Source organism: Oncorhynchus gorbuscha, linkage group LG01 (genome assembly GCF_021184085.1).
Source record: "Oncorhynchus gorbuscha isolate QuinsamMale2020 ecotype Even-year linkage group LG01, OgorEven_v1.0, whole genome shotgun sequence".
NCBI lineage: Eukaryota > Metazoa > Chordata > Actinopteri > Salmoniformes > Salmonidae > Oncorhynchus > Oncorhynchus gorbuscha.
Window position 1 is genome coordinate 37,774,766 of NC_060173.1, and position 72,089 is coordinate 37,846,854.

At 42.0% G+C, this 72,089-nt stretch overlaps 2 protein-coding genes across 7 annotated transcripts; both read right to left on the reverse strand.

Moving 5' to 3' along the window:
• Window positions 1-1,973: 1,973 nt before the first annotated feature.
• Window positions 1,974-25,386, reverse strand: LOC124006431 (neuritin-like). The gene is made up of 3 exons (XM_046316482.1): window positions 25,215-25,386; window positions 6,455-6,605; window positions 1,974-2,822 (listed from the first exon to the last, which is right to left on the reverse strand). The coding sequence occupies exons 1-3, from the start codon at window positions 25,267-25,269 to the stop codon at window positions 2,525-2,527; spliced, it is 504 nt and encodes a 167-aa protein (XP_046172438.1). The 5' UTR covers window positions 25,270-25,386; the 3' UTR covers window positions 1,974-2,524.
• A 3,227-nt stretch (window positions 25,387-28,613) lies between these two features.
• LOC124037029 (enhancer of mRNA-decapping protein 4-like) lies at window positions 28,614-59,224 on the reverse strand. 6 transcript variants are annotated; one of them, XM_046351668.1, is made up of 29 exons: window positions 58,673-59,224; window positions 53,649-53,805; window positions 53,334-53,445; window positions 50,425-50,524; window positions 45,249-45,435; window positions 44,934-45,081; window positions 43,183-43,287; window positions 42,954-43,063; window positions 42,746-42,829; window positions 42,374-42,469; window positions 42,175-42,274; window positions 41,886-42,066; window positions 41,690-41,756; window positions 41,481-41,572; window positions 41,177-41,358; window positions 40,980-41,059; window positions 40,781-40,883; window positions 39,976-40,562; window positions 39,789-39,890; window positions 34,589-34,732; window positions 34,461-34,509; window positions 33,470-33,653; window positions 32,581-32,736; window positions 32,357-32,472; window positions 31,751-31,916; window positions 31,283-31,469; window positions 30,671-30,890; window positions 30,371-30,534; window positions 28,614-29,059 (listed from the first exon to the last, which is right to left on the reverse strand). In XM_046351668.1, exons 1-29 carry the CDS (start codon window positions 58,758-58,760, stop codon window positions 28,876-28,878), a joined length of 4,251 nt encoding a protein of 1,416 aa, XP_046207624.1. In that variant the 5' UTR covers window positions 58,761-59,224; the 3' UTR covers window positions 28,614-28,875. The 6 variants fall into 6 exon arrangements, with proteins under 6 accessions (XP_046207624.1, XP_046207632.1, XP_046207615.1 ...); XM_046351676.1 differs by having other exon boundaries at window positions 40,781-40,865; window positions 58,673-59,223; XM_046351659.1 differs by having other exon boundaries at window positions 40,781-40,865; window positions 42,746-42,853; window positions 58,673-59,223.
• Between the last annotated feature and the right edge of the window lie 12,865 nt (window positions 59,225-72,089).

The window sequence follows — 72,089 nt, forward strand, 5'->3', positions numbered from 1 at the left end:
AATAATCTAAAACATAACCAAAACTAACTGCAAATGCATCCAACAAGAGTGTAGTAACAAGCCTGATGTTGTCATTGCATGCTAGGAATAGGAACAAATGCTAAATGGGAACAAATACTAAACTTTTGACTACTTTATTTATAAGAATCTTTAGGGATGTCAATCATTTTTACTCCCACCTTTTTGAGAAAAAAAGGATTACTTATTAAACTAAATCTCTTTCTTTGAGAAATTGTGTTAGTATAAAATATAATTTCCACATTTTTTGCAGCATACAATATAGTTCATTACTTGAATTATTTATTTTATACATTCATTATTTACTTTATCAAGGCTCTCAATAATTTCAGACCCCATTGTATCCGCCTCCCTCTCAGAGAAAAGAGTAGTACTGCAAGGTTTTACACAGTCAAATGTGACATATAATTCTATTTTTATTAAAGAACTGTAGAAATGATACATTTGGGACATTAATATTTAATATATATATATATATTAAAACATTTATCAATACCGTAATATGAGATCTAGGCTCTGGTTAAAATTAGTGCACTATATAAGGAATAGGGTGCCAAGTACTATAGCATGAGGTTATTTATTATGTGTTGAATTGATATGTTATACAGGATATGAACATTCCATTCCAGCTAAATAATGGATACAGTGGCTTGCGGAACTATTCACCCCCCTTGGCATTTTTCCAATTTTGTTGCCTTACAATCTGGAATTAAAATTGATTTTTTGGGGGTTTGTATCATTTGATTTACACAACATGCCTACCACTTTGAAGATGCAACATATTTTTTATTGTGAAACAAACAAGAAATAAGACACAAAAAAACAGAAAACATGAGTGTGGATAACTATTCACCCCACCAAAGTCAATACTTTGTAGAGACACCTTTTGCAGAAATTACAGCTACAAGTCTCTTGGTGTTATGCTTGGCACATCTAGCCACTGGGAGTTTTGACCATTCTTCAAGGCTAAACTGCTCCAGCAATCTTTAAGTCATACCACAGATTCTCAATTGGATTGAGGTCTGGGCTTTGACTAGGCCATTCCAAGACATTAATGTTTCCCCTTAAACCACTCGAGTGCTGCTTTAGCAGTATGCTTAGGGTCATTGTCCTGCTGGAAGGTGAACCTCCGTCCCAGTCTGAAATCGCTTGAAGACTGAAACAGGTTTCCCTCAAGAATATCCCAGTATTTAGCGCCATCTATCATTCCTTCAATTCAGACCAGTTTCCCAGTTCCTGCCAATGAAAAACACACCCACAGCATGATGCTGCCACCACCATGCTTCACTGTGGGGATAGTGTTCTCGGGGTGAAGAGAGTTTGCGCCAGACATAGCGTTTTCCTTGATGGCCAGAAAGCTCCATTTTAGTACCTTCTTCCATATGTTCGGGGAGTCTCCCACATACCTTTTGGTGAACAACAAACATGTTTGTTTATTTTATTTTTAAGCAATGGCTTTTTTTCTGGCCACTCTTCCGTCAAGCCCAGCTCTGTGGAGTGTACGGTTTAAAGTGGTCCTATGGACAGATACTCCAATCTCCTCTGTGGAGCTTTGCAACTCCTTCCGTATTATCTTTGGTCTCTTTGTTGCCTCTCTGATTAATGACCTCCTTGCCTGGTCCATGAGTTTTGGTGGGCGGCCCTCTCCTGGCAGGTTTGTTGTGGTGCCATATTCTTTCCATTTTCTTATAATGGATTTAATGGTGCTCCATGGGATGTTCAAAGTTTAAGATATTTTTTTATAACCCACCCATGATCTGTACTTCTCCACAACTTTGTCCCTGGCCTGTTTGGAGAACTTATTGGTCTTCATGGTGCCGCTTGCTTGGTGGTGCCCCTTGCTTAGTGGTGTTGCAGACTCTGGGGCCTTTCAGAACAGGTGTATATGTACACTGAGATCATGTGACAGATCATGTAACACTTAGATTGCACACAGGTGCACTTTATTTAACAAATGTATGTATGTAACTTCTGAAGGTAATTGGTTGCACTAGATCTTATTTAAGAGCTTCATAGCAAAGGGGGTGAATACACATGCAAGCACCACTTTTCCATTGTAATTTTTTTTGAATATTTTGAAACAAGTTATGTTTTCATTTCACTTCACCAACTTGGACTATTTTGTGTATGTCCATTACATGAAATCCAAATAAAAATATATTTAAATTACAGGTTGTAATGCAACAAAATGCCAAGGGGGTGAATACTTTTGCAAGGCACTGTAAGTAGCGTTTTGCAACAAAACTAATTGTAATACACATCTAAAATCTATGAATAAAAAATCTGAGGACAGCAGTATTGTACAAACATATAAAGTTATCCATAGAGATGATATGTGTGTATGAAATGAATACACTACACAGATGAGGAGCTGCCAATCTGAACGTGCAGCTAGAAATATATGCAACTCCTTTTTAGTACAGAAAAAAATATGAGTGACTTATTGATACTGTCTGTTTGTACATGTCCTCTATGAGTTCCTCCCTGCCCTTCACTCTGGTCATGTCTATAGGCTAGGCAACAGCAGCAGAAAAGACAGACATGAGGGAAGCAATAAGAAGGAGGCAGGACCTGGACAGTGGGCGTGTGCTTTAAGAGACTCCTGGCTAATCTCTTCCTGGTTGGACGGGCTCAGGGCATCAGCGTTGGCAGCTGGTTGGTCACGACTGGAGCACATGTAATACAGGTTTCCAGAAAACTGCATCTTCTTGGACTCCTGTCGCAAAGACTCCCAGACAGCAGAAGCCTCATCCGGACACCAGGCCATCGCCACGTTTGCACAGTCATGAAACTCATCCCAGGACCTGTAGGGGGTGGAACAGAGATGGTCACATACAGTGCCTTCGGAAATTATCCAGACCCATTGACTTTTTTTACAGCCTTATTCTAAAATGTATTAAATAAACAATTTTCCTCATCAAAAAAAAACAAAACAAACATCAATACCTTATTTACATAAGTATTCAGACCCTTTGCTATGAGACTCGAAATTGAGCTCAGGTGCATCCTGTTTCCATTGATCATCCTTGAGATGTTTCTACAACTTGATTAGGGAAAGAGAAAGGGGTATACCTAGTCAGTTGTACAACTGAATGCCTTCAACTTAAATGCGTCTTCTGCATTTAACCCAACCCCTCTGAATCAGAGAGGTGCAGGGGGCTGCCTTAATCGACATCCACGTCTTTGGCGCCCGGATTGAGTCCACCTGTGGTAAATTCAATTGATTGGACATGATTTGGAAGGTGCACACCTGTCTATATAAGGTCCCACAGTTTACAGTGAATGTCAGAGCAAAAACCAAGCCCTGAGATCGATGGAATTGTCCGTAGAGCTCTGAGAGTATTGTGTCGAGGCACAGTTCCTCTGTGGAGATGGGAGAACCTTCTAGAAGGACAACCATCTCTACAGCGCTCCACCAATCAGCCCTTTATGGTAGAGTGGCCAAATGGAAGCCACTCCTCAGTAAAAGGCACATGACAGCCCTCTTGGAGATTGCTAAAAGGAACCTAAAGACTTGCAGACTGTGAGGAACAAGATTCTCTGGTCTAGTGAAACCAAGATTGAACTCTTTGGCCTGAATGCCAAGTGTCACTTCTAGAGGAAACCTGGCACCATCCCTATGGTGAAACATGGTGGTGACAGCATCATGCTGTGGGGATGTTTTTCATGTTTTTCATGTTTTTCAGGGACTGAGAGACTGGTCAGGATCGAGGGAAAATGAACGAAGCAAAGTACAGAAAGATCCTTGATGAAAACCTGCTCCAAGGCGCTCAGACTGGGGTGAAGGTTCACCTTCCAAATGGACAATGACCCTAAGCACACAGCCAAGACAACACAGGAGTGGCTTCGGGACAAGTCTCTGAATGTCCTTGAGTGCCCAGCCAGAGCCTGGACTTGAACCTGATCGAACATCTGTGAAGAAACCTGAAAATAGCTGTGCAGCATTGCTCCCCATCCAACCTGACAGAACATGATAGGATATGCAGAGAAGAATGGGAGAAACTCCCCAAATACAGGTGTGCCAAGCTTGTACACCCAAGGGCCTTGAGGCTGTAATCGCTGCCAAAGGTGCTTCAACAAGGTACTGAATAAAGGGTCTGAATACTTATGTAAATGTGATATTTCTGTTTTTTTCTAATTTCTAAAAACCTGCTTTTTCTTTGTCATTATGGGGTATTGTGTGTGGACGGGAAGAGTTGGAACAAGAGTTGGAACACCACTCATAATCATCTTATATTCACATTCCCTGTGTACAAGTGCAGAAAGGCTAAACTAGCACTGTATTTGGATATGGGCCCATGGTCTTAACTCAACCCTTAAACAGCACATCTGTTGGGGGCTTAGGGCATCTGTTTATCGTACACACAGGAGACCTTGAGGGGAATGGGTGAAACAAAGAGGAAGCAAAATGCAGCCTTGCAAAGTCCCAGAGTCACATGTGCAGTAGAAAACAGCAGAGTAACAGCAGGTGAAGGGCAGCTTGTTAGCAATATCTGCCTGCAGTCTATATTCTGATTAAAATAATAAAGGATTGCTGAGGTGTTAGATTAAACACTTGATCTGAAACATACACTGCATGCTAATGCATAAACAAACCAAGCTCACGGCCTAGGAAACAAGGACATTACCTGTACCTAGTAACATCAGATTTTCCTTAATTTTTATTCTATACTCAAGGTAAACTCTCCTAGCATTCCATAGAGAATACTGACAGTGGTGCAGCCTTGGCCTAGATGCAAATCTGAGACTTTTATCCAGTAGGGAAAATATTGCCTCTCTCTAACAGATTTGACCACATTCCTAGGAAGAGTGTGTGTGTGTGTGTGTGTGTGTGTGTGTGTGTGTGTGTGTGTGTGTGTGTGTGTGTGTGTGTGTGTGTGTGTGTGTGTGTGTGTGTGCGTGCGTGCGTGCGTGCGTGCGTGCGTGCGTGCGTGCGTGCGTGCGTGTGTATGTGTATGTGTATGTGTGGAATTGTGCGTGTGTGCAGATGTATGTAAGTTTACTGAATGGCAGGATTACCTGAAGACAACATGTGTTTCTCCAGCTCCTCAATAGTGAACAACAACTCCCGACAGGACCTTCCTACATTGATGCAATGTTTTCTGGGAATGGGTTAATATTGATGGGGTGATGCATCTTTCAGGGGGGTCATACCCTAGCTCAACAACAACAATTTAAAATGGCTACTACAATTATTCAAATCCAGATTAAAAGTCAAATGCAGTTTAGAACCCTTAGGACTTTAGGACCATGCAAACGTCTGGGAGCTGGAGGGAAGGCTGTTTATGGCTGGCTAGCTTTATGGAGCGCTTGTCGACGCAACTGTAGGGAACAGCGCGACATTTTCTCGAAACAGTGCTGAGGTAAAGATGGCTGTACTTTGGCTAGGTAACTGCTGTTTGACTTGATATGAAACTGAACTAGAGTGTAACCTCGGTGCTGAACTAGTGCGTAGCAGCTAATGTGTTTGTAGAATGTTAAGTCCCTAATTGACTGAGGAGATTGAAGCTACAGCAACAAGTTGATCATGTCTGGAGTCAAATTTAGCTTGTTTTTGATGTTCCCCAAATGGCATTTTAGAGTGTTTTCATATGTAGAAATTAAGTAAATGAGTTTCGATTTTATAAAAAATTCCTTGACATAATGTTAAAATGGATTACAGACGCAAGTATAAATAGAATTGAAGACAGAGATGGATAAAGAGAGACCCTCAATATTTAATTAGGCACTCCAATATGCCTCAAGCAAATGGGAAGTGCTGTCAGGATGTTAGAGAGAGCTGGGGTATAACCATGGAGAAGAAAGAGAGAGCTGGGGTATAACCATGGAGAAGAAAGAGAGAGCTGGGGTATAACCATGGAGAAGAAAGAGAGGGCTGGGGTATAACCATGGAGAAGAAAGAGAGAGCTGGGGTATAACCATGGAGAAGAGAGAGTTGGGGTATAACCATGGAGAAGAGAGAGTTGGGGTATAACCATGGAGAAGAGAGAGCTGGGGTATAACCATGGAGAAGAAAGAGAGAGCTGGGGTATAACCATGGAGAAGAAAGAGAGAGCTGGGGTATAACCATGGAGAAGAAAGAGAGAGCTGGGGTATAACCATGGAGAAGAGAGAGTTGGGGTATACCCATGGAGAAGAAAGAGAGAGCTGGGGTATAACCATGGAGAAGAAAGAGAGAGCTGGGGTATAACCATGGAGAAGAAAGAGAAAGCGATGGAGATATTGAAATAGAGGTAAAGATCTGGTGAAGCCCATCGTTCAATGGTAATTCTATTATAGGTCACAGTGTTATGTCAATTTCTCTTTTCAGAGTGTGTGTGTCTATAAATAACATATAGATGAGGGGATTTGTATCTACTGTAAGTTCATAATCATTGGTCTTGGTTCATCTGTCAGTGACTGTAGGGCTATAATGTGTGTGGGGGGGGGTGCTTACTTGCAGATGGTGTGTATCTCCTGTGTGTCCTCATCTTTCTGGGCACTGTCGGTCAGGCTGTCTCCCAGAGCCATCAGACACTGAGCGAAGCCCTTATAGATGGAGTGACACCTCCTGGTGGAGGCAGCAGAGCTGGGACAGGGGCCGACGACTGGATGGAGACACAGAGACATACAGTATTCCATCAGCACTCTCTGTATCCCTGGCTCACATTGGGGAGAAATGAGCATCCGGAGAGTTCAATATTGCCAAGCACAGGACTTCTGAGTGTTTTTTGTAAACGTGTTTGGTTACTTTAAACAAGTGGCAACAAAGCTCTGTCTTGTACAAGGCTTGACAAACCTTGGATCCTCTATAGCTGGATCCTCCATATGTATACTACATGACCAAAAGTATGTGGACACCTGCTCGTCGAACATTTCATTACAAAATCATGGGCATTAATTTGGAGTTGGTCCCCCCTTTGCTGCTATAAGTCTCCACTATTCTGGAAAGGCTTTCCACTAGATGTTGGAACATTGCCGGGACTTGCTTCCATTCAACCACAAGAGTATTAGTGAGGTCAGGAACTGATGTTGGGCGATGAGGCCTGACTCGCAGTTCATCCCAAAGGTGTTCGATGGGGTTAAGGTCAGGGCTCTGTGCAGGCCAGTCAAATTGTCCACACCGATCTCGCAAACCATTTCTGTATGGACCTCGCTTTGTTCACATGGGCATTGATATGCTGAAACAGGAAAGGGCCTTCCCAAAAACTATTGCTACAAAGTTGGAAGCAGAGAACTGTCTAAAATGTCATTTTATGTTGTAGCGTTAAGATTTCCCTTCAGTGGAACTAAGGGGCCTACCCCGAACCATGAAAAACAGCCCCAGACCATTATTCCTCCTTCACCAAACTTTACAGTTGGCACTATGCATTGGGGCAGGTAGCGTTCTCCTGACATCTGCCAAACCCAGATTCCTCCGTCGGATTGCCAGATGGTAAAGCGTGATTCATCACTCCAGAGAAGACGTTTCCACTGCTCCAGAGTCCAGTCTTGCTTTACCCCACTCTAGCTGACGCTTGGCATGGCGCATGGTGATCTTAGGCTTGTGTGTTGCTGCTAGGCCATGGAAACCACTTTCATTAAGCTCCCGACGAACAATTATTGTGCTGACGTTGCTTCCAGAGGCAGTTTGGAACTCGGTAGTGTGTTGCAAACGAAGACAGATGATTTTTACACGCTACGCACGTCAGCACTCGGTTGTCCCGTTCTGTGAGCTTGTGGCCTACCACTTCACGGCTGAGCCGTTGTTGCTCCAAGACGTTTCCACTTCACAATTTTAGCACTTACAGTTGACCGGGGCAGCTATAGCAGGGCAGAAATTTGACAAACTGACTCGTTGCCACAATGGAAGTCACTGAGCTCTTCAGTGAGGCCATTCTATCGCGAATGTTTGTCTATGGAATTGCATGGCTGTGTGCTCGATTTATACATCTGTCAGCAACAGGTTTGGCTGAAATAGACGAATCCAGTAATTTGAAGGGGTGTCCACATACTTTTGAATATATAGTGTATATATAGCTGCACATCTTCAGCTCTCCTGGCATTGAGAGACATGGTTATGTTCCTTTGTCAGCCTATTTCAGATAGAGTACTTAAGTCCTTGAAATCAGCATGGTTTTACACAATCCAAACTAATTGAATCTGAACAGCATGATGCACTGTGCCAACAACCAACCTTGAAGGTGCACACTCCAGAAAGTTAATGTGTGAAAAATAAGTTTGGAAGGAAAGTGGCCCTGAAGCATGTCAGAGGGGTACAGGCTGTAGTGTGAGTGACCCAGATACAACTTCATTTCAAGATTGCATTTAGGCTACATATGAATCATTTTAATATGAAGCAACTAGTGCCTGTAAGCCGTGTGAATATATATATATTTTCTCCTCCCATGCTACTCCATCCCACTGTAATCCAAACATTTAAAGGCAAAGCCTCAAAGAAGCTAACGGGACTAAGTGAGGTAAAACTGAGGATGGTAATTGGGTTAGACAGCAGATCACCGGGGCCTGTATCCACAAAGCGTCTCAGAGTAGGAGTGCTGATCTAGGATCAAGTCCCAACCTGTCTATATAATCTTATTCATTATGATCTAAAAGGTTAAACTGATCTTAGATCAGCACTCCTACTCTGAGAGGCTTTGTGGACACAGGCCCAGAAGGCCCATTCTCTTCTAGTCCCCTGGGAAGAACATGATTAATATTTAATAATTATGACTTTTCCGGCCTCCTTTTTTCCTGTTGATTTCGGGCAATGTTTGGCAGTGGGGGTCTAAAGATTATTGGTTTCACTCATCCTCATCAGAATTTTATGAAGACTGAGAGAGAGCAGAGATTGACAAATGATTGCATCCCACTGCTGGCTTGCTTCTGAAGCTAAGCAGAGTTGGTTCTGGTCAGTCCCTGAATGGGAGACCAGATGCTGTTGGAGGGCCAGTAGGAGGCACTCTTTCCTCTGGTCTAAAAAAATATCCCAATGCCCAGGACACTGCCCTGTGTAGGGTGCTGTCTTTCGGATGGGACGTTAAATGGGTCTCCTGTATCTCTGAGGTCTTTAAAGATCCCATGGCACTTATCGTAAGAGTAGGGGTGTTAACCCTGGTGTCCTGGCTAAATTCCCAAGCTGTCCCTCATACCGTCACCTAATCATCCCCAGCTTACAATTGGCTCATTCATCCCCCTCCTCTCCCCTGTAACTATTCCCCAGGTTGTTGCTGTAAATGGGAACATGTTCTCAGTCAACTAACCTGGTAAAATAATGGTTAAAATTAAATTGAGCCAAGAGAGATAGGGACAGTATAAAGAACTAGAGGGAAGAGGAAATTAACAAATGCACTGTCTATTGAGCAAGTTAAAACAAAGTCTATGTTGGTCGGAAAAACACCACAGTTGTCCAGCCCAGTGGTTCCTCATATAAGCACGTTGCTACTTTCCCCAATAGAAATGTGTCTTAATTGAACTCCAGCATCATGCTATATCCCAGCACCATCCCGTGTCCCAGCCAGGTCTGGTTCAATATGCATCCTATACAGGGCAGCAGATACTGTAGGCTGCTTTTGAGCCTAAATGTAAATATTTGATAGCATGACAGAGCCTGGGGGAATCCACAGATTATTCCTATAAAAAAAGCACGAAGTCTAGTCAGACAGACATGACTGATGAAGAAACCACAGACTTAACTGATGTAGTTGTTTCAGCCTAAAATAACATTACATTACTTTTCTATCCATTCTGGTGTATTTTCATCACACTGGTTTTGCATTGATCATTTACCAAACCCCCCTCTTCATCAATAAAGATTGATGAAGATGTGCACATCTAGCTACGTGTTCGTTGAAGGTTAGGAATCTAGTGATTTTTCTGTGCAGATCTTTTCTTGCAAGACTTTTGGCATCATGAGAAAAAAACAGAGTTAAAGTGCAGATATCGATATTAAAAGGATAGAGGGAAAAGTTCCTATAAGTTCTATATGTTAGGCATCACAGCCATACCATCTCTAGCACTACGTACAGCATAGACAACTGGATGCCAAAGGCACTGTATCATTTTGTTTTCCTGTCATTACAGCAATGTTCCAGGGGGCTTGTTACTGGAGTTTCTTTGACTCACAGTGCTACTGCACATCAGAACTACCACGGTGGAGCTTTTGCTTCATTGTATTGACCTCCCTCTTCCACTTGAAGCCTCAGTAATGAACTGGCCTGTAAACCAGGGTAAATCGCTTCTTCTTTTTTTACCGTTATTTAACCAGGCAGTCAGTTAAGAACAAATTGTTATTTACAATGATGGCCTTCCCCAGTCGTTGTAGCTGCATGCTATGAGAGTGGAGCACAGAGATCAAAGGGAGCAGTTGGAAGGATTCAGCAAAAGACTCACCAGTCAGAGCTGCTTAAAACACTGCTGCTTATTCGTATTACTGCTCCTGATAATCCTCACATAATTGCTGGTCACTACCCAAATGAGAGAGTTTATGGTCCCAGGGGAGTTTGTAAGACTTTCAGGAAACACAATATCTATAATCTGTCCTGCTATATAATACAGAGTAAAAATGAAACAGAACAGCATAATGAGTTGAACTATAATGTACCAACATAATGTTTTGCATATGTTGTCTAACATGTGCTCCCTTAAAACATCATAAAACAACATGTTTTGAAGTTTGGAGGAAATACACACATGAAAAACAGAATAAAGTTGTATTTATAAAGGTCCATTCTGCATCCCTCCATATATTATTAACCTCTGGAAGCATAAAAACAGAATAGGCAAGAGAAAAATAAACAGTGCCCTGTAATAAGTGGGTCTAGACTAGGTACCCCAGCCGTCGGGCATACGCCAAATAAAAATGTGCTCGATTTTTATTTCACATTTTCAAACAGTCCATTTATATTTTCCAACGCGGCTATACATTTGGGTGAGGTTTCTTTCTCTCCTGAGTAGCCTCGTTTCACTGCCAAAAATAAAGTTAAACCATCTAGTGTTCAGCGAAATAACAACGCAATGTCAAATACAGGTTGCCTAGTCAAATAATTAACATCCAATCACATTAGATGGTTTAATTAAGACAACTTAAGAGTTGTAACATGTATAAACGAAACAGATACCATTAATAAGAAGGGGCTAGAAGCGTCTTATATGGTGAGCTACCGGATGGCTTGGACAGGCAAGCCCCATACTATTGTGGAGGACTTAATTCTTCCTGCTGCTGCAGATATGGCTGTGACAATGTTGGGGGAAAAGGCAAAAAAAACTATACAGACAACGTCTCAATCAAACAACACCGTTTCACAAAGCATCAGTGACATGGCAGGAGATATTTTGAAACAATTACTGCCTTGCATAGAAGCCAGTAAATTCTATGAGTTACAGCTGGAGTCAACAGACATGGCAGGCCTGGCACAGCTCCTGGTATATGTCCGTTATGTTTATGGGGGTCAATTAAGGAAATTAAGACATCCTCTTCTGCAAGCCACTGGAAACCAGGACAACAGGAGAGGATATTTTTTAAAGTACTGGACAGCTTTGTGACATTAAATGGACTTTGGTGGTCAAGATGTGTTGTTATCTGTACTGATGGCGCAAAAGCCATGACAGGGAGACATAGTGGAGTGGTAACGTTCGTGCAAGCAGTTGCTCCCGACGCTACTTGGGTACACTGCAGCATCCACCGGGAGGCTCTTGCTGCCAAGGGAATGCCTGACAGCTTGAAAGACGTTTTAGCCACTACAGTGAAAATGTTAAAGCAAGGCCCCTGAACTCTCGTGTATTTTCTGCATTATGCAATGATATGGGCAGCGACCATGTAACGCTTTTACAACATACAGAAGTGCGCTGGTTACCAAGGGGCTAAGTATTGACATGTTTTTTTAAATTGAGAGACGAGCTTAAAGTTTTCTTTACTGACCATCATTTTCACTTGTCTGACCGCTTGTATGATGACGAGTTTCTCACACGACTGGCCAATCTGGGTGATGTTTTTTCTCGCCAAAATGATCTGAATCTAGGATTACAGGGACTCTCCACAACTATATTCAATGTGCGGGACAAAATTGAGGCTATGATTAAGAAGTTGGAGCTCTTCTCTGTCTGCATTAACAAGGACAACACACAGGTCTTTCCATCATTGGTTCACAAACTTTTTATAGTCCCGTACCCTTCAAACATTCAACCACCAACCACGGGACTATAAAAAGTTTGTGAACCACTGGTCTAGGCGACCCACCTGGCAGACTGACGGGCTGAGTCTTTCTCGGTACTTGTACATCTCTATTCGTGAATATGCAGCTGTTGCCAGGCGCAGTGCTGAACTAGCTGAATTGGTCCTGATGTCTGCTGCACAAGTGCTGCAGACCATTCTTTCTCGTGTCAATTTCTGAATGATGCCCTTCTGATGATCCCATACACAAAATGTTTTGACACCTTTAAAAATAAAACAGAACTGAGAGTTCAAAACCATTTAGGTGTACATTATGATCTCATTTAATTTTACTTCCTACCGCTGGTTGTTTACTGTGTTTATGTAGAAAGTGAGGAAATGCCTGAAGAAAACACTACGAATCTCAGTGGCCTCTTCGCCGATGCAGGTTATCTGTTGTTTATTTTAGCTTCCCCAAAAAAGGTGTTTAATCAAACTACAAACTTTTAATCAAACTACAAACTTGTGTATCCTCCTTGCTCGCACACGCTTTATCAGTTCTGCCCACAAATGTTCTATAGGATTGAGGTCAGGGCTTTGGGATGGCCACTCCAATACCTTGACTTTGTTGTCCTTAAGCTATTTTGCCACAACTTTGGAAGTATGCTTGGGGTCACTGTCCATTTGGAAGACGCATTTGCGACCAAGCTTTAACTTCCTGACTGATGTCTTGAGATGTTGTTCAATATATCCACATAATTTTCCATCCTCATGGTGCCATCTATTTTGTGAAGTGCACCAGTCCCTCCTGCAGCAGGCACCCCCACAACATGATGCTGCCACCCCTGTGCTTCACGGTTGGGATGGTGATCTTCGGCTTGCAAGCATCCCCCTTTTTCCTCCAAACATAACGATATTCATTATGGCCAAACAGTTCTATTTTTGTTTCATCAGACCAGAGGACATTTTTTCAAAAAGTACAATCTTTGTCCCCATGTGCAATTGCAAACCGTAGTCTGGCTTTTTGTTGGCGGTTTTGGAACAGTGGCTTCTTCCTTGCTGAGCGGCCATTCATGTTATGTCGATATAGGACTCATTTTACTGTGGATATAGATACTTTTGTACCCATTTACTCCAGCATCTTCACAAGATGAAAAGTGCTAATCAATGGTACTGATTTGCACTTTTCGCACCAAAGTACGTTCATCTCTAGGAGACAGAATGCGTCTCCTTCCTGAGCGGTATGACAGCTGCGTGGTCCCTTGGTGTTTATACTTGCGTACTATTTTTTGTACAGATGAAAGTGGTACCTTCAGGTGTTTGGAAATTGCTCCCAAGGATGAACCAGACTTGTGGATGTCTACAAAAAATATTCGGAGGTCTTGGCTGATTTCTATTTGATTTTCCCATGATGTCAAGCAAAGAGGTACTGAGTTTGAAGGTAGGCCTTGAAATACATCCACAGGTACACCTCCAATTAACTCAAATTATGTCAATTAGCCTATCAGAAGCTTCTAAAGCCATGACATAATTTTCTGGAATTTTACAAGCTGTTTAAAAGCAGTCAACTTAGTATATGTAAACTTCTGACCCACTGGAATTGATAGTGAAATAATCTGTCTGTAAAGAATTATTGGAAAAATTACTTGTGTCATGCACAAAGTAGATGTCCTAACCAACTTGCCAAAACTATAGTTTGTTATCAAGAAATGTATTTGTGGAGTGGTTGAGAAATGAGTTTTAATGACTCCAACCTAAGTGTATGCAAACTTCCGACTTCAACTGTAGTTTTAAAAAAAATTCTCCACAGACTTTTTTGTTAATCTGTTAGGGCTCTTGCTCTGCCAGTGACATTGTATACAGGAGAATCAGTGTAGTAACCCTTAACAATAAGTTGTTCTTATACCTGTGTAGTAACACTGACATTACGACTGGAACTCACATAATGCTTAAGTAATTGACATTATGAAACTAAAACTAATTAGATACCAATCAAAAGTATAATCTAGTATCAGTGTGTAGCCCGTGGCACCTAGCTGGTATGACACAAGGTGAGCATGTAAATAAATATTGAAGGTGGAACTCTCCAGTAGCAGTATCTGTTCCACCCAGAGTACAGGGAACAGTGCATATTCCCTCTCACGAAGGTTTGTCGAACTTTTGGTCAGCTTACTTTTGTTTATTTTTCTGTGAATACTTCACCACGCTGCTTACTCAAGTAAATGACAGCCCTCGAAAACAATGATTTGTGTTGAAGTAGCCTCTGCCAAGTCCCCAACAACTGGATGTTCCGGTATTCAGGGGAAATGGAAAGAGCCTGTGAAGCGACTTCCGCTTTTGGACGTTAACAAGGCGACGCTCCATATTGCTAACTCCTCCACATTTACTGGATTGGTTGAACAGAAGGGTTGTTTTATTATCGCCAAGACCAGTATGTAGAGGATCGAATTTCAGGCGTTTCTTTTACACCTGCTACGTTAGTGTTGCAGTGACGTGCTCTATGCTGTATTCGAGGGAAGCGTTCAAGGCTGTTGCGAGAAGCGGCTTTGACGCCATGTTTGTTGTAGTGTGGACAAGGGATAGGGTATGGCCTACCAAATTTAAAGGTATGTGCTTTTAACCTTTCTCTAAAATGTTTTATGAGATTGGAGAACATATTAGGAGGGATCTTAGACCATTCATATTGGGCTATTTTGCTTCCACTGGTCCTGTGGCCTTTGTTAAGGTCAACGGCATCCTGAACTTTATCAAGTACCAGGATATTTTAGACAAAAACCTGGTTGCCTCTGCCAGGAAACTGACACTTGGCCACAAGTGGATCTTCCAGCAAGACAATAAGCCCAAGCACACATCAAAATCCACAAATAAATGGTTAATTGACCACAAAATGAACCCCATTGAAAACCTGTGGTTTGAATTAAACAGGGCAGTCCATAAGAGCAGACGAAGGACATCAAGGATCTGGAAACATTCTGAATGGAGGAATAGTGTAAGAACCCTCGCAACGTGTTCTCCAATCTCAATTTTTGGAGCATATAAAATAGCTCACTATTTGTATTATTTATTATATACATTATTTTTTACTAATCTTTACTGAGGGTGCCAATAATTACGGACCTGACTATTTAATTCAGAGTGAGATGTACATTTCACTGGCCCTGGTGTTTTCTAATGTCGGCTCCACACACATCCACTGGGAAGACAACTCCATCCAATGCAAGGTGCTCTAGAGACAGGAACCATTAGCCAAGTTATTAGACTGATACATCCACCACATCATTAGTACCACCCTCACAGGGACGGGAATTTGAACAGAAGTCCTCATTCTTCATCTGTGGGTGGCGCTCAGAGGTCTGTGGTGCACTGTCTAAATAGACTCCATTGTATCTCTGATTAGTACTAGCTCAGTGTTTTGTTGTCTGAGCAAATATTCAGCATGTCACTGTCTGAGCAGCAAAGCCAAAGATTTTTGTCTGACCAGGTAACTGCTGCCGCACTCTCTGACACTGAGTAGGTGGAAGGCTGGGGAGGTTTACTATGGCAACTCCATCATTAAGGGCAACAGCCAGGCTAATGAACCTGCTAGTGACAGCATTGCGTGCGAGAGGTATAGAGGGACTGAATTCCCACTGCAACCTCCATGCTGGGCACAATAAGAAAGAGTGTGAGAAAGACGGAGAGAGCAAGAGAGGGAGAGTAGGCTATGCATAGGATCGGCATAAAAAACAACCCCTGATAATTAGCTCAACCGGACTAACTCCCATTTCCAAATGAATGATTAACCTCTCAAATGTTTCCATTTGGACCTCAGTTCCCATCACAGGGGAGAGGAGGGAAAATAATAAAATCCTACATCCACAGAAAATACATTTTCCCATAGAGGACAATAGTGATGCAGAAAGGAGCGAGACGGAAATGTGGAGAGATTACATAAATACCACTGTGCTCCAGAAAGACAAAGGTTTGGTAACATCATTTGTCTATTCTGAAGCATTTTGAGAAAGGAGAGGTGGAGCAACTTGGTGTAGTCTTGGTTCAACTGTAATCTGTTCTAATGAGGGTTGAAGCCAAGCAGGTCACACTGAAATGAGTGGATTAGTGCTGCTACTGCCGACAATCATGTTCATTAGGACCACCAGCGCTACTGCTGTACAAGTTGTCCTGTAGGTGTATGAAAATAATTGGACAAAATGCAGACGTAGGAAGACTGCATGAGGCAAATTATCTGCCTGTTGGTTAGTACAGATAGAGAGTGAAAGGGAGAGAGAGAGGGAGGGAGGAACAGAGAGTATAAGAAATAGTCTTTACTCAGAGAGCAACGTTTCACATCAATGTAAGGAAAAAGCCTTCTCAGACGTTAAATCCAGTCCAGCTCCTTAAGCCTTTCTGTCTCTTGAACGCTCTTCCTGCCTTTTCTCTCTCTCTAAAGATCTGATAAATCTGTAGGAAAAAAAGACTTGCCAAGTAACTATTTCTTTGGCTCAGAAGAGCTAAAAGGATACACAAATTGCTTGAAGGGCACTGACGAAGAGAGATCTTTAATGTGCAAGCTTTTCATATTCCTTCTTTAGCACGCTGTTTAATAAACACAGACACACACACACACACATTAATAAAATGAACACAACACATGGACACACAGAAACACCACACACACTCACTCTATATCTCATCCAAGTCCATGCCCCATGGGAGTGTTGTTGCCTGTGGGGTGGAGGGAGCTGAGGGTGGAGGGAGCTGTGGCTCGATGTATCCCCCTCTTCTCCCGTCCCTTCCCCTCAGCAGAGTCTGAGCGCTGAGCTGAGCGCTACCTTTGATAACAGGCAGATGAGACATAGCTGCTCTAATAAATCTCACTAAAACAGACAAGAAGAAGACATAGAAGCCAATGAGATGGGACTGCCTTTTGAATACGATCCAACGTGAAACGGTTAAGATAAGGGCTCAATAATTCAGTCTGACAAAAAAGAAAAACTACTCAGCTACACACAAAAAGGTCCGAAAATAGGCTGTGAGAGAGGCACGAGAATCCCATCTGTAATACAATGTGTCATAATTGATGTTGATAGACCACAGAGCTGTATCAAACTAACAGATTTCGTACAGTACATGGTTAGATTCATAACAGTAAAATAGAGAGTATGTCAAGCCCTATGTAAGAGCAAAACTAGACTCAAAATAAGTATTTAAGTTAAAAGATAATTTCTATCTGTGATAGAAAAGGTGTTAATAATGGAAACTTGTGTAGCAACCGCCTTCTGGCTTGACACAAATTGACTTTGGTGAGTATGCATCTCTTGCACTTCATTTCAACTTGATCCATTAGGTTACATAAGGGCATGTGCCCTCAAAGAAAACAGTTTGAAGGATAAAGTTAACTCATGATTCGCTCTCCTTTCCTCTAAGCCCTCCCTTTTCCTTTCCCTGTTACACCTTCTGCTCTACAAACACCAATATCTACTTTTTCTGAAAGTTAGTCAAATAATTGTAATATTAATATAGCATCACACAGCTGAGCCCTGACCCAGCAACCTGAGAACATTCCTATAACATCATTGGGACATTACTAAAAAAGCCCTTAGTGTAACGGTTTTCTGTATGTGAAGGAGAGTCAGACCAAAATGTGGCGTGGCTATTGCGATCCATGTTTAATGAAACAAAGTAAACACGAATCAAATACAAAACGTGCCACGAAAACCAAACCAGCCTAATACTGGCACAAAGTAACACAGAGACAGTAACAAGGACAATCACCCACAAAACCCAACACCAAACAGGCTACCTAAATATGGTTCCCAATCAGAGACAATGACGAACACCTGCCTCTGATTGAGAACCATATCAGGCCAAACATAGAACTAGACAAACTAGACATGTAACATAGAATGCCCACTCAGCTCACACCCTGACCAACCAAAACATAGAAACATACAAAGCAAACTATGGTCAGGGTGTGACACTTAGGCACTCAACCATCAGAGTTACATCAAGTTATATCTGTCTACTTTGACCATGATGTAGTGTTGTTGAGTGCAGAAACAGTGCAGAAACAGTCAGGCTACCTCAATTCAGCATTATTCCTTCCAAAACCCCATAATTTGCATCAGGCAAATTATGCATCAGGAAGAAATGTTGGTTGGTCCTCTGCATAACGATAAATATGTTGCAATAGAAGAGTTTCATCCCTACGGAGAAATCATGAGTAATTAAAAGCTATCTCTGTTTATTTCTGGATCTTGTGTGTGGTTGAAGGGGTGGGATGTAGGCTAAATGGGACACATTCTACACTCAGTATGGGACTTTAAAAGTGTGATATGTCTCCTACTATCCTCCTTCAAACTGAGCAATGGAATGAATCAAATCAAATCAAATTTATTTATATAGCCCTTCGTACGTCAGCTGATATCTCAAAGTGCTGTACAGAAACCCAGCCTAAAACCCCAAACAGCAAACAATGCAGGTGTAAAAGCACGGTGGCTAGGAAAAACTCCCTAGAAAGGCCAAAACCTAGGAAGAAACCTAGAGAGGAACCGGGCTATGTGGGGTGGCCAGTCCTCTTCTGGCTGTGCCGGGTAGAGATTATAACAGAACATGACCAAGATGTTCAAATGTTCATAAATGACCAGCATGGTCAAATATGAATGAATGAATGAAATTCAGGATGATTCATCAGGCCAACTGCTTCATGCTTTAACATCAGATCTAATGGGCCATTATTTATATTAAATACATTTAATCAATGTTAGATACATTTAAGGAATTTAAAGACATCATGATGAGATATAATCAGGAATTCTGCATGTGACTAACATTAAAAAAAAGCCAGATGGAAAAGTGGTGAAACTGCTTAAATCCTTCAGGACTGCCACACGTAGCTGCATTTTTCCTTGGGATGCAGCATTAAGAAACATGAAGAACCCAATATTTTTCCAAGTATCTCTGAAAAATCATGCTAATTTAGTATTTTTGGTCTGTTCTTTCAAATCTAGAAATAATTGGCTAGATTTTACATTTTTACAACTGCAGAATATGCAAATATCCTCCTCCAAAAATAATAATTGTAATTTATACGAAAACATTATGTAAGATAGTAATCATACAGAGTTAAGCAGATACTGTACGCAGATGCTTTAACATTGTGTGATTGTACACAAAATATATTACATAATAACTGACAAGGGATTTCCAAAGTGCTTTCGATGTCAATGCACTTATACTGAATGGTTTCCTAGTCTCTCATTACAATCACCTACCATCCTTACCATGGATCACTTAAACTGCAGAATACATGTGTGTGTAATGTATGTGTTCACCTAGGTCATATCTTATGGTTGGGGCACAACGGAATAATCAAGATTACTTATGGGACAGGTGCACTAATTAAAACTGTATGAAGAAGACATAAGTTGCTCTTATACCTACACTACCGTTCAAACGTTTGGGGTCACTTCAGAATGTCCTTGTTTTCCATGAAAACATACATGAAATGAGCTGCAAAATGAATAAGAAATATTGTCAAGATATTGACAAGGTTATAAATAATGATTTTTTTTTTTAATATTAATTTTGTCCATTAAACTTTGCTTTCGTCAAAGAATCCTCCATTTGCAGCAATTACAGCCTTGCAGACCTTTAGCATTCTAGTTGTCAATTCCTGAAGCACCTCCCACAAGTTGGATTGGCACTTCTAACGTACCATACGGCTGCTGCTCCCACAACAGCTCTTTTTTTTAACCTTTATTTAACTAGGCAAGTAAGTTAAGAACAAATTCTTATTTTCAATGACAGCCTAGGTACAGTGGGTCAACTGCCTATTCAGGGGCAGAACGACAGATTTGTACCTTGTCAGCTCGGGGATTTGAACTTGAACATTCCGGTTACTAGTCCAACGCTCTAACCACTAGGCTACCCTGCCGCCCATCAATAGGGTTGAGATCCGGTGACTGTGCTGGCCACTCCATTATACACAGAATACCAGCTGATTGCTTCTTCCCTAAATAGTTATTGCATAGTTTGGAGCTGTGCTTTCGGTCATTGTCCTGTCGTAGGAGTGAATTGGCTCCAATTAAGCGCCGTCCACAGAGTATTGGCATGGCGTTTCAAAATGAGGTGATAGCCTTCCTTCTTCAAGATCCCTTTTACCCTGTATAAATCTCCCACTTTACCACCACCAAAGCACCCCCAGACCATCACATTGCCTCCACCATGTTTAACAGATGGCGTCAAGCACTCCTCCAGCATCTTTTCTATTCATTTTACCTATTCTACTTCTGTAATTACAAATCTGCTCTCAAATATATTGTTTTGCAATTGCTAAAGTACTGTAACAACATTTGAATATTAGTGTTACATGCAGTGTTGCTACACAGATGGTGGACTCCCTATTCACCCAAGGGGGCCAAGAGGTAAGTACACAGGTAAGAGCATCTTACTGTAAAATATTACCTAAGAAAAAATATTGGAAACAAGAACATGAGTGGATGGATCCACAAAAAGAAAAAACCCATGAAGCTTCAACTAGCTCTCACAGTCTCACGTCAGAATTAGACATTCATCCATGTTTCTCACAGTGGTGGAAAAAGTACCCAATTGTTGTACTTGCGTAAAAGTACAAATACCCTGGGGCGGCAGGGTAGCCTAGTCGTTAGAGCGTTGGACTAGTAACCCGAAAGGTTGCAAGTTCAAATCCCCAAGCTGACAAGGTACAAATCTGTCGTTCTGCCCCTCAACCCACTGTTCCTAGGCCGTCATTGAAAATAAGAATTTGTTCTTAACTGACTTGCCTAGTTAAATAAAGATTTAAAAAATACCTTAATAGAAAATGACTCAAGCAAAAGTGAAAGTCACCAGGTCAAATACTACATGAGTAAAAGTCTAAAAGTATTTGGTTTAAAATTTACTTAAGTATCAAAAGTAAATGTAATCTCTAAAATATACTTCAGTATCAAAAGTATAAATCATTTAAAATTCCTTATATTAAGCGAACCAGACGGCATGATTTTCTTCAACACTCAGACATCATTTACAAACTAAGCATTTGTGTTTAATGAGTCTGCCAAATCAGAGTCATTGACCAGGAATTATCTCTTGATAAGTGTGTGAATTAGACAATTTTTCATGTCCTGCTATGCATTCAAAATGTAACTAGTACTTTTGGGTGTCAGGGAAAATTTAAGGAGAAAAAGGTACATTAATTTCTTTAGGAATGTGGTGAAGTAAAAGTTGCCAATAATATAAGTAGTAAAGTACAGATACCCAAAAAACGACTTAAGAGGTACTTTAAAGTATTTTTACTTAAGTACTTTCCACCACTGGTTTCTCAAACATTACATTTTGAAGTTGTTGCAAACGTCAAATTTGGAAGTGCTTACGGTTAAGTTGAGGCATTAAGAGTTAAGGTTTGGGATAGGCTTAAAACAAAAATCTAAAAAATATTGCTGGATTCAAACTTGCAACCAATGGAATCAGAGGCAAATTCCTACTCGAAGGTAACAGAGCTCACTGTTGCCCCAGTGGATGGTTACCACATCGTCTTCCAACATCCTCAGACATGGGTGGATGTTGAATAATGACTTGTATCAAGGGTGACCTGGCTGGAATCAAAGGCTGCAGGCACATTGCTTTGATCCACACGGCTAAAGAAATGGTTACAAACAGTTACATATCCTCTGTGAGTACACTGCCAGCATTCCTTGTTTCCTGTATCCCATACTGTTGAAACTGAGACAACTGAAGGGGCCAGAGAGATTATCTCTGAACAAGAGTGATGAGTTGATTCTACATGGAGTTAGCCAGCTGACCTCATCTTTACATTATTTAACTTTAAAGCTTGTTAAGAGAACTCACAACGGAGCTTGAATTAAAGATGAATATCGAAAAACTGTTTACTTAGCGACTGTTATTTAAAGCGATAAAGAAAGCGAGGGAGAACACTCAGATCTATGCATTTAATGAACTTCACCTGAGCAGCTAACATGTCTAGTGCCCATAAAACTGAAAGTTCTGGCTGGGTTTGCCAAGGCCTCCCGACCACCGTGTGCCAGGCTAGCCAGCCCAGCTCAGAGGCACTATGACAAGTGGAGGCTCCAAGGCACACAGAGGTGCCAACAACCTGGCTGATTATGCCAACCCAGTTCTATGGGGCAGGGAATCCCTGCAACAGTTTCCATCTCCTTTCTCCCTGTGCTCTGTTCATGAAGCACAGGGTTCTGTTATGTTCACACGTCTAACTCTCGCTGTTTAGAGTAGTCTTGAACTGCAGAAGATTGTATAGGGAAATCTAATACATTTCAATAAAAATGCTATTTGCAGATGGAGTCTTCATGCAGATATTTAGAGTAAAAATGAACTGACTTCCTGGAAGTTGTTAAGCACATGTTGACAGAATGGAAGTTTTGACACAAAGCAAAGCACTCAATCTGACACTCCGATAAGAGCCTTTCCCCATGCTGTTCATTCTATGACTACTATTTCTCTCTGTGTTCTTAGTACTGGTCCAGGACCATGGTAGGCCATTCTCCATCTGACTAATAAATGAGCTTGCTGTGCACATTGATCCCTCTCCCCCTCATATGGAGAGTAAGTGAGAGGCTCATTGTAATGGACACAAGCGCACTGACCCTCTCTGGGAGTTAATTTGTTTTTATTGACTAGAACACCTGAGTTTCCAGTTGTAACTTATCAGGGTTAGCACAGGCTTCAACAGAGCTGAAGCTCCATGCTCACTCCACTCAACAACAGATGGGAACAGGGGGACGATTACATCACTGTCCAGCCCTAGTGTCCACTGCACACACTCTATCTGACCTTTGCTCGGCCTTTACTCCTTGTTCTCTTCTCTATGACCTGACCTCTGAAGCTACCCTATAACTGTTCATCTCAGCCAAACGTATAGCATTGTTATGAAAACAGATGGGAAGTGATACCTGACAATCTATGCCTATACCTCAGAGTTACAGTATGCAACCACCCCCAAGATCCTGTAACTCCTTAAAACAGAAGTATAGAAGTCGGTCTACCTATGAATATTAATTCTCATCCTTGGCTGAGGGTGGAGTGTCATGGGGCATCATGCATAGCTGCGGTTTCATTTCACAGCGTTTGTTTAGGGACTCCACGCCACTCCTAAGTCTGTACTGAAGAGAGGAGACAGGGATAGGGTGAGGGGAGGAGGTCATTATTGGGACAGGGCTGATGTGAAGTTGAAAGCTTAGAGGGGATGTGTCTGATTAATCATATGCACAATTCAGGTGGAAAAATTAAATTCCTCTCCATTCCTCCCCGTATGCTCCTTAATTACTAAACTCTTCAGCAATCGAATCAGAAGCTTCATTTACAAACAAAGGATTCAGGAGAGGCACTTTATATTGCATTAATTGCGAGGTGTGTTGATGAGATGACTACAAAGTTGCAGATTATCCATTGAAGTACAGCGAGGACGGGGGATGGTAGATGTACCAGACTGGTGATCTGATAGATATTATATGCAAAGGCTGAATAAAAATGAAGAGGACATGGTTGGTGTGAGAATGTGTGAGCCATGAATTATCATGGGGAAATGAAGATCAGTAATGAATAGTCACGAAGAGAGAGGAAAGTGGATGCAATTCTACTAGAGAGCGTGAACCTGATTTAATGAGGAAGTAATGTCTGCTTCATATGCTTGTGTGCTGCAGTAAAATGCCTTTAGAACACTCTCAAACCACAGAGGCATAAATTGAGAGAGAATCCTGTTAAATCAAACATTTTTCTCTCAATGGCTGGTCTAACATAGCCTACAGCAGGGTTCCCCAAATCTGTTCGAAAGTATTCCCATGCATAATAGAGAGACATCATTACAATTAATTTGTAGACTGGAAAAGTGACCATAAAAAGCCCCAACAGATATATTATTTGACAAAAAAATGATTTCAAACCTTGCTTACGTTTGTATATGATCACATCTGTTTAGGCTTCTTGTGTTCTGGACCCCTGACCATCCACTCAACTAAAATGTGTCCTGCGCCTGAATCTAATCTAATCTATACCTGGCCTATAGTATGCGGGGCGATACACATTTGACGCTGTATGACTATAAAGGTCGACTACTCACGGGACAGATCATATTTTCTCTCTAATATTATGCAGAATGAAGGCTGCCAATACTGAGCGCCAGGGAAAAGTAACATAACATGATAACCTCTTGGGATAATCCTTCCAAAGGTTGTGTGGTGTGTGTGCTTTGTTGTTTTTACCAATAGGTTTCACACGAAAATAAGTTAAGGTTGAGGGATGGCTATGATCCGCACGGTCCTGAAAGGGGGACTATTCAGCTTGTGAGCCACACAGGTTCAGATGACATACCTGTGCTACTTTATGCAGTCTATCAGGGGAAGGCAAATGCGATTAATTAATTCTTTTCGCATTCAATTCCCCAATGGATAGTAGGCTATTACATCAGCTCCTCCTTTGTGAGGAATAAACTGAGGGAATCGAGGTGACGGATTCAGTTGTCCCGAGAGAGCATACAACTATTTCAGAATGCAGACAATATAATGCGTATAGGCTATTATAATAACTAGACAGTGGAAATGTGTTCTTCTAGATTTTGTATTCACTGATGCCACACACGCTGACGCTTCGACTGAGCTTGGGATTGTAGTGTAATAGGCTACCCAAGAACAAAGCGCATGTGAATTCAAATCAATAACAATGGTAGACGACTAATATAATACTATATAAAAGGGCCTTCTATACAAACTATACAATACGACCAAATATGGTAAAACGACTAAAAAAAAGATTGTCAATTGTTTACTTGCCTCATCTCTTTGCAATCATTTAACTCATTTTAATCTGTAACCTAGTTTTACGGCAGCAACTCTTAATTATCCATTCAAACATTTATATAATAAAACATTTTGAACTCACGAATTTTGTACCTAGGCACCGATAAAATATTTTCTGGTGTCCACTTTAACGCGACTCGTTCCCCTATAATTTAGAGGTGCATTTAATAAATCCCACCCAAGAACCCCCACATAGTACGAACAAATTTAACATTACTGCTATTTTTATAGAAACAAAAGATTTCTAAGTGAACACTTACTCAGATGGAGAGCAAGAGGCAAGAAAATACACGCGTAATTCACGAGGGATACCATTCTGCTCAGGCCACTCAATTCAGAAAAAAGACGCGTCTGAAACAAGTAAAAATCCGCGTCAGAGTGTTACAATCCGTTTGCTGAGCACAGCTACTTTGCTACATAGGTGAGAGCGTTGCTCGGTATCATGTTCATGAGAAGAGCGCCTACTCTTATGTATGCATCTCTATGGTGTATCTAGTGTGCGTGAGGGAGGGCGCATTTGCGCGGAGTAGGGCAGACTCAACATCTCGTCTCCACCTATCATGACCCATTAGATGGATACCGATATGTAAGGGAGAAAAGTGCTATTTTAACCGCAATGTGGCAATTAACCCATGTTCATCCTCATGGGAAAAACATGCTTGTGTCAAAAAGTTACCATCTTTAGTTTTATGCACCCGCGTCAAACAACTCCTATGTGGAAGGGGGATTCGGCTATTATCTTTACCACAAAATGTAAAAACCTAAATGTGGTGTCGAATAGGCTACATGTGAAATAAAGGGCACTATGCAATGCATTAATCATTTTCTTTTTTTATTCCAAAACGTTTAGGGTAAAAGAAACGAGTAAAATATACAACAATCCAAGCACAGGGAACAAAGCAGGATGGAAATGACAATCAAAATGAGTAATACACAAAACATGATTTCAATGTTTTTGAAAACGAGGAAAAAATATTTAGATTGTATAGCGTTTATGTACAAGCTTACTGTTATCAACATTCATGTCTGATTCTTGTTGCTTAACCCTGATCAATATGAAACATAAGTAAAACTAAGAGCATGGAAACCATCCTGCTTTTACACTTCAGGTCAAACAACTGCTATTCCAGTTACCAGACATGGAACTTAATACAATAAAAGATGGATCATCAACCTCCTCCACCAAGGACAGATTCCTCCTCACTCTCAACGTTGTGGAGAAAGACATTACTGTCTGCTTTACACAGCTTTGTGGCTTGATAATACAGATGGCTTATAACCTTCAATATAGCAGTTTGCCTTTTTATGCACGGTTCTCCTGAGCATACAGGCATACCTAGCGTTTTGTCAATCAATCAGCAGCTGAAGGTGACCTAGCAACTATATAGTGTTCACTGATGTAACTCAAATAATTGAAGCAAAGAAAAACTGGGAGTTGAGAATCAACTTTCAACAAGTCATGTTAAATCAATTGGAACACCAAAAGGTGCTTATCAAACAAACCACTACTATGGTCAAACATAATTCTGACCTGGTAAAATAAGCATGCCTCAGGACTAGTGTGCAGGACTGGCAAGAAACACCTCAAAGCTTAGTTCACACTGCCCTATGTCCCCCTCATTCTACTTTTGGTCTAAGAAAGGAATGTTACGTTCATAACAAATAACTGTCCTTGAAATTAGATGACAAGACATCAATAGCAGAGATTGACATTTTGGAATTGGTAAGACAAGATGATCATGGGTTTAAATATTTCCCATCACTCCTACAGTAAAGTGGAATTATATAATCAATAATTTATGAGAACTTTTCTAGCCAGCCTCTCTATTGTCAAATCATGTTTGTATTCCTAATGCAAAGATGCTCTTCCTGTGCTATTTGAACCCTTGTTTGCAAAATAAGTAATTGATAAGTGTGCGTAAAAACCCGGTAACACACTCTTTTACAGTCAGGCAAATACGGTTAATTTACACAATTGTTTCAAATGGCATAACAACATCTAAAGGTAGTGGAGGCCAAATCCCCATCAGTGAAGTACAATAAGGCACTTACTATAAATGTTTTGTTCCTGCACATTAAAGGTTTGAGAGGGAAAACAAACATCTTATTTGCATGACACTCAACTGACCAGTGGCATAGTAGGCATTGGGCAGTTGACATTCATAATGCAACCCAACATTGTGGAGTTTCACAGGTCTGTTCCTAGATAATTAGACCATTTTAACTTGTTTAGAAGACAAACACGTATTAATACATTAAGCCATGCTCCCAGTTTTGTTGAACTTTCCAACTAGACTTTGCAAGTTGCCTAAAAGAAAGCATGCTAAAAAATATTAATGTGACTGCATTCAAGGGCTGCCCTCTAAAGAACAGGAGATGTACATCAGGTTTACGAACATGACTTGGATATCCTGATGCAAAAACGAGGCCAGTATAAGTAACAACTTGTTAGAAGGATTTTCTATGGATTATAACAACTTCAATAAGTCTTCAAGCAAGTTCATGTTAAGGATTGTTGGTATAAAAAAACCCAGGGCAAAAAAAAAAAATTCAGGGACATGGGACAATTTTGTCGAGGTGCCATCAAAAAGTTGACCGTATAAAGCTATACATGTGGATGGCCCTATTAGTTTCTAAGACTCCACAAGCATACTCCTGTCCTATGTACATAGTAACACGGAAATATCAGAGAAAGGAAAAAACTAACCGTGTAGATTGAAAGCCTACTGTAGAAGTCCCTCAAAGCGAAATACACTGGGTTTAACAGAATGGTTGAATATACAGAAAACATAAAAGGCTCATCCATCTGTAACGACGGTCTACATTTAGGATAGGTATTTCTGAAACAGCCTCTTGTGGATATGACAAGGAAAAGACAAATAGATGGTAATGGCAAGGTTCGTAGTACTCATGAACAGCAGGTGTCCACTGAAAAAAAATCCTTCAATCTACACAAGTCCAAAAAGGGCAAACCCCGTCTGTTCTTGCCATTTCTACACGTAAAAATTAAAGATAAAACAAAATGTTCCATTTCGATGTACAATGCATCAAAAAGTGACGAGGGTACAGAAAGTGCAGAGCCATCGGAAAGTATTCAGACCCCTTGACTTTTTCCACATTGTATTACGTTACAGTCTTATTCTAAAGTGGATTAAATAAATGTCCTCAGCAATCCACACACAATAACCAATAATGACAAGGCAAAAACAGGTTTTTAGTAATTTTTCAAATGTATTAAAAAATAAAAATACCTTATTTACATAAGTATAAGTAAAAACCAAGCCATAAGGTCTTAGTAATTGTCCATAGAGCTCCAAGACAGGATTGTGTCGAGGCAAAGATCTAGGGAAGGGTAGCAAAAAAATGTCTGCAGCATTGAAGGGTCCCAAGAACACCTTAAATGGAAGAAATTTGCAATCACTCTTCCTAGAGCTGGCCACCTGACCAAACTGAGCAATCAGGGGAGAAGGGCCTTCGTCAGGGAGGTGACCAAGAACCCGATGGTCACTAACAGAGCCCCAGAGTTCCTCTGTGGAGATGGGAGAAACTCACCGAATAGAAGTGTGCCAAGCTTGTAGCGTCATACCCAAGAAGAGGGTCTGAATACTTTGTAAATGTAATATTTACATTTTTCATAAATTAGCAAACATTTTTGCTTTGTCATAATGGGGTAATATGTGTAGATTGATGAGGGGGAAAACGATGTAATCAGTTTTAGAATAAGGCCATAAACTAACAAAATGTGGAAAAGGTCAAGGGGTCTGAATACTTTCCGATCGATCTGTACATCATGCTCACATCTCTTTAACAACAGCTCTGCTCCCCTCAGCACATCAACGAAACTCACTGCACTTTGTTCTAACTGTGTGGGAGCAGAACAGGGAAGTGAAGGGACTCCATCATTGGGCGCCAAGCACAGAACTAGTGATTGACCAGGCCCTGAAGCATCATCACCAGGCGCCGGGCTCTCTTGCTGAGAGGACTGTGTGGGTCTGACTGCAGGAACTGGAACAGCTTCTGTCGGACCTGGGACAGCACCGCACTCATGTGGTCCCTCGTCACCGGATCACCATGGTCCAGGTTCATCACAGCATCCTCCAAGTAACTGATACAGACAGAGAGAAGGTTACCACGGGCTTTTAGAAGACTCTGTTTGTACCATTTAAGCCAATAGTATTATTGGCTTGCATGTCCCGAACAATTTGCCCTAATGACCTTGCAGCTGATGGCAAAGATTTGAATGGCTTGATTAAAACAGTAAACGCAGTGGAGTGACCCTGATCGCTCAGCAGCACTGTCCTGTTACCCAATCCAGTGGCTCAACCCAAATGCATCACATCAGATTGTTCCAATTTTACATCTGCAGACCCAATCCAAAGCATTTAAAACCTCTAAGCACAGTTCTCTCAATGGTAATCTTGGGGCTTAAGAGCCATTAACCTCCCAACGCTCAAAGGGACCAATTTCCCTCTAATTTCAGCAAAGTCCTACATTTATATATATCACATACCTTGGACAACAGCCCAATCAGGACTCTTCTCTACTGAGACTGATATGCCCTTAAAAGCCCTTGCAAAGTTACACTGACAGTCCTTAAATTTTGAGGTCAAAATAAGTTAAAACCGATATCTTTTACCATGCATTACAAAGGCATGGAGTGTTTGAAAAAGGCCCTTCATATGTACAGATTCAGTCCCAGAGATGTAGAACTCTCAACAGCTGGCCAGTATCAGGCTGATAGTTTAGGATGTCATTCAAACTGGATTAAGACTGATCATTTGAGCTCTTAAAGAGCAGTAAAGGGACTTGGCAGTGCATTGTCTGGACATGTTTTCATATTCATGGGCCTGTCATGTTCCTATTACACACATTTGTTACATGGTCTAAACTCGTAAAAAGCAGTAGAGCTGCAGTTTGACACAGCTCAACATGGAGGAAATGTGACTAAGGTTTGTCAGTCAGTATGTTCCTTGAGGGAGGCTTGTAAAAGAGAGCACAAACCTGATTAAGAGCAAACACATTCTTAAACACACCTTTGGTGTGTTTAAGAATTAAAATGGATGTGTTTTGATATTAAGAACGAACACATGCTCTTTCAATGACAGACTGACCAGGTGAAAGCTATGATCCCTTATTGATGTAATTTGTTAAATCCACTTCAATCAGTGTATATGTAGGGGAGGAGACAGGTTAAATGATATTTAAGCCTTGAGAGAATTGAGACATGGATTGTGTATGTGTGCCATTCAGAGGGTAAATGGGCAAGACAAAATATTTAAGTCAATTTAAACAGGGTATGGTAGTAGGTGACAGGTGCACCAGTTTGTGTCTAGAACGCTGATGGGTTTTTCACGATCAACGGTTTCCTAGGTTTCCAGACAACTTCTGACATGCTCCTGTGGGTGCGCATGCGTACCTGATCTTGAGCTCAGAGCGTGTGGCCAGGTTAGTGGACAGCTGCTGTATTAGGGACAGCAGCACTGGCTGGATGAGGGGGCAGGGATGCTGGCCAAACACCTGCTGGGAGTCGATGGTCTCGCACACATACAGAACCAGGTTCAGGTCAGAGGCTGACAGGGCCTATAGAGGGGGGTAGGAGGAGAAGAGACCGATCAGACGCCACAGGTATCTTTAAATGATGCCCTCTGACATCCACCACACATTGGACAGGAGACGCTGTGAGCAGCTGGGAGGCAGAGGGGAGCAGGCCTCTCACCTGTTGGAAGGCCTGGTTGAGCTGTCCCTGCTGCAGCAGCTGCAGGATGCTGGCTTGCTGGGCCTGGTAGTCTAGGTGTGCGGTGGGGACAGGCGTGCCTGCAGCAGAGCGCATGGCCTGCATGATGCTGGAGTTCACAGCTGCCTGCTGCTCCTTCATGGCCATACTCACCTCACCCTTCACAATGCGCTGCACCTGGGTCAGGATCGAGTCCTGCAAACTGGACACAGGACCGAACCGGCACCGTTATATACCCAAGGTACACTATCAAAACATTGAAATAGTAAAAAAATTTTGTAAATTCCTACAGACATTTTTTTAAACACTTAAAAAAAAGGTATTCAGTCCAACCTAAAAATCTATAAACTCAAGTGCCATGAAATTAATTGCATCGCAGACTGTGGTTCAATCGAATTTATGTACTGAAATTAAGCCAGGAATAAGGTGTTTGTTTCTGCTCAACCAATCCATTACACAGCCACTCAATATGGCAACCCAAACTGCTTGCTAAGGCATCTGTTTGTGATGCCTGATCAATCTCTAGTTGCTTTACCAATCACTAATACAAAAAAAAAGAAATTGAGCTTTCTGTTGGGCGTTGGTTGGACTTACTTTCCCACCGTCATGTGGAGCTGATGCTGGACCTCAGAGCGGACACTTGCTGTGATGGTGGTGGCCAGCTGATCCGTTGAGTTCTGGAACGTGTCAATCATCTGTTGCAGCTGGCCAATCATAGGATCCCGTGCTTCCTGCTCATGCTGCTTCTTGTTCTTCACATGGGTCTCCAGTTGCTGGATATCTACAGAGGAAAACAAACATCCTCAGTACGACACAAAGATCTGTCAGGCATATTCAGATGTGCTGTTAGCATAATACAAAATCAGCTGAATAAACAAATATAGCAAATATTTACAATGCATACAAAGCCCACTGCTCTTCTTGAATTAAACATATGATAAATGTGAAAAGCTAAAAATGAGGCTAAGTTCTTGACCTTGCTCTCGTGGTACTGCATAAAGCTAACAAACAGCCTGGAGTCGAAATTCTGAGGGTTAACAGTTGGTAATAGGATTGTCTTACACTCATGGGTGCCCTGCTTGAAGCTCTCATTGATCTGCTGGAACATAGACTGGCAGCCTCTCTCAAACACAGGCAGCACAATGCCCTGGAAAGCATCCTTGTAGGCAGCCTGGATAGGCCCCTGCATTGCCTCGGCAGCTGCTCGGCCAATAGCATCTGTGGTGTTCTGCACAGGAAGGGATAGAGATGAATGCTTCAGGTCATTTTTATGTGTGCATTTTGACTGAAGACTAAATAAGAGAGTACTGAATAAGTGAGCTATGACAATTCTACATTCCTTGATCCAATGACCAACCTAGGATTTAGAGCAGAGGTGACCAAACTTTTTTGTCCCACGACCCCATTTTAATATGCGAGTGGAAGGAAAGACATGGGTTCCCGAGAGTCGTAGCTTTTAGAAAATTGGGTCATTACAGCTTATAGCCTCAACCATTCAAAAGTTAACCAAATTGATAGGGAAAAAACAGAATCCCTAATAGCAGATATTGAAGGTTACTCACGTGACCGCTGTTCTATGTACTAAGCGGCGTATTATAATTTATTTTCAACCCCAAGCTTGGGAAATGCGGCTCTAGAAACCATAATGATCTGAAGGTTGCCACTAACCTTTGACTTCACGACTTTGCTAACGTTCTCCTTCAGTGCTGCCTCCACAGCAGTCAGCTTAGCAGCAATGGTGTTACTCATTTGGGCAGTGACAGGCTCCAGGCTCTTGGTGATAGCTGTGAGGTAAGCTCAAACAGTTACCTCAGAGATTTTACACAGTGAAACACTTATTTGATAAAAAAAAACAGAATATGTTATTGGAAAAATTAAGGAAGTGTACTAACTGGGAGGAACAGTCTTCTTCATCTCCTCTCGGAGAGTCTTGTCCAGCCGATTACAAAGGGTGTTACTGAGAGTTTGACCTAGCTGCTGCGAGAGATGCTCCTGGAGCTGCTGGTTACGGGTGTGTCCCTCTGCTAGGATTCTCTCCATCCTCCTCTCTGAGAATCAATGCCGGGTCAAGGATCAGACACAGAGGAACTTGTGTGGTGGGTTGATGCAACAAAATAATGGTCTTAATTAAGCACCTTTCTATAAGACAAAAGGTTCTTGGTTCATTTGAATTTAAATCCATTTAAACTACAATATTTGCATTCATAACACTGCCCTATATATTGCAGTGATCATGGTTGGACGGTGTCCCACTTTTAATACCTTCCTACCGTTCCTGTACCATACCGGGGTGGGTATATGGTATTTCCGGCTATATATTTATATAGTGATCAAAAATAAAACAGATTGCAAGAACAGACCCTCCAGCTCAAAGTCGCACAACTATCTCAAAAGGTTTGCTGCAAAGCAAAAACAAATATTAGACAGCAAGGATCTTGATCCAGGAGGGGATTAAGCAAGAAGCTTGACCTTACAAGCTAACAAGTTAGCCAACCAAATGCATAGCTGGAGCCTTGAGCTGGAAAGAATGTATTAGATAGTTACACTTAGTTATAAAATATTTAGCTGGCAGTAATGAATTTCAAGTGTGACTTGATCACCCCTCTTGAGCTGCACAACAGTAAATCGTCACGAAAGCTTCCGTTTGCTCCTTGTCGTGTGCTCTTTGTAAACAAAGCAGCTGCTTTGGGAAACGGCTTCTCATTTATAATTCTCTATGGTACCAGAAAAAAGGGAGGTCTAGGAGTTGTAATTTGTAACATATCCTAGTTGTAAGGATACGTTCGTGCTCCTGCTGGCTGACCATGACGTGCTCTACGTGGGCTATGACAGAGCTCTGCACGGCGTCCATGTGGCCCGTCACTCTCTGAAGCAGCTCCAGCTGACTCTGATGGAGCTCCGCTATCTCCCTCTGCTGGTTACGGAGCAAAATGAGGAGTTCTTCCAGCACCTCTGGGTTCATCTGCTACAGGTCACATCAGATGACAGAGGAAAGTTGATTTAATTTCACCTTTATTTAACCAGGTGGGCCAGTTGAGAACAAGTTCTCATTTACAACTGGACAAGATAAAGCAAAGCAGTGCGACACAAACAGAGTTACACATTGGATAAACAAACGTACAGTCAATAACACAATAGAAAATTATATATACAGTGTGTGCAAATGAGGTAAGATTAAGGAGGTAAGGCAATAAATAGGCCATAGTGGCGAAATAATTACAATCTAACCATTAAACACTGGAGTGATAGATGTGTAGAAGATGAATGTGCAAGTGGAGATACTGGGGTGCAAAGTAGCAAAAAATAATAATATGGGGATGAGGTAGTTGGGTGGGCTATTTACAGATGGGCTATGTACAGGTGCAATGATTGATAAGCTGCTCCGACAGCTGATGCTTAAAGTTTGTGAGAGAAATATAAGTCTCCAGCTTCAGATATTTTTGCAGTTTGTTCCAGTCATTGACAGCAGAGAACTTGAAAAGTTCAGAAGACCATAACGTCTAAGCAAACCAGGTATACAGAATAATCTACGCATGTGGAACAGTTGGTAGAGCATAGCGCTTGCAATGCCAGAGTTATGGGTTCGATTCCCACGGGGGAACAGTGTGATTTAAAAAAAATTTTTTTTTTAAATGTATGTATGTAAGTCGCTCTGGATAAGCAAGTCTGCTAAATGACAAATGTAAACAAATGTTATTGCTGAAAATACATATAATGGGTGTACATCCTGGTGCCAGCGTCATAATCACAACAAACAACCATGATCACTTACTTGATGATGCTGCTCAGGCTGCCTGGATTGAGAGGCATGAGATGCATCCCTGAAAAGAGAAGGCAGAGAGGCCATTAGACATTGAAGTAAAATAACAGAAAAGGTTTACCATGACTGCCATCACCCACCCGTCATCTTTTTTACTCTTCCTCTTAAGTTTAGGGGAGCCTCTGGGAGAACTCTTCCACTCCTTCACTGGCAGTCTTTGAGACGACCTGGCTCCACAGTTCCCTGAAGACGACTCTAGACTGGCCACCTCATCGTCATGGTCACTGTTACAGGAAAGCAAAACAAGAGGTACAGGATAAGTGCTCACAGTTGGTGATAAGCAAGATTAAGGCATGGGTACAAAAAAACCCTACAGGTTTAGGATGAACATTGAAGGTGCTACACATAGGACTTTTTTGTTGTAGAAATGTTGCATTGTAATTGCATTCAAAAACCATAATATATCTGGCACTAATAGTGGAATGATTGTGCTTCACAGTATTACTTACTCGCCAGTGTTGTGATTAGATGTGATATTCGCCTATTGATTTCTCCTGCCGGAGTGGCATCTGTTGTCAAACTGGGAAAGCTGTCCTGACTTTGTGGCTGTGGTATCTAGTGGAAATGGCAAATTTCCTGGTTGCAAAAATTATACACTATTCGCTCAATTTCAGTTTGTGAGAAAACAAGCAGTTTTGTCAATCATTGTACCATCTAAATCACTGTGAAATATAGTTTCAATAAGAAAAAAATATTGTTTTTACAACTTCTTGAAGCTGATCAAAACTTCAAACAGTGGTTTTGGTCTAACAGCTTCAAATTAGGGCTGACCCCATTTAGTCGACTGGTCGATTTTTTGATCGAAAGGCTGTTGGTCGATCGAGATTTAGTTGAGCAGTAGCAAATAAAAAAATCATGGTGTACAAGACACCTGTCTGACTCGTGCATATCTTGAGTGGAATGATCCATAGTCGAGGCCATGGGACTGGCACAGACTGATGGACTAAGACATTTGCTTACAGAAATTGTATAGTTATATTATGTAAGAACAATGGTGCAGAACAAAAATAATATTTTATAACAAATGTGCTTTCACCCACATTGGATCGTGCTCGTTGTCCACGGGTTTGAAACGTATCAGTGCGCACCTTTTCCAAGACCATGTTGCTATGGCCATAATAGCAACATAGACCAGCATATTGGTGTTGAGAACAATGCTCCAGAATTAGGAGATGAGAAAGCAACACTTACTATAATTGTCTAAGAAAAGTGAGGAGAGGAAACCCAACTTAATTAGGTCTATAATCAATACCCTGTTAAACGTGCCTGGCTATATAAATCATCCATATAGATAGATATAGGTACATATAAATATAATGAGCGATGGCTGTGCGGCATAGGTAAGATGCAGTAGATGGTATAGAGTACAGTATATACATATGAGACGTAGGATATGTAAACATTATATAAAGAGGCATTGTTTAAAGTGACTAGTGATACATTTATTACATCCAATTTTACAGTCTCTCGTCCCAGCTTTGATGCACCTGTACTGACCTCGCCTTCTGGATGATAGCGGGGTGAACAGGCAGTGGCTCGGGTGGTTGTTGTCCTTGATGATCTTTATGGCCTTCCTGTGACATCGGGTGGTGTAGGTGTCCTGGAGGGCAGGTAGTTTGCCCCCGGTGCAGACCTCTACCCTTTGGAGAGCCTTACGGTTGTGGGTGGAACAGTTGTCGTGCCAGGCGGTGACAGCCCGACAGGATGCTCTCGATTGTGCATCTGTAAAGGTTTGTGAGTGTTTTTGGTGACAAGGCAAATTTCTCCAGCCTCCTGAGGTTGAAGAGGTGCTGTTGCGCCTTCTTCACCACACAGTCTGTGTGGGACGACCACTTCAGTATGTCCGTGATGTGTACGCCAAGGAACTTAAACTTTCCACCTTCACTACTAACCCGTCGATGTGGATAGGGCGGTGCTCCCTCTGCTGTTTCCTGAAGTCCATCATCTCCTTTGTTTTGTTGATGTTGAGTGTGAGGTTATTTTCCAGTGTGGTTGCGTTGTCTGCAGACCTATTGGGGCGGTAAGCAAATTGAAGTGGGTCTAGGGTGTCGGTGATGTGATCCTTGACTAGTCTCTCAAAGCACTTCATGATGATGGAAGTGAGTGCTACGGGACAATAGTAATTTATCTCAGTTACCTTTGGTTTCTTGGGTACAGAAACAATGGTGGACATCTTGAAGCATGTGGGAACAGCAGACTGGGATAGGGATTGATTGAATATGTCCGTAAACACACCAGCCAGCTGGTCTGCGCATGCTCTGAGGATGTGGCTAGGGGTGCCGTCTGGGCAGGTAGCCTTGCGAGGGTTAACACGTTTAAATGTTTTACTTACGTTGGCTGCGGTGAAGGAAAGCCCGCAGGTCTTGGTAGCGGGCCGTGTCAGTGGCACGGTATTCTCCTCAAAGTGAGCAAAGAAAACGTTTAGTTTGACAGTGTCCGTGACGGGGCTGTTTTTCTTTTTGTAAGCCATGATTGACTGTAGACCCTGCCATATATTTCTTGTGTCTGAGCCGTTGAATTGGGACTTTACTTTCCAGTCTCCATACTGACGCTTAGCCTGTTTGTTTTCCTTGCAGATGGAATAGCTACACTTAGTATTCAATCATGTTTCCGGTCACCTTGCCATGATTAATAACAGTGGTTCGCGCTTTCAGTTTTGCGAACGCTGCCATCAATCTATGGTTTCTGGTTGGGGAAGGTTTGAATAGTCACCGTGGGTACAACATCACCGATGCACTTGCTAATAAACTTGCTCACAAAATCAGCATATACATCAATGTTGTTGTATAAGGCTATCCGGAACATATCCCAGTCCACGTGATAGAAGCAATCTTGAAGCGTGGGGTCAAATTGGTCGGACAAGCTTTCTGTTTCCTGTTTTCATTTCTGCCTATAGGCTGGGAGCAATAAAATGGAGTCGGTCAGATTTGCCGAAAGGAGGGCTTTGTATGCGTTGCGGAAGTTAGAGTAGCAATGATCCATAATGCTGCCAGCCCGGGTTGCGCATTCGATAAGCGGATACAATTTAGGGAGCCTTGTTTTCAGATTAGCTTTGTTAAAATTCTCAGCTAAAATAAACGCAGCCTCAGGATATGTGGTTTCCAGTATACATAGAGTCCAATGAAGTTCTTTCAGGGCTGTCGAGGTGACTGCTGGGGGGGATATACATGGCTGTGATTATAATCGAAGAGAATTCTCTTGGTAGGTAATGCGGTTGGGCATTTGATTGTAAGGAATTCTCGGTCAGGTGAACAAAAGGACTAGAGTTCCTGTATGTTGTTATGATCACACCACGACTCGTAAATCATAAGGCATACACCCACGCCCTTCTTCTTACCAAAGAGATGTTTGTTTGTCGGCGCGATGCGTGAAGAAACCGGGAGGCTGTACCGACTCTAACGTATCCCGAGTGAGCCATGTTTCTGTGAAACACCCAATCTACCTACCTCATCCCCATACTGTTTTTATTTATTTATTTTCTGCTCTTTTGCACACCAGTATCTACTTGTACATCATCATCATCTGCTCATTTATCCCTCAATCATTATTCGCTCCTATGGCCTATTTATTGCCTACCTCCTCATGCCATTTGCATACAATGTATATAGACTTTATTTTTTCTACTGTGTCATCGGCTTGTTTATTGTTTACTCCATGTGTAACTCTGTTGTTGTCTGTGTCACACTGCTATGCTTTATCTTGGCCAGGTCGCAGTTGCAAATGAGAACTTGTCCTCAACTAGCCTACCTGGTTAAATAAATAAAATAAAAACGAATGTTACAATCTCTGATGTCTCTCTGGAAGGCAACCCTTGCTCGAATTTCATCTACCTTGTTGTCAAGAGACTGGACATTGGCGAGTAGTATACCTCGGGAGCAGTGAGCGATGTGACCGTCTGCGGAGCCTGACCAGAAGACCGCTCCATCTGCACCTTGTGCGGCGCAGTTGTTTTGGGTTGCCTACTGGGATCTGATCTATTGTCCTGGGTGATGGTCCAAACACAAGATTCACTTCGGGAAAGGCGTATTCCTGGTCGTAATGTTGGTAAGTTGACGTTGCTCTCATATCCAATAGTTCTTCCCGGCTGTTATACTCACAGAAATTATTTTAACAGTTTTAGAAACTTTAGAGTGTTGTCTATCCAAATCTACCAATTATATGCATACCCTAGCTTCTAGGCCTGAGTAACAGGTAGTTTACTTTGGGCACACCATTCATCTGGAGGTGAAAATACTGCCCCCTACCCAAGAGAGGTTAACCTAACAGGACAATGACCTAAGCACACAGCCAAGACAATGCAGGAGTGGCTTCGGGAAAAGTATCTCAATGTCCTTGAGTGGCACAGCCAGAGCCCGGACTTGAACCTGATCAAACAAGTCTGTAGAGACCTGAAAATAGCTGTGCAGACTCCCCATCCAACCTGACAACTTGAGGATCTGCAGACAAGAATGGGAAAAAAAACTCTACAAATACAGGTGTGCCAAGCTTGTAGCGTCATACCCAACAGACAAGGTTTTAATCGCTGCCAAATGTGCTTCAACAAAGTACTGAGTAAAGGTTCTGAATACTTACATAACTGAAATATTACATTTATGTTTATACTTTTGCTAAAATGTATAAAAACCTGTTTAGGCTTTGTCATGATTGGGTATTGTGTGTAGATTGATGAGATTTTTAACAATAAAATACATTTTTGAATTAAGCTGTAACTGCACTGTTGGATGTGTCCATATGGAAAAAAACTGTTATTTTTCAACCGGGGCCAGCCCTACTTCAAAACAGCAGTAAAAAATATATTTTGAAATTGAAAACATTTTTCAATTCATTTTCCAGGATTTAGATGGTAAAATGACTTCCTAAGCTATTCAGTGCTAGTTCTCTCACAAACTGAAATTGAGCAAACGGTTTGAATTTTAGCAACCAAGAAAATTGCGATTTCCACTAGAAAACACATCCACGGTCAGAACAGCTTTCGCAGTTTGACAACAGATGCCGCTCCGGCAGGCAAAATCAATAGACAAATATCACAGCCAATCACAACACTGGTGGGTAAGTAATACTGTAAAACACCATCATTCCACTATTAGCACCAGATATTATGGACATTTTCTGAAATTACAATGCAAAAACATCCTATGTGTAGCAGCTTTAAATCAGAATCAAGTTTACCTTTACAAGCAAACTTCAAATCAAGCACTGACCTCCGAAAAACACAGCAAATACCACAGCCTTCCAGGGTAATTGAGAACTGAAAGGGAGTTCCAGAGATGTCTATCTTACCTCTGTTCTGCACTGGCGTCCTGACTGTCATTCTGGGTTAAGTGGTAGGTGCGTCTGTGGTATGGAGAGGACATGTGTCTGTCCTTAATTTCCTCCCTCGAACTAAGAGAAACAAAGAGACCCGTGTATGCTCTGGGGTTTCTTGCATCGGTAAAGACATTGTGCTTATGTCAGTGTGTGAACTTACCAGTCTCCCAGGCCATTGTCTCGCAGGCTGTTGCGTGTTTCCCGTGTGATGTCAGGAGCTGCAGGCCACGGGTGGCTCACATTGTTGTCTGAGCAGGAGGCAGCGGCAGCAGCATTCTCCTGTGACAGGGCGTTCTCCAGTAGTGAGGGGGTGTTACTCAGCCTCTGTTCCGCCTCCACTGCTCCTACTACAGCACCCAGCTCCAGGGGCAGATGGCCATGGTCAGAGCTGTTCCGGTTTCGTGGAGAGAGGAGGTGAAGAGCTGAGGCTGCAGAAGCCATGCTGTCTGTGTGGAGGGCTGGGAGAGTTTCTCGAGATTCAGCTCCAGACATCCCCCCCAGGCCTCGCTGCAGTGTCTCAGAGGCGATCTCAGGTATGTCCTGAGACATGGCCGTGGAGGCAGACGAGATGACGTCCGGAGAGCGGGCCCGGGTAGGAGAGGCCTGCTGAATCAGCATAGGCTCAATGACCTGCGGGTCCAGCGAGAGGGGCGGGTTTGGAGAGGGAAGCCCCTGTAGAGGGCGGAAGGGGTAGGTGAGGGGGAACATGAGCGTATGAGGAGTGGTCTCTTGTGGAAGATGGTACATCTTTATGAGACAGCCGGGAAGACCAAAATGGAACAAGGAGTAAGGATAATGTCACATACGATGGAGAGGGACGAAAGGTCTTGTAAGTTGACATGAACATGTTACTTTAGCCCCTCAGACTGTCCAATTGTGTGGCACACATCCTGCTTTCGAACTGTGTGTAATGACGGCATCATGTTGTAAGTGTGTATGTGTCTGTGCATGCATATTTGGCCTACCGGCATGTTGTCCCCTAAGCCTGCGATGAGGATGGAGTTGCTCTCCACAGATATCTTAGGGCTCTGGGTCAGCTCCTCTCCTCCCCTGCAGACATTACCATCACTGGAGTCAGGGACGTCAAACCACAAATCGGTTTGCCTGCTCATTCTAGTTAATTATGAATTCCTCTCCTCTTATGCACTCTTCGAGTAGACCTACCTGGCGCCACTGTCAGAGTTGCTGCTCATGGCTGTCACTATGGTCAGGCTGCTGGCACTGCTGCCTGGGGAGGCTGGGACCTGGGGGACAAAGGTAGAAACAAAATGAAAAGCAGGATCAAGATCCAGGAGTAATCTTCCATCCTTGGATATTCACTGTATTTTGATAGAATAGAGAGCATTTGGAACAGGACATACCGAAGCACTGGGGGTCATGAAGGCGTCAGGGGTCATGAGCTTGGGCATAGCAGCAGTGCCGGAGGGGGACAGGAAGTCAGCAAGAGCGGGAATCTTGCAGAGATCATTTTCGGAGCCGCATCCAGACTCCTTATCAGAGCTCAAACCTTCCACACTCATGTCTGTCAAGTGATCTGAAAAACCTAGGAAAGTACAAATATGGATTTTTATCCATGAAAAATTGGGATAACATTTCTAAAATCTCACTTAAAACGCAGAAGAGGATAGTTTTGGTTTATGAAGACTAACAGTTTACCTAACTCACCAAAGCCATTATTTGAGTTCGAGTGAGGCAGGAACAAGGATGAGCCAGAGCCAAGGTTTGGCTGGAACCAGATCTGCACATCTTGAAGGGACCTGTGGGCAGAAGAATACATCAACACCCATATGGGTGTATGAAATGGGATACTATATAATTTAAATGCAGACCTCTTAGTAGATATGGTAATAATGACCATGAATAAGGACACTCACTTTGTGTGAACACAATATAGCTTGATTTGGATCCCAGCTTTGGATTCCATTGTGCCCTGGTTGCCATCTAGAGATAAAGGGAAGAACAAGTCTTAATAAAACATAAGCAAAAATTTGACCCATGATAATTCAGAGTTAGACCAGCCCATCGTTAGATCCGGTTACAGTGGTAATGGGTATAAAAGGTGAAGCCCACCTGCAGTCATACTCTCGCTCTCCTCGTCTGGCGGGAGGACCTCCGTGTGGCACAGGCGGCTGTGGCTGACATCCTGAACACCGAAGCTAAGCACAGGGTGTGTGAGCAGAAACTCTGACACGGCTGTGAAGCTGGCTCTGCCTTTTTCCTGGTCCTGCAACAACTCCATCACATACAACACCTAGAGGGACAACACAAACCAGGGTCAATTAATCATTATACTAATATCCAACAGGATTACAGTTGAAAGATTACAGTGACACAGCAGAACATAAAAAGTTATTCTGACCTTTCTCTGTACGTCACTGAGGATGAGGCATTCTGCAGACAGGTCCAGACTGGCCTTCAGACAGGGCAGGACTGAGGAGTTGAACGGGTCTGGAGAGAACCTAGAGCACACGTACATAGGCTCTTGTTAAAACATGTCCAGTAACAGATAACTTGCAAGCATAAAAGCATAGCGAAACCCACAGGTAAAACAGTCAGACCTGATGGTCTGCAGGCAGGTCCATGACACTGTGCACCACATCTTCAACTCCTGGTTCTGATCAGCTCCAGTAATCAGAAAGCGCCAGAATGGAACACTAAAAAGGCAAAAGGGGAAGAACATTTATTAATCTCTCATGGGCACTTAAGAGAAAATGACTGATTGCATTGGGTAATGCTGAAAAAGATGGCACCTACACGTGTCTACCTAACCCAGTGGAACTCAAAATGAACATGTATTTATTACCGATTTTAAAATGTAGTCTGATTAAAAATTTTAAAAGATACAACCCCCCCACCCAAAACAAAGTCTTATACCCTAAATCCTCCCAACGCCTGTTAAGATAAAGAGTAAAGCAGCAGTAGTTACTTACTCTGGGTCCTGTTTCTTGTGGTTGTCACAGAACAGCAGGCAGGAAAGGGGCTTCCCGTTGTGGGGCTGCCACTCGTGTAGACATCTGTGGAAGAAGCCGGGGAGAGGACTTCACAAAGGAAAGTCAAAGTAACCATAGAGAAACAGCTGGAATGTTCAAGAATATAATTGAATAGTATCAAATTTAGTAAGTGAGTAAAAAGGTCTACCTTGGCTGGTCCTGTCCTTCAATGTAGATTTGCCAGAACTTTACATATCCATCATGACTGGCTGTGGCCAAAACTGTGCCATCCGGAGACAGGGCACCTTCACTGATGCGCTGGAGAAAAAAAAAGAAAAACCCCATACTCAATTTCTACACTAACAACCAGCCCGTAAATAAGTGCTTTCCATACTGGAAACAGACCATGTGATAACTAAATTATTTAAATGCCCTACATCTGTATGTCCTTTTATGGTTATAACTCCATCCTTCAGGTCAGTGGCATCTACTGGCCAGGTGCCATTGTTGCTGCGGAGGATCTCCAGATCCCACACTTCAGCCTGGGGAGAAAAGACAGGACAATCAGCTGAAGGGAGGGAGTAAAGGAAATAGTACAAATGGAGGAGGCAGCGGCATTTGTAAATAGTCCGGTTATGTGTAAGCAGGGCATACAGTGCCTTCAGGAAGAACTTTTTTCGAATTTTGTTGTGTTTCAAAGTGGGATTAAAATGGTTATAGTTTACATTTTTTGTCAATGATCTACACATATACTCTGTCAAATTGGAAGAACATTTTGACCGTTTGTAAAACAAAATAAGACACTAATATAGCTCGATTAGATAAGTATTCAACCCCGAGTCAATACATGTTAGAATCACCTTTGGCAGCGATTACAGCTGCGCGTCTTTCTGAGTAAGACGAAGAGCTTTGCACACCTAGATTGTGCAACATTTGTCCATCATTATTTTCAAAATTCTACCTCAAAATTGGTTGTTGATCATCACTAGACAACCATTTTCAGGTCTTGCCATAGATTTTCAAGCAGATTTAAGTCAACACTGTAACTCGGCCAATCAGGAACATTCACCGTCTTCTAGGTCAGCAACTTCAGTGTACATTTGGCCTTGAGTTTTAGGTTATTGTCCTGTTGAAAGGGGATTCTCTCCCAAAGTCTGGTGGAAAGTAGACTGAACCAGGTTTTCGTCTAGGATTTTGCCAATTTGTAGCTCTATTCCGTTTTTTTTAACCTAAAAAACTCCCAAGGCCTTAACAATTCCAAGCACACCCGTAACATGATGCAGCAACCACTATATACTTGAAAATACAGAGAGTAGTACTCCGTAATGTGTTGTATTGGATTTGCCCCAAACATAATGCTTTCTATTCAGGACAAAGTTCATTTCTATTCCACATTGTTTGCAGTATTTTAATGCCTTGTTGCAAACAGGATGCATGTTTTAGAATATTTGCTATTCTGTAAAGTCTTCCTTCTTTTCACTCTGTCATTTAGGTTAGTATTGTAGAGTAACTGCACTGTTTCTTGTCCATCTCCTATCACAGCCATTAAACTCTGCAACTGTTTTAAAGTCACCATTGGCCTCATGATGAAATCCTTGAGGGGGTTCCTTCCTCTCTGGGCAGGAGAAGGACGCCTGTATCTTTATAGTGACGGTGTATTTACACAACATTCAAAGTGTAATTAATAACTTCACCATGCTCAAATGGACATTCCATTTTATTTCTTTTTTTTTTACCCATGTAACAATAGGTGCCCTTCTTTGCGAGGCATTGGAAAACCTCCCTGGTCTTTGTGGTTGAATCTGTGTTTGGAATTCACTGCTTGATTGAGGGACCTTACAGATAATTGGATGTGTGGGGTATAGAGATGAGACAGTCATTCAAAAATCATGTTAAACACTATTACTGCATGCAACTTATGTGACAACCACATTTTTACTGCTGAACTTATTTAGGCTTGCCATTACAAAAGGGCTGAATACTTATTGACTAAAGACATTTCAGATTCTATATATTTTCTTATTAATGTGTAAAAAATAATCAAAAAACATAATTCCAATAACATTATGTGGGGTATTGTGTGTGGGCCAGTGACATTTCCATTTAATACTTTTTAAATTCAGGTTGTAACAACAAAATGTGGAAAAAGTCAATGGGCGTGAATACTTTCTGAAGGCACTGTACATACTCTGTCTTCATGCAGTAGGGCCAGGGTCTGGCTGGCATCCTCGGGGTTCTCTTCATTGTCCTCTAGGATGAAGGGACACCAGATCAACCTCCTATTGGAGTTCAGAGGTGTGTCCTCAGGCCTCCGGACGTGGACAATGACTTGATCGCTGGGAAGTATGTGGGTTAAGGTGCATAACACACAGCTGTACACACATCACACTATCCTATACAATGTGCTTTTAAATGGTCAAAACCAGGTAAATGTATATTGTTACATGAAACAGTAGGAAAGAACCAAGGGAAGTGCTATTATTGAGTAGAATGAGGAGGATACAGGATCTTGCTGCTATGGCAGGTGAGCTGCCAGATGACCAGGTTACCAGCCTCGTCAACACATCCCAGCAGGGTGGAGTCCAGGTGTGCGAAGGCCAGGTCTGTGACTGCACCAGTGAAGCCCTTCAGCAGGGTGCGCTCTGCCGAGCCCAAGCTCAACACACGGATCATGGCCTGGTTGTTTGCTCCTGCACACAAGTACAAAACATGAGTTTGCCAACTTCTGTCACATTCAGAATCAATCCAGACCTTTTGGTTTTTACATTGATAGCTAAAGCAAAGTTGAATGCCAAGGGTCCAAAGCATAGTGCAGTACTTGTGAAAAAAACAATATTGGTTCAGTGTATGTTTTACCACAGATTTCTATAACCTCCAGTCGTTTGTAATTCTGTCATCACTATAAAGTTAAGTGATTTGATGACAGGCAGAGGGAGATCAAGATTCTAGCCAAAGAGATAACACAGGGGTCTTGGCAGTCACACAGCCAAAAGCAAATACATTTCTTATCCACTGTTAATCAAACAAATAGACCTTCCTTTAACCTTTGCAACAACACCATGCATTTCTGGCTGCAAAATGCTAAGAGCAGGTTTCTAAAGTGCAATTTTTGGGGCAGACTGAAAGCAACAAAAAAAAAGCACCAAAAAAAGTGTTTGTGGTTTCCAAAGAATACAAATCTGAATGGGTACGTAAGGTCAGAGTAGGAAATGTGCATTTCCTGAACATTAAATACAAAGAAAATCCAATGAAATGGGTACAAAATGGTCAGATCAATACTGACATCAAGGAAATTCTAAACAAATTGAGACGTGATCTCTTTAAAGGACACAAGAATAATCATTATTCCATTCTCACTACGCGCCACTCAAAATGCTTAGAACAAATAAAAAGGGAATCGTTCACAAGCACATGTGCATCTGACAGTCTTGGTAATGTGTGTTTTTGGCAGGGACGGGCATTTAAAATGATTTTACTATTTGAATAATATAATTTCATTTTAAGTGCATTCGTTAATTATTCAGACCACTTGACTTGTTACAGCCTTATTCTAAAATTGATTAAATAAAAGTAATTCATTTACACACAATCCATTCTTGGAGCTCTATGGGCAATTCCTTTGACCTCATGGCTTGGTCTTTGCGCTGACATTCACTGTCAACTGTGGGACCTTATATAGACAGGTGTGCCCCTTTCCAAATCATGTCCAATCAATTAAATTTACCACAGGTGGACTCCTAGTTGTAGAAACATCAAGGATGATCAATGAAAACAGGACACACCTGAGCTCAATTTCAAGTCTCATGCAAAGGTCGGAATACTTATGTAAATAATGTATTCCTGTTTAATTTTTATACATTTGAAAACATATATAAAAACCTGTTTTTGCTCTGTCACTATAGACTATTGTGTGTAGATTGATGTTTTTTAAATTTAAAAACATCTATTTTAGAATAAGGTTGTAACGTAACAAAATGTGGAAAAAGTCAAGGGGTCTGAAACCTTTCCGAAAGCACTGTATTTGGATTTCTGGACAAATTTTATACATAGAAATTGACATATCATTAACCAATCACAGCCCTCCTTTAGGATTGCACATTCAGTAAATCACCAGCAGAGGGAGTTCCCTTTGAATCCATTTTCCCATACACACTGTTGGTGGTGCCCATAAAAGCTATCATAAATTCAGAATTAGCAGAGAGCCCACTGGAAATCTGATGTACTTGTAGCGTATACTGTTCCAAACAAAGTCAAAATGAACAAAATCAAAAAGGGTAGTTCTGAGAAAATCATAAATAAGTTGAATCAATGGTATGTGAACAATTTTATTTAAGAATCTAGACATTCTCCATGTTAGAGCACACCTAAGAGTATAACGACACCAAGATGTCTATATCATGTACAGTTCACAGGCAGCATGTATAGGTCTAAAAAAAAGTCCAAAAATTGCCAGTTTCATCATGATCATCGCAATAATGGTTTGTGATACAAATGTGAAAAGTATGTTCAACATTCTTATGTAAGAATTGCCAGAAAAATCAGAGATTACAAAAATATTTTCTGCTCCCGCTGGAATTTCCCCCATTGTTAAAATGAAAGGCTGCCTTTAGTCTGAATGTTGAGTTTGATCTGAAACCATTCCTGTGATTTTGCTATCCATTTGAAATAAAACTGTATATGCTTATTATGAAGGCAATGTGTGATATTGCCACCTATTGTAAATTAAAAAAGGACATTTACTGAAGTAAATGTGGTGTGCCAGCTAATCTTAATAGTGGTAGTGACGGGAGTAGTAATGGTAGTAAGGAAAGGAAGATACTGTCAGTTGTACAACTGAAATGTGCATTTAACCCAACCCCTCTGAATCAGAGGTGAGGGGAGGCTGCCATAATCAACATCTTCAGCGCTCGGGGAACAGTGGGTTAACTAACTGCCTTGCTCTGGGGCAGAAAGACAGATTTTTACCTTGTCAGCACAGGGATTCGATCCAGCAACATTTTTGTTACTGGCCCAATGCTCTAACAACTAGGCTACCTGTGGTAATAACATGTTTTCCATAGGCTTTGTTAGTTATCGTGACCTATTTTTGGGTGGTTTGTAGGTGTGGAGTTATTAGTAGGCTAGAGTGCACTATATCATCATAAGCTCTCAAAATGTTTCAGTGGCAATGATTTCAGTTTACAATGTTGAAGCCAACGAATGGCGAAGCGGTCTAAGGCACTGCATGCATATATATGCATAATATATATACACTGTCGTAGCAGAATCAGAATTCTTTAGTTAACATTTATAAATATATATTTTATTTCATGCTTATGCAAGTTATTTGTCATTAGAATGTCTTTTTGATAATACTGTTGGCCGTTTGCAGTTCTCTGTCAGGTTTCAGTTACTTGGGCCACAGAAAGGGGAGAGGTCAAGCTTGTCTTCATATGTAAACATATCTTTTAAACCATGTGAAGGGATGATTGAGGGGGAACAAATTATCTCTTGGCTCTACAATGTCTGTGTGCCAGTCACTGCCTCTCTGTGATCTTGTCCAGGAGGGGGTGTATTTGATATATGCCATTGGGTGAGGCAATGGTGGGTCCTGAGTGGTACCAAGAGCGAGATAAGAACATAGTTTAGGAGACAAAGCTGAAGGATCATTTATAGCCAATGCTGTCTGGCTATGTGTGTCTTTGCTATAAAGGATCTCAGTTGCAATGAGTAAGAACTCAGAGAATTCATTTATTAGACACTGAATTGATCTGAGAGTCACAGGGTTGTGATGGAACTCATAATAATTAAAGATGGACTTTATGATAACTGACTTGTGTGGTAGCTTGCTCTCATTATGTGGTAATACAGGAAATGTCCACTACAACATACATATACACACACACATATATATACACATACACACAGTTGACGTCAGAAGTTTACATACACTTAGGTTGGAGTCATTTGTTTTTCAAGCACTCCACAAATTTCTTGTTTACAAACTGTAGTTTTGGCAAGTCGGTTAGGACATCTACTTTGTGGATGACACAAGTAATTTTTCCAACTATTGTTTATTTCACGGTATCACAATTCCAGTGGGTCTGAAGTTAACATACACTAAGTTGACTGTGCCTTTAAAGAGCTTGAAAAATTCCAGAAAATGTCATGGCTTTAGAAGCTTCTGATAGGCTAATTGGCATTTGAGTCAATTGGAGGTGTACCTGTGGATTTATTTCAAGGCCTACCTTCAAACTCAGTGCCTCTTTGCTTGACATCATGGGAAAATCAGAAAGAAAATGGGAGACCTCCACAAGTCTGGTTCAGCCTTGGGAGCAATTTCCAAATGCCTGAAGGTACCATGTATATCTGTACAAACAATATAGTACCCAAGTATAAACACCATGGGACCACGCAGACATCATACCGCTAAGGAAGGAGATGCATTCTGTCCCCTAGAGATGAACGTACTTTGGTGCTTAAAGTGCAAATCAATCCCAGAAAAACAGCAAAGGACTTGGTGATGATGCTGGAGGAAACTGGTACAAAAGTATCTATATCCACAGTAAAACAAGTCATATATCGACATATCCCGAAAGGCCACTCAGCAAGGAAGAAGCCACTGCTCCAAAACCACCATAAAAAAGCTAGACTACGGTTAGCAACTGCACATGGGGACAAAGGTTGTACAAATAAAACGGTTTGGCCATAATGACCATTGTTATGTTTGGAGGAGAAAGGGAGATGTTTGCAAGCCGAAGAACACCATCCCAACCGTGAAGCACAGGGGTGGCAGCATCATGTTCTGGGGGTGCTTGCTGTAGGAGGGACTGGTGCACATCAGAAAATAGATGGCATCGTGAGGGAGGAAAATTTGTGGAAATATTGAACAACATCTCAAGACATCAGTCAGGAAGTTAAATCTTGGTCGCAAATGTGTCTTCCAAATTAACAATGACCCCAAGCATACTTCCAAAATTGTGGCAAAATGGCTTAAGGACAACAAAGTCATGGTATTGGAGTGGCAATCACAAAGCCCCAACCTCAATGCTATAGAAAATTTGTGGGAAGAACTGAAAAAGTGTGTGCAAGCAAGGAGGCCTACAAACCTGACTCAGTTACAGCAGCTCTGTCAGGAGGAATAGGCCAAAATTCACCCAACGTATTGTGGGAAGCTTGAGGAAGGCTACCCGAAACGTTTGACCCAAGTTTAAACAATTTAAAGGCAATGCTACCAAATACTAATTGAGTGTATGTAAACTTCTGACCCACTGGGAATGTGATGAAAGAAATAAAAGCTGAAATAAACCAATCACTCTCTCTACTATTAAGACATTTCACATTCTTAAAATAAAGAGGTGATCCTAATTGACCTAAGACAGGGATAATTTCTTAGGATTAAATGTCTGGAATAGTTTAAATGCATTTGGCTTAGGTGTATTTAAACTTCCAACTTCAACTGTATATGTGTATATATAATGATCAGATTATACCAAGTAACAAGGGATGGTAATGCATGGTTCCACACCAGAGGAAGCTGGTGAAGGGAGGATGGCTAATAATAATGAATTAAATGGAGTAAATGGAATGCTATCAAACATGGAAACCAGGTGTTTGATGAGTTTGAGACCATTTTATATTTTACTATTCCTTTCCTCCGCATTTAAAACTTCCACCAGCCACCACTGTTCCAAACTCACCTCGGATGGCATATGCCAGGTATGCGTTAGAGACCGCAATGAGGTTGCCGTAGTAATACTTGTGCTCCCAGTCGTACTTGGCGACAGGCTGGATTTTTACCTGCATGGAACAGGAAAGAGTCAAAATTAAAGGACCCATATACTTACAACAGAGCAACACTGAGTCAAGAACATTGTATATTGTGTTAACATGAGGACAGATGTTCAAATAATGGTAGTAAGCGCAAAACAGTGCTCGGTAATAAATTGCTTAGCTATCTAGAGATATCTAGACTTGAGACAACCACCCTTGCCTAAAAAAAATTGTCTTTACATTGTTTGTCTGATAACGTTGGTGTAATCACGCCGGTGACCTTTTTCATGTCCTCAAGGACAGTTGAGGGTCCCAGTGCAGCCGTTTTGATCTCAATATTAAATCATTACTCAGTAACATCTAAAAAATGTACTGTAATCGTTACAATTGTTTTTATTTTCCAATGGTAAAAAAGCAACAAAAATAGTTTAACAAAGAAAATGTATCAAGCAAGAATTTTGCTAGGACTGTATGGGAGTGGTCTAAGTGCATTAACCCACAGTTAGGAATGTGGTGCGGGTATACAACCTGAAAACTAGCTTTTATTGGCAGAGCGGTATGGAACAATTAAGTGTAAAAGTATTTGGTTTGAAATATACTAACGTATCAAAAGTAAAAGTATTAAATATGTAAAATTCCTTAAATTAAAAAAGGAACCTCTGGCTGGAATGGATCTTGTTAGCTACCCACACATGCTGCATATAGTCAAGTTTAAGCAGACATGAAAAATGCCACAAGGCATAGACATATTGAAAGCATTCAATGATTTACTGGTCGCCAAAGTCCCTATACAGCTACAGTACTTTAGAAAAAAAGATACCGGTTGCTTGCATGCGTATCGGCCATGAAAAGCCAACTGGCATTTGAGGTGCTGACCTGTTGCACCCTCGACAACCACTGTGATTATTATTATTTGACCCTGCTGGTCATCTATGAACATTTGAACATCTTGGCCATGTTCTGTTATAATCTCCACCCAACACAGCCAGAAGAGGACTGGCCACCCCTCATAGCATGGTTCCTCTAGGTTTCTTCCTAGGCTCCAGCCTTTCTAGGGAGTTTTTCCTAGCCACTGTGCTTCTACACCGGCATTGCTTGCTGTTTGGGGTTTTAAGCTGGGTTTCTGTACAGCACTTTATGACATCAGCTGAAGGATTTTATAAATAAATTTGACATGCTAGCTGCCGCATTTTCCAGATTTTTCTGAATAAATAAAATAACAAAATCAGTACTTGTCCCCGCTTTCTTTTTTTGCCGTGGTTAGGGCTGTGGAGGACATGAAATTGTCAAGCAAATAACTGCCGGTCTCAAAGTAATTGACTTTAACTAACAAACACATGTATGGTTCCCACCGGGAAGCATTGAGGAGGAAGTGTGATGGTGCTTTGCTGGTGACACTGATTTTTTTAGAATTCAAGGCACACTTAACCTGCACAGCATTCTGCCACAAACTATCATTTGTTTTTCAACAGGACAATGACCCAACACACCTCCAGGCTGTGTAAGGGCTATTTGACCAAGGAGGAGCGTGATGGAATTTTTTATTTTACCTTTATTTAACTAGGCAAGTCAGTTAAGAACAAATTCTTATTTTCAATGATGGCCTAGGAACAGTGGGTTAACTGCCTGTACTCGGGGATTTGAACTTGCAACCTTCCGGTTACTAGTCCAACGCTCTAACTACTAGGCTACCCTGCCGCCTCCATAATCACCTGACCTCAACCCAATTCAGATGGTTTAGGAGGAGTTGGACCGCAGAGTGAAAGAAAAGTAGCCAACATGTGCTCAGGATAAAGCATTCCAGGTGAAGCTGGTTGAGAGAATGTCAAGAGTGTGGAAAGCAATCAAGGCAAAGCGTGGCTACTACTGATTTCTTTAACACTTTTTTTGGTTACTACATGAAACCATGTGTGTTATTTCATAGTTGATGTCTTCACTATTATTCTACAATGTAGAAAATAGTACAAATAAAAGAAAACCCTTAAATGAGTAGGAGTCCCCAAACTTTTGACTGGTACTATATGCAGAGGGAATGATTTATTTAAAAAAATAGAGTTTTTTTTAAACACTTCCTCATATGCCACTGAGACCAGCATTTCTCTAGTGTTCCATTGGTTTTCAAATCAACTTTCTTTAGTTGTTTACATTTACATTTACATTTAAGTCATTTAGCAGACGCTCTTATCCAGAGCGACTTACAAATTGGTGCATTCACCTTATGACATCCAGTGGAACAGACACTTTACAATAGTTGTCTAGCAGCCAAAGGCATAATCCTAGTCATATTTGCAACCCATGCTAGTTGTTGAATCTTTAGATATCCCCTCCTAAAATTCAAATGACTATTTCCATCTTTGTCATATGATGCCACTTGCATGTGCAGTGCACTTTTTACAAGTGTTTCCCCGCTAATCACATTTGTTACCTTTGGGTATACAACTATGTTCAAATCGCTGCACTAATCAAATGTTTCCTGTAAATGAATGCAAGAAAAAAAGAAAAGAAAACCCAGGAAAAGAAAACCCAGTAAAATGAAACATCTTTTGAACGGTTTGGGGTAGAAACTCTGTTTTTAGCATAATTGTGAAACCATGACATTAGCAAAGCTGTATTCAGTGCGTATATATGGCACTCAGGAAAAAGTGGCCAGCTCGAAATGAGTATAACTGGCTATTTGGCCAACGGCCGGCGCTTAGTGAAAACAAAAACAAAATGGTTGTTCTCTTCCAGGAAATAACACTTTTAAACTGTTCGTTATATCAACTATTGTACAAATATGATACAAAACACTAGAAAACAAAATTGACTGCACTGGGCCTTTAATACTCAGTCTTACCTTGTTGCTGCCACGTGCCTTGCTGTCAATGCTCGAGTCTCGACTGGCCACAATTTCAACATTGTTAGATGTGATGGGAATGCAAGTGGAGCCATCATCCCCAGAGAGGCAGCTGGTGAAGAAACCAAATACAATGTTAACAAACTGGACACTTGATCTCCTAAAGAGATCTAGATTGAACATGGGTTTCAACATTCAATCAACCCAAATGTTTCACACAATACTGAAATGTGCATTTCTGTACCTGAGAAATCTCTGAGGCAGAGAAAAAAATACTGTACAACAGAATAAAGAAGAGGTAACTTTATTACTTACATGATCTGACACTCTTGGGTGTTCATGTTCTCTGAATTAGGGCCTGTGGATTCAGCCATGGTTGACCTGTCGCCTGCTCCTATAAGGTCTGCTCCCAGAAGTCCATTCAATTCACCATTGAAAGATGTTCTGCTTTGGTTCTCACTTGGAGAAGCATCTACGGAAACAAATACCTGTGAGTAACTCAGTCCCCCTAACTTTGGATATCACCAAAAATTATGGTAAGTAGCGAACCCTATTGCCAAGCAACATTTTCAGGGGTAAAGCCGAAAGGGGATGACAACGTTCCTAGTGTAATTTTAAATGCTACCAGAAAACCCTTATTCATCAAGGACTGATGTTTCATCACCTCCAAAGAACCCAGGCAACCTCATGCCTTATGATTTGGTTCTGGTGCTTAGACCTTGATGACCCTCAGTTCCATTACATTACACATAAGTTATTGGATGAAGGCGTCTTCTGGAACAGGAGAGTTTTGTTAAGAGCCCTGGCACCCTGTCTGAACATTAACACACTTCGCTTGCGGTATGGTTTTGGAAGCATGAGGGCTTTCAAATCACAGAGAAAACATTGTCAAAAAAAACAAAAAAAAAGGTTAAATTGATATATACCTTTATAGGGTTCGCACACGGCCATCTTTTCATGTTACAGTGCTTGTTTAAGTAAAACCAGATGGAAGACAGAGTGGACTACCTGTTCTAATTAGCTGTGAGTCTCCAAACACCTGTGTGTAAACTTTAGACTGATACCACAAACATCATCACCTTGCACTTGCGCAACAAGTTCAAACATAACCTATTCCATCTGTAGCCCAATAAACTGCCTGCTCTCCCGACGAGTCGAAGTGGGAAGACAACACGTCATCTCGTGACTCCCAAGTTTAATTCGATATGGTTATGATATCAATATTTGCGCATAAAAGCGTTTACACCGACAATCCTCGCATAATTCATTTTACCGAAAAGATCCCACCTTGACTAGCGTATTTTGTTTTGTTTACAGCTCTAACCACTAGGCTACCCTGCCGCCCCATTCGTCAAACGGCAGCCAAGCATCGATTATCAGGTCATCAGAATAAGACCCTCGCGATATTTATTGGAAAGGAGCATCAAGCTCATCACCTTGCACTTGCGCAACAAGTTCAAACATAACCTATTCCATCTGTAGCCCAATAAACTGCCTGCTCTCCCGACGAGTCGAAGTGGGAAGACAACACGTCATCTCGTGACTCCAATTTTAATTCGATATGGTTATGATATCAATATTTGCGGAACTAGCGTATTTTGTTTTGTTTACAGTTGGAAAGTTAACCTTACATTTTTTCCCTCCAATCAGGCCCGTCATGACAATATCTGACGTACTTTACACGCATAAAAACGTGGGACGGATGAATAACAGAAGCGAAGGAAAAATGTTTTACCTTACCGGGCGTCTTTTGACTGAAATATAACAGTGAAACACCCTCATTATTAGCAACACAACCTCACATCGATCTTACTCTGATAGGTTGAGGAAAACCCATTGCAAAGAGCAAATGTGAACAAACTGATTTTACGGGTTTCACAAAAAGGGCTGTCCCACATATTTGAACGCTCTAACATGACTAAACCGTCCGCATTACATGCGCGACTATTATAATATACATTTACACACGTTATTCAATAATTTCATCCAAACTGCTCGCCAGCGTCGACATAACCGGGCACCTTGATGCCCTGCAAGTCCCGCGTCCCCCATGGTTTTTACAAGCATATTAATCCACAACGGTGTTTGAAAGATGAAATTGGTCCACACTCTTATCCAGTTGGTGGCGGTAATGTACCTTAAAATTAGTTGGCAACTACCATGTGAAATCCACAGAAGGATGAACAAGGTTTGATGAATCAAAAATATAATAACTATATAGGTTTCCCATTATAACTGTAGATTAATTGTCAGAGTAGAGAGCACACGATTTTGTGTGACTGAAAATGGGTAAAAAAATATATATTAAAAAAGGGACCATATACATTTCAGGTAAAATAACCATTTTTATTTCCCATGACAAATTAGCTATAAGCTATTAGCATAATAAATTCTGCAGTGACACTTTATTCATCACGTAATCCAACATTTGTACTGGATATGTGTGCATTCCTTTTTGCTACTATTTGTCAAGTTTACACATACAATGATGCATATGTTGGATTTGTCCAACGTATGCAGCACACAGAATGTTGGGTAATGAATGTAATTGTATTCCTCTGAGCAGATTAACAGCTCAGGTTACATCCATAACCCAATGTTACATCCATAACCTTAGAGGTCGTTCAGACAAAAGAGTGGGATAACACCATTTAAATTGGTCCAGATGAGTCCCTGGGACATCACCGTATCCACCACAGGATGCAACAGAATATAATTACCCAACAAGGTAACAGAATTTCAACTGTGGTATACAACCGTACACACAAGCGAGCTGAAAGCTATATGATTCTTAATTTGGGTGCAACAGCACCAAGAGTGGAAGACCTCTGTATAGAACAGCCATCTCATGGATGGTTGAAAAGTATATACATACAAGGTTGACGGTACGCTCACTTATCTGTGTTGAGAGAGCATGCCATGTCCAACACCACAGACCCCAGTGATGGTGTGGACATAACATTGAGTCTGCAGTACCTCAAGAAAGTCATGGGTGTTGCCCAACTTGCAGCAGCACAGAGAGTCCAGGGAGGCCCCACTGAACAAGACACAGGAACTAGCTATACCCGTGAACAACTGTGCTACCACGCTATCTGGAATTGGTCTACCTGATATAGAGTATGATTTTGACACAGCATTGATAATCCAATGTGCCAGTCTCTGCTCCCCCCATAACACACAAAAAGCTGTACTGTTTGACAACAGTTATTGTTGCAGCAAGATATGCACTGTGTGCATGCAGGCAAAGTGTATGCAACTCATAACTCTCCTGTGAGCAGTGGGGAGGCAGGTAAAATTATTAACCCTCTTGACCACATGTCAAACTCATTCCACGGAGGGCCGAGTGTCCACAGGTTTCCGCTCCTGCCTTGTACTTGATTGATGAATGAAGTCCACTAATTAGTAAGAAACTCCCCACACCTGGTTGTCTAGGACTTCATTGAAATGAAAAAAACAATCCTGCAGACACTATGTCCAACATGGAACGAGTGACACCCTGCTGCTATTAGTCCATAGAAACATGGGCTAATATCTCAAAGAAATCACAAAGACATGTGTTGTGAAGTGTCTGTCCTATATCTGTGAGAAAAATCCTTACATTTGGCACTAAACTACTCCCATTAATTTTTTTTTTTTTACTTCTACCAGAATACCTTCAAATGAGCCTGAGGCTTGTGTTCGTCCTAGAGCAAAACAACCAACATGTACATACACGTTCAGGAGAGACTCACCTTTCCATAGATGGGTCATAGTGTGCAGCCCAAACTGTTCTGACTCTACAGCGGGAAGTTAGCAGATCTGCAGTACCAACTTCAGACGAGTCCCATGACGCTTGTGGGGGTCGTAGAGCAAAACTGAGAACACCATGGTGTTCTTGAGAGTCTCATAATATTTTGAAGGCCAAACCGTTTGGGTGCTACAGACGTTCGTGAGAAAAAGTTTCATGGTCTGACAAAAGCCGCTGCAGCCCCGCCACCGCAGATACGCAACGGCAACGTCAGCGGTGATTGAGATGCAGCCAAAGCAAAAAACATCCAGCTGAAACAGACAGATGACAGGTATTTGTTTATTATGCTAATTAGAATTGTTGGAACCGATGCGCACTCCAGGCTGATCTTCCTCAAGACCTGAGGGAACAAGTGAATTGCTGGAAAAGCATACAGCAGCCCCCTTGGCCATCTGTGCGATAGAGCATTGACCCTGAGTGGGCCTGCTGTACCCTTAACAAAAAAAACACATAGGACAAGGCAAAGCAAACAGTTCGGAGATGGCCCTTCCAAATTGATACCCGATCATCTCCACTACAGTGGGATGTATCCTCCAGTCTGAAAGAAGAGGGCCTCCTGTGGGGTCTGCTGCCTGATTCTCCACCCCCGGCAGGTGTATTGCTCTGAGGGATGTATAGTGTCTGTTTGCACAAAGCAATAGCTTCCTTGTGCAGTGACACTGACCTCAGTCCACCCCGGCAGTTGGCGCACAACCTCACTTGTGTCATCTGTCCGTTTCAGTAGTTGTCTTGTCAGTACTGGGAGGAAGTGCCGGAATGCAAGATGAAAGGCCTTTAGCTCCAGTAGGTTGAAATGAGCTGATTTCCATGGCGCTGACCATACACCACGGAACTGGTTCAAGACCGCTCACCAACCCTGCCATACATCCCTACTTTTCTAGAAGCAAGGGAATTTCTGAGCAGCATTTGCAAGCTGTTGTTTTCAAGACACCCCTGAAGCATGGGAGTCGCTAACGAAATTGTAGAGCGTAACCTTGTGTTAGTGTGTAACACCCATTTGTTGGCCGTAGATTTTTTTCCAGGTGGAAAGGTGGTACTAGAGTCAAGAATGTCACGCTAGAGAATTGGTCCCACCAATACTCTGCGTGCTGTGGTAGAGGGGACTCGCCTTGCATATAGTGGTGTGATCAAGGCGTTAGCTAGCCGTGGTTCAACTTGCTAACTAAACTAGCTAGCGTAATCGTACATTTGGCAAGCGTAACGTCGTTAAGATAATTTAGCTTGCTAGCTACATTAGTTAACTAATAGGCTAGCAACCGTAGTCAGTTAACGTTAGCCTAACTAGCAGTCTGATAACCTAGCTAGTTAATATGTTAGCAAATGTAAATTAGCTAGCTTACGTTAGCTAATGACTTGTGAAAAAGTTTAAGTTAACTAGCTAGGTACAAACGTGAGCATACGGAGCGAGCTCGCATTTTGCAGCGTCCGTCCATAACTTTTGATAGGAAGGTTACGTTAGCAAACTAGAATGTTATCCAAAGCTATGTAGCTAAGTTAGGAGAATTAGCTTGCAATGCGGCCTAAAAGCGCTTTTCATTCCAGTTAAACTTACCAACATTGTTTCCGGGTCGGTCCAGCTTTAATATATCACGAAGATGCTGGGTTGCACCCTCTATATCTATGTTTGAATTTGAAGCCATATGTAAGGGATGGGGGGAAACTGGGCCGTTGCAAAATAATCTATATTTTCGTTCTTTGCTGTCAGTGTTCAATTCGTTTGACCGAACGCCACTAACCGTCTAAACTTCCGCTGGGTGTTCATGCATTTCTCTCCCCAGCAAAAGCTAGTGCGCTGTATAGTTCCGAGGATACTGTCTGCTCCACGTTCCACCCCAAATTGTGTCAGCATAGGTGGCATTCCTTCTGTCTGTTTAGCGAAAGCATTCCACTCCTAGTACTTCGTGATATATGCCAAAAATGGTTTAGCAAATAGAATGACAGGAGTGGAATGATAGCCGAACAGTCCGGAACCAAGACAAGTAAGCATGGCATCTACAATATTTATCCAACCGTAGCTTGGTTTCCATCCAATTTACGACGGCAGATTGTTTAATACAATATTTATCCAACCGTAGCTTGGTTTCCATACAATTTGCGACAGATGAAAAAATCTGCATAAAACATTATACGCATTTTCCCACAAGAGCTGTTTCTATCAAACAGACTTTATGTGAATAAAAAGGCTGTTCGTGATGACGTAGTGCACATAAAAATGACTTTTGCCGTTAGTCCCATATACCCAATGAAAAATACAAGTTAAATGGTTTCCACTGCATTTTCAACTCTACAGATGGTTTTGTCACAAAAACTTTTGCGTTATATAGCACATTTTTTATTTTTTTATTTCACCTTTATTTAACCAGGTAGGCTAGTTGAGAACAGGTTCTCATTTGCAACTGCGACCTGGCCAAGATAAAGCATAGCAGTGTGAACAGACAACACAGAGTTACACATGGAGTAAACAATTAACAAGTCAATAACACAGAGAAAAAAAGGGGAGTCTATATACAATGTGTGCAAAAGGCATGAGGAGTTAGGCGAATAATTACAATATTGCAGATTAACAATGGAGTGATAAATGATCATGTACAGGTAGAGATATTGGTGTGCAAAAGAGCAGAAAAGTAAATAAATAAAAACTGTGGGGATGAGGTAGGTGAAAATGGGTGTGCTATTTACCAATAGATTATGTACAGCTGCAGCGATCGGTTAGCTGCTCAGCTAGCTGATGTTTGAAGTTGGTGAGGGAGATAAAAGTCTCCAACTTCAGTGATTTTTGCAATTCGTTCCAGTCACAGGCAGCAGAGTACTGGAACGAAAGGTGGCCGAATGAGGTGTTGGCTTTAGGGATGATCAATGAGATACACCTGCTGGAGAGCGTGCTACGGATGGGTGTTGCCATCGTGACCAGTGAGCTGAGATAAGGCGGAGCTTTGCCTAGCATGGCCTTGTAGATGACCTGAAGCCAGTGGGTCTGGCGACGAATATGTAGCGAGGGCCAGCCGACTAGAGCATACAAGTCGCAGTGGTGGGTAGTATAAGGTGCTTTAGTGACAAAATGGATGGCACTGTGATAAACTGCATCCAGTTTGCTGAGTAGAGTGTTGGAAGCAATTTTGTAGATGACGTCGCCGAAGTCGAGGATCGGTAGGATAGTCAGTTTTACTAGGGTAAGCTTGGCAGCGTGAGTGAAGGAGGCTTTGTTGCGGAATAGAAAGCCGATTCTTGATTTGATTTTCGATTGGAGATGTTTGATATGGGTCTGGAAGGAGAGTTTGCAGTCTAGCCAGACACCTAGGTACTTATAGGTGTCCACATATTCAAGGTCGGAGCCATCCAGTGTGGTGATGCTAGTCGGGCATGCGGGTGCAGGCAGCGATCGGTTGAAAAGCATGCATTTGGTTTTATTAGCGTTTAAGAGCAGTTGGAGGCCACGGAAGGAGTGTTGTATGGCATTGAAGCTCGATTGGAGGTTAGATAGCACAGTGTCCAATGACGGGCCGAAAGTGTATACAATGGTGTCGTCTGCGTAGAGGTGGATCAGGGAATCGCCCGCAGCAAGAGCAACATCATTGATATATACAGAGAAAAGAGTCGGCCCGAGAATTGAACCCTGTGGCACCCCCATAGAGACTGCCAGAGGACCGGACAACATGCCCTCCGATTTGACACACTGAACTCTGTCTGCAAAGTAATTGGTGAACCAGGCAAGGCAGTCATCCGAAAAACCGAGGCTACTGAGTCTGCCGATAAGAATATGGTGATTGACAGAGTCGAAAGCCTTGGCAAGGTCGATGAAGACGGCTGCACAGTACTGTCTTTTATCGAGTTATGATGTCGTTTAGTACCTTGAGTGTGGCTGAGGTGCACCCGTGACCGGCTCGGAAACCGGATTGCATAGCGGAGAAGGTACGGTGGGATTCGAGATGGTCAGTCACCTGTTTGTTGACTTGGCTTTCGAAGACCTTAGATAGGCAGGGGAGGATGGATATAGGTCTGTAACAGTTTGGGTCCAGGGTGTCACCCCCTTTGAAGAGGGGGATGACTGCGGCAGCTTTCCAGTCCTTGGGGATCTCAGACGATATGAAAGTGAGGTTGAACAGGCTGGTAATAGGGGTTGCGACAATGGCGGCGGATAGTTTCAGAAATAGAGGGTCCAGATTGTCAAGCCCAGCTGATTTATACGGGTCCAGGTTTTGCAGCTCTTTCAGAACATCTGCTATCTGGATTTGGGTAAAGGAGAACCTGGAGAGGCTTGGGCGAGGAGCTGCGGGGGGGCCGGGGCTGTTGGCCGAGGTAGGAGTAGCCAGGCGGAAGGCATGGCCAGCCGTTGAGAAATGCTTGTTGAAGTTTTCGATAATCATGGATTTGTCGGTGGTGACCGTGTTCTCTAGCCTCAGTGCAGTGGGCAGCTGGGAGGAGGTGCTCTTGTTCTCCATGGACTTCACAGTGTCCCAGAACTTTTTGGAGTTGGAGCTACAGGATGCAAACTTCTGCCTGAAGAAGCTGGCCTTAGCTTTCCTGACTGACTGCGTGTATTGGTTCCTGACTTCCCTGAACAGTTGCATATCGCGGGGACTGTTCGATGCTATTGCAGTCCGCCACAGGATGTTTTTGTGCTGGTCGAGGGCAGTCAGGTCTGGAGTGAACCAAGGGCTGTATCTGTTCTTAGTTCTGCATTTTTTGAACGGAGCATGCTTATCTAAAATGGTGAGGAAGTTACTCTTAAAGAATGACCAGGCATCCTCAACTGACGGGATGAGGTCAATGTCCTTCCAGGATACCCGGGCCAGGTCGATTAGAAAGGCCTGCTCACAGAAGTGTTTTAGGGAGCGTTTGACAGTGATGAGGGGTGGTCGTTTGACTGCGGCACCGTAGCGGATACAGGCAATGAGGCAGTGGTCGCTGAGATCCTGGTTGAAGACAGCGGAGGTGTATTTGGAGGGCCAGTTGGTCAGGATGACGTCTATGAGGGTGCCCTTGCTTACAGAGTTAGGGTTGTACCTGGTGGGTTCTTTGATGATTTGTGTGAGATTGAGGGCATCTAGCTTAGATTGTAGGACTGCTGGGGTGTTAAGCATATCCCAGTTTAGGTCACCTAGCAGAACAAACTCTGAAGCTAGATGGGGGGGCAATCAATTCACAAATGGTGTCCAGGGCACAGCTGGGAGCTGAGGGGTCGGTAGCAGGCGGCAACAGTGAGAGACTTATATCTGGAGAGAGTGATTTTCAGAATTAGTAGTTCGAACTGTTTGGGTATGGACCTGGAAAGTATGACATTACTTTGCAGGCTATCTCTGCAGTAGACTACAACTCCTCCCCCTTTAGCATTGCACCAATTTGTAAGTCGCTCTGGATAAGAGCGTCTGCTAAATGACTTAAATGTAAATGTAAATGTATCTTGACGGAAGATGTTATAGTTGGGTATGGAAATCTCTGAATTTTTGGTGGCCTTCCTGAGCCAGGATTCAGACACGGCAAGGACATCAGGGTTAGCAGAGTGTGCTAAAGCAGTGAGTAAAACAAACTTAGGGAGGAGGCTTCTGATGTTGACATGCATGAAACAAACCAAGGCTTTTTCGATCACAGAAGTCAACAAATGAGGGTGCCTGGGGACATACAGGGCCAGGGTTTACCTCCACATCACTCGCGGAACAGAGAAGGAGTAGTATGAGGGTGCGGCTAAGGGCTATCAAAACTGGTCGCCTAGAGCGTTGGGGACAGAGAATTAGAGGAGCAGGTTTCTGGGCATGGTAGAAAATATTCAGGGCATAATGCGCAGACAGGGGTATGGTGGGGTGCGGGTATGGCGGAGGTAAGCCCAGGCACTGGGTGATGATGAGAGAGGTTTTATCTCTGGACATGCGGGGTGCCCACTCTGGTTTTGAAACTATTGAAAATAATGGTTATTATATCAATATTTGCAGATAAAGGTGTTTCCAACGCAATTTCTCACAGAATTAATTTTACATACACAAAAATATCCCATAATGTCTAACGAACAAAATGTCGGCATTTATACAATTGAAACCGGCATTTCATGTTTCCATCAACCCAAACATGGAATTGACCAGTGTGTAATTAAAGGGAATGGTAGATACCAATCAGTTTAACTGAATGCATACAACTGAAATGTGTCTAAATGACACTAATAAAATATTGCCATTTTATATGGAATTACACTCCATACACAGAAAACCGCATGAAATACTATTGGTACTGTACACATACAGTATTTTGCAGATGTTATCACTGATGTAACAATATGCTTATGTTTCTAGCTCCAACAGTGCAGTAGTGCCTAACAATATAAAACAATACATGCAAATCTAAAAAAAAAATAAGAAAGGAATGAAGAAATATAGAAATTAATATAGAAATGACTGCCAAGAGTGTGCAAAGCTGTCATCAAGGCAAAGGGTGGCTACTTTGAAGAATCTCAAATATAAAATCTATTTTGAAATGTTTAACACTTTTTTTGGTTACTACATGATTCCATATGTGCTATTTAGAACTATGTAGAACAAAAAAAAACAGATATAGCCCTTGCTTCACCCCAGACTGCCCTCAACCAGCACAAAACATCCTGTGGCATTCTGCATTAGCATCGGAAAACCCTCGCGATATGCAACTTTTGAGGGAAGTCAGGAACCAATATACTCAGTCTGTTAGGAAAGCTAAGGCTAGCTTTTTCAAACAGAATTTTGCTTCCTGTAGTACTAATTCCAAAACGTTTTGGGACACTGTAAAGTCCATGGGGAATAAGAGTACCTCCTCTCAGCTGCCCACTGCACTGAAGATAGGAAACACTGTCAACACCGATAAATCCACGATAATCGATCATTTCAATAAGCATTTTTCTAGGGCTGACCATGCTTTCCACCAGGCTACCCCTACCCCGGCCAACATCTCAGCCTACTCTGCAGCAACTTGCCCAAGCCCCACCTGCTTCTCCTTTACCCAAATCCAGACAGCTGATGTTCTGAAAGAGCTGCAAACTATGGATCCCTATAAATCAGCTGAGCTAGACAATCTGGACCCTCTCTAAAATGATCAGCTGAAATTGTTGCAACCCCTATTACTAGCCTATTCAACCTCTCTTTCATATTGTCTGAGGTCCCCAAGGATTGGAACACTGCTGTGGTCATCCCCCTCCTCAAAGGGGGAGACACTCTAGACCCAAACAGTTATAGACCTATATCCATCCGTCCCTGTCTTTCTAAAATCTTCGAAAGCCAAATTAACAAACCTCACTGACAATTTCGAATCCCACAGTACCTTCTCCACTATGCAATCTGGTTTCCGAGCTGGTCATGGGTGCACCTCAGCCACGCTCAAGGTCCTAAACGATATCATAACCGCCACCGATAAAAGACAGTACTGTGCAGCCGTCTTCATCGACCTGACCAAGGCTTTCGACTCTGTCAATCACCGTATTCTTATCGGCAGACTCAATAGCCTTGGCTTCTCAAATGACTGCCTCGCCTGGTTCACCAACTACTTGACACACTGATAGAGTTCAGTGTGTCAAATCGGAGGGCCTGTTTTCCGGACCTCTGGCAGTCTCTCTGGGGGTGCCACAGGGTTCAATTATCAGGCTGAGTCTTTTCTTTGTATCAATGATGTCGCTTTTGCTGCTGGTGATTCTCTGATCCACCTCTACGCAGAAGACACCATTCTGTATACATCTGGCCCTTCTTTGGACACTGTACAAACAAACCTCGAAACAAGCTTCAACGCCATACAACACTCTTTCCGTGGCCTCCAACTGCTTTTAAATGCTAGTAAAACTAAGTGCATGCTCTTCAACTGATTTCTGCCCGCACCCTTCCGCCCGACTAGCATCACTACTCTGGATGGTTCTGACCTAGAATATGTGGACAACTACAAATACCTAGGTGTCTGGTTAGACTGTAAACTCCCCTTCCAGACTCACATTAAGCATCCCCAATCCAAAATTAAATCTAGAATCGGCTTCCTATTTCTCAACAAAGTCTCTTTCACTCATGCTGCCAAACATTACCTCGTAAAACTGACTATCCTACCGATCCTTGACTTCGGCGATGTCATTTACAAAATAGCCCCCAACACTCTACTCAGCAAACTGGATGCAGTCTATCACAGTGCCATCAGTTTTGTCATCAAAGCCCCATATACTACCCACCACTGTGACTTGTATGGTGACCTGTATGTATTTCACCCCCAAAGCCAACACTTACTTTGGCTGCCTTTCCTTCCAATTATCTGCTGCCAATGACTGGAACGAATTGCAAAAATCACTGAAGCTGGAGTCTTATATCTCCCTCTCTAACTTTAAGCATCAGCTGTTAGAGCAGCTTACTGATCACTGTATCTGTACACAGCCAATCTGTAAATAGCCCACCCAACTACCTCATCCCCATATTATTACTTACCCTCTTGCTCTTTTGCACCCCAGTATCTCTACTTGCACATCATCATCTGCACATCTATAACTCCAGTGTTATTGCTAAATTGTAAATATTTGAATTACTATGGCCTATTTATTGTTACCTCCCTACTCTTCTACATTTGCACACACCGTACATTGATTTTTCTATTTTTATTTCTATTGTGTTATTGATTGTACGTTTGTTTATGTGTAACTCTGTGTTGTTGTTTTTGTCGCACTGCTTTGCTTTACCTTGTCCAGGTCGCAGTTGTAAATGAGAACTTGTTCTCAACTGGCCTACCTGGTTAAATAACGGTGAAATAAAAATAAAAATATATTTTTTTATAGTTTTGATGTCTTCATTATTATTCTACAATGTTGAAAATAGTAAAACAATAAAATAAAGAAAAACCCTTGAATATGTGTGTCCAGACTTTTGACTGGTACTGTATACAATTTACCACAACTGGACTCCAATGCATTCGGAAAGTATTCAGACCCCTTCCCCTTTTCCACATTTTGTTACGTTACAGCCTTATTCTAAAATAGATTAAATAAACTATTTCTTCATCAATCAACACACAATAACCCATAACGACAAAACCAATACAGGTTTTTCAAAAATGTTTGCTAATTTATAACAAATAAAAATACCTTATTACATAAGTATTCAGACCCTTTGTTATGAGACTCGAAATTGAGATCAGGTGCAACCTGTTTTCATTGATCATCCCTAAGATGTTTCTATTTGATTGGAGTCCACTTGTGGTAAATTCAATTGATTGGACATGATTTGGAAAGGAACAGACCTGTCAAAATATGGTCCCACAGTTGACAGTGCATGTCACAGCAAAAACCAAGCCATGAGGTCAAAGGAATTGTCCGTAGAGCTCCGAGACAGGATTGTGTCAAGGCACAGATCTGGGGAAGGTCCCCAAGAACACAGTGGCCTTTTTCTCCACAATTTTGTGATATCCAATTGGTAGTTAGTCTTGTCCCATCACTGCAATCCACTCACTGGGATTGCAACTCCCATCACTGCAACATTTTAGCCTGAATGGCAATCATCACTTCTGAATGAAACCTGGCACCATCCCTACGGTGAAGCATGGTGCATCATGCTGTGGATATGTTTTTCAGCGGCAGGGACTGGGAGACTAGTCAGGATTCAGGGATAGATGAACGGAGTAAGAGATCCTTGATGAAAACCTGCTCCCGAGGGCTCAGGTCCTCAGACTGTGGTGAAGGATCACCTTCCAACAGGATATGTCCCTAAGCACACAGCCAAGACAATGCAGGAGTAGCTTCGGAACAAGTTTCAATGTCCTTGAGTGGCCCAGCCAGAGTCCGGACTTGAACCTGATTGAACATCTCCGGAGAGACCTGAAAATAGTTGTGCAGCGACGTTCCCCATCCAATCTGACAGAGCTTGAGATGATCTGCAGAGAAGAATGGGAGAAACTCCCCAAATAAAGGTGTGCCAAGCTTGTAGCGTCATACACAAGAAGACCTGAGGCTGTAATCGCTGCCAAAGGTGCTTCAACAAAATACTGAGTAAAGGGTCTGAATACTTATGCAAACTTACGCAATATATGTTTTTTATTTGTAACAATTTTGCCAAAAATCCTCAAAACCTGTTTATGCCATTATTGCGTATTGTGTGTAGATTGATGAGGGGAAAAAACAATTTAATCAATTGTAGAATAAGGCTGTAATTATAAGTCAAGGGGTAAGAATACTTTTCTCACGCACTGTATACGATGGTGTGTATAGACATTATGGACAGTATATGAATAGAAAATGTTTGTACAGCAGTAGTTATATAGGATGAGTCTTGATTACAATACAGTATATACATATGAAGTGGGTAAAACAGTATCTAAACATTATTCAATTGGTCAGTGTTCAATGACTATGTGCATAGGGCAGCAGTCTCTAAGGTGTAGGGTTGAGTATCGGGTGGTAGGCATCTAGTGACAAAAGATCAGGGCACGGTACTGGGTGGAGGCTGGGTAGAGTCTGATGGCCTGTAGATGTAGGCTGTTTTTCAGACTCTTAGAACCAGCTTTGATGCACCTGTACTGTCTCCGCCTTCTAGATGGTAGCGGGGTGAACAGGCCGTGGTTCGGGTGGCTGAGGTCCTTGATGATCCTCCTGGCCTTCCTATGATGCTGAGTGCTGTAGATGTCCTGGAGGGCAGGCGGTGTACCCCCGGTGATGCATTGGGCTTACCGCACCACCCTCTGGAGAGCCCTGTGTTTGCGGGATGGTGCAGTTGCTATACCAGGTGATGATATGCCCGACAGGATGCTCTCAATGGTGAATCTGTAGAAGTTTGTGAGGGTCTGAGGGACTAGGCTGCATTTCTTCAGCCTCCTGAGGTTAAAGAGGCGCCTTCTTCAACACACAATTTGTGTAGACGGGCCATTTCAGGTTCTCAGTGATGTACATACCGAGGAACTTTCACCCTTTCTACTGTGGCCCTGTCGATGTGGATGGGGGCGTGCTCCCTCTGCTGTCTCCTGAAGTTCACAATCCTTTGTTTAGTTGACATTAAGGTTATTTTCCTGGCACCACTCCACCAGGGCCCTCACCTCCTCGCTGTAGGCTGTCTCGTTATTGTTGGTTATCAGGCCTACCACTGTTGTCGTCTACAAACTTGATGATTGAGTTGGAGACATGCGTGTGGAGGTTGGTAAGTTACAATGATATGATCCTTAACAAGCCTTTCAAAGCACTTCATGACAGAAGTGAGTTGTACGGGGCGATAGTCATTTCGCTACCTTCACTTTCTTGGATACAGGAACAATGGTGGACATCTTGAAGCAAGTGGGGACAACACTGGGATAGGGAGATTTTGAATATGTTTGTAAACACTCCAGCCAGCTGGCATCCGTGTCCGTGATTGGTGTCCGTAATCCGTGATTGTCTGTTGTCCCTGCTACATACTCATGTCTGAGCCGTTGAATTGTGACTCCACTTTGTCTCTGTACTGATGTTTTGCCTGTTTGATTGCCTTACGAAGGGCATAGTTTAATTGTTTGTACTCGTACATGTTCCCATTCACCTTGCCGCAGTGAAATGCAGTGGTTCTCGCTTTCAGTTTTGTGCGAATGATGCCAACTATCCACATTTTTTGGTTTAGATAAGTTCTAATTGTCGCTTTGGGAACAACATCCTCTATGCCCTTCCTGATGAACTCAGTAACAGTCAGTATATACGCCAATGTTATTCTCAGAGCCAGCCAAGAACATATCCCAAACCGTTAGATCAAAACAATTTTGAAGCATAGATTCCAATTGGTCAGACCAACTAAGAAAACAAATAACGTGTCCATCTCAAATATTCTGCACCCTTTCTGAAGCCTTGCTGAAGGCCAATAAAGGTTGCCAATAAACACAAGGTCAAACTTTTTATACGTCTTTTATTTCTGTCTGCCACCGGAATAGTACAGTATATCTTGAATGACAGCAGAACTTAGAGACAGATGCCTTTAATCTTCTTTATTGAACCAGTGACACCAGGAAAATGTTTTAACCAGTAACCCCAACAGACAGGCTGGTAGAGGAAAAACATTAGTTAAGCAAGTCCTTGATTGACAGCAAAAAATAGTAACAATAGAAAATTAGAAACTGTCAACCAAATAAAAATAGAAAATAAGAACACACTCCCTTACCAGTCTGCCTTTACTGTTAAAATATTATAGCATGAGAGAACTCTTGGTGATTTCCTTGTCACACAACAAGCAAGAACTGTTTCTCTGTTTTCCAAAACAATATATGTAATTAAAAGGCGCAGTACTTACACTGTCACTTCTGGCAACGAGACTGCAGTAAAGTTTAGACTCCCCTCCCTATGTATTTGGACAGTGAAGCTAAAATAACAAAATTTGTCTCTATACTCAATCTAGGATTCGAGATCAAATGTTTTGTATGAGGAGACAGTACAGAATGTTACCTTTTATTAGAGGGCATTTTCATTCATATCTGTTTAACCGTTTTAAATTAAAGGACTTTATGTATCTAGTCACCCGCATGTAAAGTATTTTGACAAATTCACGTATAGACTATTAAAGTAATCAAAAGTTTAGTATTTTGTCCCATATTTCTTGCACTCAATGACTACATCAAGCTTGTGATTCTATGAACTCTCTGGATGCTTTTGCAGTTTGTTTTCGTTGTGTTGTTTGCCCAGCTGAATGGTGAATGATAACTGGAGTAATTTTATTTCTAAGTCGGTCAATAAGATGTTTCTGAAAACTTTAAATTAATCCTGATAATACCATGTTTAAGAAAAAAACATGAATGAATCGTGGAACAATGATGAGCAAGATGCCGTTCAGAGGCTACATCAAAATTTGCTAAACTCTCACCATTACCAATAACAAGGGAGCTAAGCATTTTTGGTGGGGGGTATGACTTTCGTGCCTCTGTAACCTTACTACTCATCATTATTCATGATTATCCATAATCATGGCAGTATCTACATGAATGTAGAAGTGTTCAGAAACATCTTCCATTCTTACTTACTATAAAAGGGACTCCAAAATGGCACAAGACATTATTCACCATTCAAAATGCATCCAACAAGTCTGTAGTCACACTCTTGATTTAGTGATTGTGTGGAAGGAATATGGGACAAAATACTCATCTTTTCACTACTTTGATATAAGTTCATTTGTCCAAATACTTGACTTCTTCAAATGTGGGGACTGTTTCCACATAATGTTTTCATTTCTAAATGGTAAAAGAGATACAGCATGTATGAAAATATCTTCAAATAAAAGCTGACATTCTGCACTGTCGCCTAATATGAAACATTCTATTTCAAATCTAAAATGCTGGAGTATAGAGCCAAAAGATATATATATATATATATATATATATATATATATATATATATATATATATATATACACTGCTCAAAAAAATAAAGGGAACACTTAAACAACACAATGTAACTCCAAGTCAATCACACTTCTGTGAAATTAAACTGTCCACTTAGGAAGCAACACTGATAGACAATACATTTCACATGCTGTTGTGCAAATGGAATAGACAACAGGTGGAAATTATAGGCAATTAGCAAGACACCCCCAATAAAGGAGTGGTTCTGCAGGTGGAGACCACAGACCACTTCTCAGTTCCTATGCTTCCTGGCTGATGTTTTGGTCACTTTTGAATGCTGGCGGTGCTTTCAGTCTAGTGGTAGCATGAGACGGAGTCTACAACCCACACAAGTGGCTCAGGTAGTGCAACTCATCCAGGATGGCACATCAATGCGAGCTGTGGCAAGAAGGTTTGCTGTGTCTGTCAGCGTAGTGTCCAGAGCATGGAGACAGGCCAGTACATCAGGAGATGTGGAGGAGGCCGTAGGAGGGCAACCACCCAGCAGCAGGACCGCTACCTCCGCCTTTGTGCAAGGAGGAGCATTGCCAGAGCGCTGCAAAATGACCTCCAGCAGGCCACAAATGTGCATGTGTCTGCTCAAACGGTCAGAAACAGACTCCATGAGGGTGGTATGAGGGCCTGACGTCCACAGGTGGGGGTTGTGCCCAACACCGTGCAGGACGTTTGGCATTTGTCAGAGAACATCAAGATTGGCAAATTCGCCACTGGTGCCCTGTGCTCTTCACAGATGAAAGCAGGTTCACACTGAACACATGTGACAGACGTGAATCTGGAGACGCCGTGGAGAACGTTCTGCTGCCTGCAACATCCTCCAGCATGACCAGTTTGGCGGTGGGTCAGTCATGGTGTGGGGTGGCATTTCTTTGGGGGGCCGCACAGCCCTCCATGTGCTCGTCAGAGGTAGCCTGACTGCCATTAGGTACCGAGATGAGATCCTCAGACCCCTTGTGAGACCATATGCTGGTGCGGTTGGCCCTGGGTTCCTCCTAATTAATGATTAAAACATTTTTTAACATTTATTTAACTAAGCAAGTCAGTTAAGAACAAATTCTTATTTTCAATAACGGCCTAGGAACAGTGGGTTAACTGCCTGTTCAGGGGCAGAACGACAGATTTGTACCTTGTCAGCTTGGGGATTTGAACTTGCAACCTTCCGGTTACTAGTCCAACGCTCTAACCACTAGGCTACCCTGCCGCCCCATGCAAGACAATGCTAGACCTCATGTGGCTGGAGTGTGTCAGCAGTTCCTGCAAGAGGAAGGCATTGATGCTATGGACTGGCCCGCCCATTCCCCAGACCTGAATCCAATTGAGTACATCTGGGACATAATGTCTCGCTCCATCCACCAACGCCACGTTGCACCACAGACTGTCCAGGAGTTGGCGGATGCTTTAGTCCAGGTCTGGGAGATCCCTCAGGAGACCATCTGCCACAACATCAGGAGCATGCTCAGGCCTTGTAGGGAGGTCATACAGGCACGTGGAGACCACACACACTACTGAGCCTCATTTTGACTTGTTTTAAGGACATTACATCAAAGTTGGATCAGCCTGTAGTGTGGTTTTCCACTTTAATTTTGAGTGTGACTCCAAATCCAGACCTCCATGGGTTGATAAATTTGATTTCCATTGATAATTTGTGATTTTGT

What these genes read in the sequence shown, in the direction of transcription:
- LOC124037029 (XM_046351653.1), bottom strand. Translation starts at nt 58,760, where the DNA reads ATGGCTTCAAATTCAAACATAGATATAGAGGGTGCAACCCAGCATCTT. An exon ending in CACAAGAAACAGGACCCAGA is followed by an intron (nt 42,470 to 42,745) that starts GTAAGTAACTAC and finishes TTGCCTTTTTAG; the next exon opens with TGTTCCATTCTGGCGCTTTC. An exon ending in TCAACCAGGCCTTCCAACAG is followed by an intron (nt 30,535 to 30,670) that starts GTGAGAGGCCTG and finishes CCCCCTCTATAG; the next exon opens with GCCCTGTCAGCCTCTGACCT.
- LOC124006431 (XM_046316482.1), bottom strand. Translation starts at nt 25,269, where the DNA reads ATGGTATCCCTCGTGAATTACGCGTGTATTTTCTTGCCTCTTGCTCTC. An exon ending in GCCTCTTGCTCTCCATCTGA is followed by an intron (nt 6,606 to 25,214) that starts GTAAGTGTTCAC and finishes GTCTCCATCCAG; the next exon opens with TCGTCGGCCCCTGTCCCAGC. An exon ending in GAGATACACACCATCTGCAA is followed by an intron (nt 2,823 to 6,454) that starts GTAAGCACCCCC and finishes CACCCCCTACAG; the next exon opens with GTCCTGGGATGAGTTTCATG.